Genomic DNA, 51,156 nt, shown 5'->3' with positions numbered 1-51,156 from the left:
AAACTTCACAACAAGGTTAATTACCATGAAACCTCGGACAAGTTCGATAACCGCCATTATCCGACCGTAATTATTGGAGTTATTCCCCTTGGTTTCATTAATGCGATGCATGTGTTCCATGATGTTGAATTGCACTCATTGATCTACCAGTTATGTTGAATGATTTCTCTTTCAATATCAATTACTCACAAATACTTCATATATTTCAATCATACAAACAACTGCTCATTCAATGTGTGACGGGCGTATTATATACCGCTCGCGGTAACCTTGTTTATTATATCCTATTAATTTGTAAAAGCAAACTTTCAAAATATTGCTCAAAATTTGTATACAATCTATCAATTCATATCTCACAGGTTCCTTCTCTCTAAAATACCAGTATCAATTCATTCAAATGAGCAAAATGGATTGATAGATATTCGATACAAAACAACATACACCCAAATATGGCCAGGCCCCACGGGACCTGATGGACTTAATTTAAAACTACAACAAAGTTCAGGTCAATGTGAAGTAAAACCCAGTTTGCTCCTCCATTCTAATATATTATTTACTTTTTTAAATTTTACCTCAAAAGAAATCAAAGGCAATCACTGTACTTTTGTTGTATGTAAATAATATAACATGCATGCAAGCAATTTTTGTGCAGTTTGTGCAAAATTACTGTAGCTTGTGCATAGCAGTAATTAACACAACACCAAAAATATCTCTAACCAGTTTGTAGCAACAAATTGAAACATGCTGACATCATGTTTATTTTTTACAGTTACTACGGTTTGCACATAGAGCTTCATAATGTGACATGTTTATATTTCTCTGATGGACATCAGATGAAGGCTACACTACGTGCAGTTGGGCCACTCTTTGGGCTAAAGTGTTACTTCCTGTCTCGAGCTCTACATAACAACTTTACATAAGCTGGTACCCCATGGCATTTTGTTTTTGTCCTCTTGACAAGTCTGTTTCTGTGCGTCTGTTAAATATTTTGCCAAGTGGTTTTTTTGGGCCCTATTTAATATTGTATATCTGAAAACTTTCTACTATGCAAAAATGTGCCAAATTTCACTTAAAATAAAACGAAAAATCGGCCAATTTTCCAGTTTTTGTACATGCAGGCACATGCTGCTTTATCATTTAGTTTAAATAGCTTCTACACATCTAGTATAACAGTTAAAGCATTTTCTTTATTATTTTTTATTACAAACCATGTCTGAAACTACAGAATGTTCTATTTTGAACTGAAGTTACAAGTGTTGTTGAAAAAAACATGTGCTACATTATAGGTATAACAACAGAGGTATAAAATATGTGATATATATATAGGTCTCTGATAACAATAAGGAATTCCTATCTAAAGATTTAAAAAAACAAACCACAACATTTGGAATAGATGATGTAGTAAAAGATATATTATAGTGGTATAACAGTTGTATAGAGTCGATCAACATACCAGCAGGGCTTTGACCCGATAAAGACGGTTAACAATAACAGACAAGATAGCTTACCTGGCCTTCTGGCTAACTGTACTACCTAAATGCCTTAACACAATGGCTACTTAATCAGTGTGAGCAATATATGATATGATGATTTCTGGAGTACTTTTCATAACTCTCAGGTCAAGCGATCGCAACACTTTATCAATTAAAACACATTTTAGGCTAAATTTAATATAATTGCTATTTAGACAATGTGACTGTCTTCTAGTTTAAAACATTCACATGTCCACTTGAATAAATCCGGTACTATTGTAATTGAGTGGGCATGGTTTTGGTAATAGTTAACATCTGGTGTCTGTTAAGTTGTCAACGCTGTTGACACAATCAGATAAACATGTGGATCTGCAAAGCAAGAGTGAAAAAGTTAACCATGTACATGTATTGGCATGCCTGGAAGTTTATTTAGGCTAGCATGCAGGCCCAGTCGGAGTTCACATTTATTGTTCAACTTCATGATCTTAACCAAGATGTTTTTTGCATTTAAAAGTGTATTACAGTACCACTGTGAAAGTAAGAAAAAAGTAATATGAATTGTTTTCCATATGAAAAACCATTGGCTATTGAAATGATTAATCTACATCTAGTTTCACAAATGATGTCATTATCTGACTAAAGACTTAAGTCATTAACAATTTCAATAAAAATCATGAACAAGGAAGAGTGAAAGCATCTGTGAAGTCTCAATCAATGACTGTATCTGTCATTAAAAGTCAGACCAGGAATAAGGAAAAGCAGGCTTTAAGGGTCCTATATATATGCACATCCAACATTAAAACAGCTTGTAATGTTTGAGAAAATTCAATATAGATTAATAGGGACGGGTCTATTAAAATACAAATGTAGTTGTTGAAAAGTAGAAAATGACCATTAGTTTGGTTTACAATTTCCCATCACTGCCATACACATTAAACTACAAAGTATTCATCTTTCTTTCGATCTCTAAATAATAAAATTAATCAATAAGGTCTCACTTTGAATTTAATTTGATTAAAAGATACATGTACAAAGCCAAACTTCAATTCCTCACTAACAACTTCATGAACAAGATGTTTTTATAGTAAAAGAATCATGAGAGAAAACATTTTTGGGGTAAAACATCTGAGCAGATGTTGCCATTGATGATCATTGATCGGAGATGTAACATGCTGTACATATTTGTTTATTGTAATATGCTCAAACTCCAAAACTCAACACTTGTATTGTATTTAAGTCAATACATCCATTGAATTAACAAAACCTTATTTTTGCTGATCAACAATGAAGATTCATTGTACTGTACTTTGAATTCTTAACCCCCCAGTTGTTTCCTTGCATGTGTACAGGAAAAGATATCATGTATCATTCTCTTTACTCTTTAGCGATTTTCCTGGATTGTCAAGCATAAAAGGTAAATTCATCCCTCGTATGAACTTAAGAACTTTTAGTAATGCTTTGAACATTTTTTATTAAACTATTAGTAATAGGACATTTTTCCATTGGTAGGTAAATGGCCTACATTTGTATAAGAAACAACTGTGTGGCTGAGTATCACTGTTTTACTATCATTTGCTGTTCCTGTTTGAAAGGATGTGCACACTGGGGAAACAGGATTTTGTTTACGCAAACTTAAGGCGATGCCTATTTAAGCAAAGGAAGTGATGACAAACCTATTTACATTCATTTCCAACAATTGGACAGCACAGGTTAATTGAGACCAAACAAGTCATCATTGTATATGAAGTTACAACAATGCTGTTGAGCCGATTCCAGCGAGTTGTACCACGAGTTGTCCCCTGTACCACGAGTTGTCCCCTGTACCACTTGGAATCGTGTGTCCTGTCCTCCTTTGATGTGACTGAGATAGTGTTAACACTGTTTATGCCATTTCAAGGTCTGTATTTCAAGACACGGTGCAAGAATTGATACCCGTATAAGTACTCTAAAATGTTGGTATTTTCACAGTTAAAGTAATCAATGGTGCAGCCTTTAACATGACAAACATCTGACATCATTTGAAAACCGTCTATTTCAAATTGCTAGTGATCAATATCAAAAGTAATTTTTTAAACTCCAGCATCATGATATATTTAATGACTGTCTGATATACACATTTTTATCTTTATAGTTTTAATGACAAGTCAGTGGATACTAATGACGAAGCCACCTTATGATCAAAGGATCTGGATGGAGAGGGAAACACCAGAGCAGTAGGACTACACTCCCTTGTACAACAGCTAGAGGCACACACAGCTGCTCCTGATCAGCTTAGGTTTGCACATGACAGGAGATCAATATATGTAAACGCTCAGTTTTAAGATGACTGCAGGAAGCCACTTGTTCATGGTCAAAAACATGTGAAAAAATCTAGCTTCAATGTTACTTCTTTCAGCTCCAACCAATCACAGGAAAATAATATCACTAACTATGCAGTTGTTCAACTGATTGACATATCTAAAGTATGTACTTTAAGTAGAGGATATGATCAGCACAAGCAACAACAACTATAAATCATAATTTTCTCACTAAGAATTACATGGTCCAATGGTTTTGTTCCTTGGATATAGATCTGTATAAGGGGGCCAGCAAGAAGTGATGCAGATAAAGCAATGTCATAAATATGATGATGTTTCATTACTTATTTATGATAAAAATGAACAGCTTTTTTAAAACATATACTGATCCCTTAAACACATTTTAATCACTATAATGCTAGCTAAACAACCAACCTTTTGGAAGCAAATCAAGTTATCAACTTGAAAACCACACATTCCAATAGCATTAGTCTTTAATAGTAAACAAAACTGTAGATGACCTAGAAAACACAGCATTACAGGGTAACATATTGTGGCATACAAGTGAGTTACACCTGACAGGTAAGGTAATTCAGGTGTGGGAAAACACTCCAGTTTAACTCAATTTCGTGTTACAGTGGCAGCAGCAACAGACCTGACCACACTATTCCGTCTTTGTGTATTGCAGAGTTATCTTCTCTTGGGAGCAGGTATTGATTGTTACGTCATTGGTTTGTGCGAGAAAATTACGTCGTTTTCTCAAAAATTGATGACGTTACTCTCATAAATAAGTGACGTAACAATCAATACCTGCTCTCAAGAGAAGATAACTCTGCAATACGCAAAGACGGAATAGTGACTATTGTGATTTATATTACAAATTTATTGTACTTTACCTCTGGTACATTGTACATTAACCTTCAGATATTTTATACAAATTGTCTTTCATTGTGATTCTATTTCAGAGGAAACTTGGGTGCTTCAAGGGCAAAGTGATACATTATACAGTGAACTAGTGTTATTGAGAATATGTTTGAGAAAAAAAAGTTTGAAATATTAAATGTTGACAATACTTTTTGCAAATGTAGAATTGGTACATTGTAAAGATTAAATTTGCAATGTATATATATAGTACTAGTATGTACCATGAACTCTCCTGAAAAAGAACCCATACAAGACATTATTTAATAAGTTGAGGCTCTGATCTCAATCCTTGATAATGTTAAATTCAAAATATGTACTCCGTGGGAAATTCACTCCAGGGCTGTGATGCATGAGCAGTTAAGGAGAGATGATACAACTTTATAGTGTAAGTTGACCCCCCATTTTCAACACACATTACTGAGCACAAATTACTTTGCTGAGTAAAGCACAGTCAAAGTGTGTCTCAGATGGATCTGTTCTGTATGCTTGGCAAACATTCAACACTTTGCATTGTCATGTGAATGCTAATACTGAGTCACTGTCAGTACCATTATTTTAATCATTAATTCATATAAATCTGTACATATGATCATCTTTAATATCCAACTTACAAGGAAATGAGAGTGGCATGTGTCTTCAAAGATATTCAGTTATCTTAATCATTCACGACGAAATAAAATTGTAATACTCCTTCTTACACGGTTCATAATCTTGAAGAAGAAAAAAGGGAGAAAAATACTGATACTTTATTTGAAAATGCTACTTTTCATTTGTAAGTAGGGAGAAGAGAGGAAAAACAAACAAAATTTTATCACAGCCTGTTTTCCCAGATATTTATCTCCGTACTGTTTAATATATATGCCAGAGTGGACAGGACACTTGGTCAAACTTTGTACAGAGACCTAGGCTAAGTAAGCTGGTGAGTTATTTGGCGTCAATATACTGCCTACAGGTATTATACAGAGAAAGGTGATGTACAAGTAAATGGTACATAAAACTCCCCTTTAGTATCTGATGTGTGGCCACCCTTTCTATAAATACACATCAGTGGGTGTAACTTCTTGCTAACTCCTACAATCAGCCATCCTTTCCATACAGTGCAACTTATGTAACAGTGGTGTAAGATTCCACTTTCCCTATGCAAGTAGATTTTATTTCATGGCTACCAATTTTTCCAATATTACAGTAACTTTTTGAAAATACATTACTAAGATGTGGTATCTTTAATTAATATGACACCCTCTTCTTGACCCCCAACCAAACCTACTCATTAACAAATAAAGATATCCTGAAATAAAATATAATATTTCAAGGTATAGTAACATTATCATACTTTATTCAATGTAATTAATGCAAAACATTTAATAAACTCAGATCCTGTGGTTATGTGTTATATTGGAATGTAAACAATCTTAGAGACCTAGCCTTATAGAATATTGTTAATGAACCATTACAACTTTGAGCTTTTACATATCATCAATTTGTATATTACTTGTTCGGTAGTCGTTTATTCCCCCTCTGGCGACATCGTTTAATGACCGAAATACGAGGCCAACAGTACATGTGTGTCGACCCATTATTTAGGCGATGGGACAAGATGATAACCTGTTGTTGCATTGGAATGCGACTTAAAATAATACCTCTTTCGACATCATTGTATACAAAACCTTTCACAATGTTATTACTCGAAACATGAAAACTAAATTGACTTCAATTTGGTACAAAATGGCATGCTACTGTTGGGTTTATCCATCAACCGTCAGTATAGTTTTATAGTTTCATCGTAAACTCGGCCAGGTAGCCGTGTAAGCTTACCTTGTCCAAACATTTCAGTTCCTCCACTGGAAACACCGTTTTCATGCACTTTGCACACTGTTTGCTCATGGTTGCGTTCTTGTTAATTTCCAATAAACGAATCAAATTATAAACGAAACTGCTCTAATCAATGTGTACGAATCCACTTGTATTTGTATTCTCACCGAAATACACTACGCCCGTTCGAAGGTTGGCTTACGGAAGTGGAGGGTTCGCTATGTGCCGTGTGCAAAAATATTGCTGTATCATTTGTAACGAATGATTTGATTGGGTCATTCATAGACATTCATCTCGAACATATTTACTTTGTAGACTCGAATTTGTTAATTGGATTACATTTCTGAACACATACATATAACAATTAATGTGTAATATACTAACCATAACGTATATCACAATATGTCTATTCTGATATGAATATAACCATCAAATAATTATTTAGATAACATGGCTTTTGAGACATCCCACTTATTAGCAATCAGGGGAGTGTATATTGAGTAAATATTTTCGAAGCATCCTCCTCATATAATTTCATTGCAACCAGTTACAGAATGACTTAATACAAACGTTAAACATACACCATGGTGTGTAATTTATTACACAGAAGCTTCTCTCGCAACGTGAGAAACATAATGAGAAAAACTTGGCGCCTTTTCAATCTGTGTAACGAGAAACCGCCCTTCAGGTGGGCTTGCCTTAAAAGGTAATGTTGTGATTCGCGGATTACACCTGTTGCTTGCGAAGTGTGGTACAATAAACATGAATTGATTCATATTTTGGAGTTATCATTGTTATCAATGAAGGTAAAAATGATGATATTAACAAGTTTCCAAAATACATTTCCACAGAAGTAATACTATATATCGTAATATTTTATTTGAATCAATTAAGTGAACTATTTAAATTAGTAACTTCAGAAGAGTTATATTGGCATTATATACTATAAATAATTTGGAAAATTAATTTTCCCGACGACTTTCGTACAGTAGGTCTATTTCTTTAAAACAAACACGTTATGAAGCTTAATAGCTAACGAAATGAACGAAATGCAAATGATAATAAATTATAATAATTTATAAAAAACCTCAATGTTTACAAACGTGTTCTAATGATATTATTTGTCACACGGGCACCTGCATAGTGCAAATACATATTATCATAAAATAAGAAGAAAAAATCGGAAGAACCTATTTGGCGTATAGATGTTCCTAACGGGTAATGATTGGTCATCATCAATGAGCTGATTATGAATTTCATAGAGTCTATATATATATGCCTAAGACGATATATAATTTTCAACTAGTTAGAAAACCAGGAGGTATATTCACTTGCGCGTGTGCCATCAAGGTCCGTTCGAAACCAATTACGACTGTGTTCAGTACTGCATTCGATACTAATATCACCGTGCGTATATTTATTTTTCGTGCGTGTTTTTTAAAACGTGTAAATAAACAAGGTTATTCTTACATTTTTTCTTATAAATTTATAAAACTCATTATCAATTTCAAAATGAATACAACTTAAGTTAATTTAAGACATCTAAATTGATTACATGTTACTAAAACATTAATGGTCCATCGGGTGCTAATGATGATTTCAGACGAAGAACCTGTTATTTATCAGATTTATAAAGACATAATTTAATGGGCTATGGGTAATTTAACAAGTCCATATGTACTAGATACCCTTATCAAAACATTCTCGGATTCTCACGAAATAATAAGAGAGGACTCATTTATGTGATGCCCTGAAAATCTTCAATACACACGAAATACATTTTGTTTCAATAACAATGATTAAATATAAGTGAATATTTTTTGTGTGCCTTTTCTTGTGACTTCAGAATGTTTTTAGACGAATGTTTTGTTAGAGGATTTTTAAAGATAGAAGTATATAAGGTACATTTGTCTCTGATCAATGTCATTACTTCGAAAATGATGAACCCGGGGGTCCAAATTTTGGATAACCTATGGTTCGAAAAGTAAGGAATGCTAAAGGGCATGACTTTAATGATTGAACATTGAGGAAGCTTCCTATTGCATTTGATTCCCTTAACAAACAGATTAAAAGCAACGTCCATAATCTTACTTACCTAATTTATTAAATTGTCTTACCCTTTGATAGGTACTATTTGCCAATCTTCAAAAACATTGAATTCATAATGGCCTGCATTGTCGTAACCCGTGTTTGATTGTAATAAAGAGAAACTTTCCAATCACCAGCAAGTTTAGACGTTAAATGTACCCCGACCGATCCTAGTTTTTACATTCGACCCTAACAATTTGGATTAGAACGAGCCAAAAATCGTTAGCGTTTAATGACACCTTTCTATTTCATAAGGAGGAATCAAAACTGAATTTAAATTCCATATTATTGAAAAGAATATAATGAAATAAATACAATTGGTCTGAATTACACTATTTGGTGATTTTTGTAATTTCTTTAATTAGCCCCCAACACGAAAAAAATTAATTAATTAACCCCTGCCGACCTATTCTCAATCTGATTAGAATAAAAAATCTCATCATACTATCGTTCTACTATCATACGATAGTAGAAAGGAGCTGTATTTTAATCAGATTGACCTATTCTATTTTTTAAGCAGGTTACCTGAAAAATACATTTTCGGCCTTACATTACCAGTGAAGGTACGGAATGAGACTACCATGGGCTACAGACGATGAATGTCCTTGTTCCAAAGCATACTTTTTCGATACTGAAATAATTTGTTAATTGTTGAGTAAACTAAATTAACAACACTTATCCGATGCAAAGCTTTTTCTCTTACGGTGCTTTTAGTCACTGAAGAGTTATTCCCCCTAGTGAAACGTCTATAACAACCACATCAGTTAAGAGTGGCATTACGATTTCTGACAGAAATACTTATTAAACCAAAATAGTTTCGAGAGATGCATAAGGGTTTAAAGAGATGCAAGTTAGGCGAGGATAAGGGCAAGTTTAATGGTCGTCATCATGATCTAAATCGGGAATATTATTTTGCCTTCTTTGACAATGAATGTAAACTGTATAGTGTGCCCTGTGGTTTCGCAAACACTACCCCGGATCTAACTTTGAGAACACGACATTATTTGGGATTTGCCGTAGAAGTTGTGTAACTTCCCGGAACAGCTTGTTTTATTCTTTTACAAGCCGGGTCCCGCGTAATTTTTTCAACTTGAAGATCAAATCACGTTTTCGTTGACACATACATTAACATTGTTTTTTTAAGCACCAAAAAGTTACCCCCAACCCAAGAATCTGGCGAAGTTATTTGGAATGTTATAGTTCCAACAACCCCACTGTGGTCGAACGGCACTGTATACGTTCCGGAAATAGCGATCACCGAAGCGAGAGTTAAATAAATCACGTTGTTGGATACTTTTAATTACCACCCATGTTGTATAAGCACGGACTTCCGTGGTATAAGTAGTCAAAACGGATACAGCAGTTATTTTTGAACCCGATAAAATGTCATATATAGGCCTATGATCTGAAAGGCCGAAATCGGCACATTCGACATGGTGTTTCAAGGCGATACTTATACTATCTAATCAAGTATACCGGAAGCATTTCTGCTTGCTACGGTACTGGAAAGAGATGAATGAAGACCATGCACACTTATTTAAATATATTTAACCCATACATTTTGAATGCGGTGTTTGTAACAAGGTGATCAGCTCGGCTTACGGCTTACGTGTGCAAATCCACCTATGTGTGACTGCTTATTAGACTGTTTTCTCAACGTCAATGGGTCATCCTTATTCCAATTAACTTGACCCCACTGTCCATTAATGTACACAAATTATAATACCTGTTGCAATCTGAAGCTTGAAAATTGTCTTCACAACTTGGACGTAAGCATTATTTAACTCAGTCGTACAGCGCGCGCTGATCTGTGACGGCCCTGATTATGTTTACGCAATCAGTGTCAGCCACAATACACACGTGAGGATACAGGTTAATGGCTCCTTTTGCTACCGACAGCGCGAGCCCTAATAGTGAAGTGATTCTCAATATTACAATTATTGTAATATTGATAATCACTTATAGCGCTGGCATCCGAGTCGATCTAATTTCTACAATAATAATTTTGATCGAATTCCGAAACGATGATGAATAAAGAGTGTATGTGGAGACAATCGAAGCAAATTCCTGTTAAGTTCATGTCTGAAGTTTGAACAACCGTGGCTCTTAATCGACGACTACTGTATGGTTACTTGCTAACCTTGTTATGATAAAATTGACTGTATGATTACTAGTGATTATACTGTCGATTACTTGCGATTTAGTTGTATGATTATTACATGACAGTAAGTCGCTTTCGATGGTTATCACAGAGGTTTAGCAACGTTAGGGTACATGTGAGTTACGTACAACTTATTCTTGTGATTACATAAATGACTGTCTGCGTGTACGTGTAGCATGAATAGCTGACTTTTCAAACTTTCTATCGTAATACGAACAGGCAAAGCCTAAAAAGAGCGTTGCTTTTGTTGATCTGATATTTACCGATTCAGAATTAGATAATATTGCTTTCAGAATGTGATAAGAACACTAGCTCAAAGAGATTTTAAGACCGACATAACAATTAGGGGAGACCGGGGCAAGTTCGGCCCATTTTTATTTAAGTCCGTTCTGGGAAATATGGCAGCACGTCCGTTTTTTTGAAGAATTATTTTATTCTTGTCGGAAGATCGTTTGGCCGAACGAGCCCCGGCATTGGGTAAGTTCGGACAGGCAAGCATAATTATGTCAACCTAAAGCATGCAAAGTCAGATTTCTCGCTAATTAATGTATATCATTTGAAGCTGTCATTGTGTTACATGTTTGACCGTCAAAAACGTAGCAATTCCGTTTACAGAAAGTTCGCATAATTAGAGACATGATGATTTTCTTTCTGACCTCTCAGTAGTAACTTTTCCTGTCATGTAATTTGTCATTATAGTTTTCCTCGCCATTTTTAAGTGATTAACTTTTTTCACACATGTATATTAGATGTGAAACAAGAGAAAGAGAAATGCAACGTCCAGACCTGGGTTTGAATCCAGAACCCTCCAAACTCTAGACTAACGCTCTAAACAATTGCGCTACCTGGTCGTCAACGATCGACCCAGTCCAGTTCCGCTACATTCCTCCCTCCTTCAACAAAGTCTTCGACCCCGACATTATACCAATGTAATACTGCGAATACCGGAGTTTTTATTAACTACAAAATGGTTTCGTCCTGATCTGATTATAGCTTAAGCCCTTGTATAGTATAAATATTGACAAAGCTTGATCAAATCCGGTCATATGTTAACCACGCAGAAACCGTTGACCAATCACACCAAAATATGCAAATTCTGCTCCAAACTTTCGAACTTCGTATGATATACATATATGTAGGTAAAAGTTCCATCTATCACTGATGAATCTCATTGTGACATATTTCATCGAGTTATTGTGCAGAACCGTCAACCTATCAGAACGCGGTTTGCCAATTAATTATGCCCAGTTTTTGCTCAACTTCGAACTTAGTTTGAGCCGTTGTATATTGTACATGCTTGGCAAGTTGCATAAAAAATCAAAATGATATCTAAGCGAAGTTATGTTGAGGAAATGGAAGTGTGGTTGGAGGGACAAATGCTTCCAGTACAATTATATGCCCTATCAAAACATGACGGCATTGACGCACTCCAGGGTATATAAATGCACCGATTTAATTGAGAGATAAATACATTCATATAACTCTTGCAGTAAAATCACTTAGATTCCTCACTTTTATATTGACCATTCAAATATGTGACCAAAACCCTGAATCAACGCTTGTTGCATAAAGATTTGAATCTCTAAAGTAAATGTTATCTTGTCAATTAATTGTACAATATTTTAACTATTAAATCAAAGTTTGATGTAATATGAAATCAGACCAGATAACATAAATATTGCATGACATTTTTATTCAAAAACATCAATAAAATGATTACTACATCACATGAAATTGAGTTCCGTTCTTGTTTGAACAAAATGCTTGATACAGCTGCCCAAACCTTACTTGATGATTTATACAATGTGCGATTTAGAAAATCAGTCATCTCTCCACACAAACTTTATAATACAACATTTGGATACGGTTATGTAGTTTAAAAGCCTGGACACGACACCATTACCAAGGGGATGGGTTTTTGCTCATCTCATAAAGCAGTAACTAAAAAAAGAAGAAGATATATATACTGGACCAAAATTTAAGATTACAATTTATCTTCTATAAACTCTGGTCAAAAGTTGATGGTGTAAATTGTAAATTTCTATGCATGACCAGGCTCTCAACAAGACCCAGCAAGCTGACCATGCTTTATTACCCTTCCAATGATATACTGACTTTTAAAGCCATGTTGTGTGTCTGGACACTCTTAATAAAAAGCATGGTCAGTTTACTTTTAATAGTTGCTTTATACAACAGATGTACATCATTATCACTGCTTACAAACAATAGCTATTTTGATATTCAAATATTTTTACACAGCATCAGATATATACTGCATGATTCAGGGCCACTACATAAAAAAGGAAGACACCCCCCAATTTCAGAGAACCAATAATTTTCAAAATAATGCCTAAGGTATCTTCACTACAATAAAATGCCATCACTCCAATTTGTGTGTGCAAAATTCAAGATTACCTTACCAGTTAAAATTAAGCTTGAAATTGTCAACTGTTGCTGAAACACCCAATGGGACTATATTAACATAACTGAAGATTACAAGTTTGTGACCCAAACAACATGGTGTTGGTATGAGTACGTCTTGAAAATATGTACAATACAGTCATTGGCTAGGAAATATTGTCAAAGTACTGCATCTTTTATCAAATGATAATGATAACTTTTCGCTAAAACTTGCCATATCAGATGAAGAATTTGCTGATTTGCCTTTTTCTGCTACTCCACCATAACAAAATGTCTCAATCACATTAAAAACTTTGTTAATTTAAGGAACATAACACGACCAAGTCATGCAAGCTAACCTTGTGGAATGCTGAACCATTTTGACACTACCAAGTTGATGTTATACATTACTTTCTCCTACATTAATTATCTAGATTAAAAGTAGAACCTTTAAACATTTTCTATGACATGATACAGATCTAAAAATGAAATAAAAAAGGAAATGAAAAGTTACTTATATACAGGTATACAATTATGGCACAAAACCTTAATACTTTCAATGCCTACAAAGGTCTTTGTCACAAGTTTTCTCCATACTTTCCGATGAAATTACTTCACTTTGTAGCAATAAGAAGTGTAAAGTTTAAAATGACCATATATTCATATCAATTAAGATTAGGATGGGGTTTTTTTTTGAAAAAAAAAAAACAAAACAAAAAACTTGATAAATATTCAAACCATTGCTTTCTTGGTAAATTTTTCAATCTTATCGAAGACATAAAAAGAAGTGAAGATTTTTTGAAGGTTTTATAAGAATTCTAAGAACAATATTTTCAAGGAAAAACAAATTGTACTTACCATCAAAAATGGATTTTTGTTTTTGCATGACAAATGAAATATATTTACAAGCACACTTGATAGCTATAGATAGAACCATAAAACATCAATAAACTGTTTAAACTGAACAATTTGCTCCAATGACACTTTTTTCCCCAAAAAATAATAATGATCCAAACTACGCATTACCTTTGAAAAGAGCAAAAAGTTCAATTGATGTGACACTTCCTGCACTGGATGTTAAGCTGGTCAAAAGATAATACCAATAAATTAGGCAAGGGCGTAAATACACAACCCTACAACCCACCCCGAGCTCAGAATTTACCAAAGACCACAAACATTACTGGAGTGCAAGAAGTGTCAATAAAGCTACAGCATCTAAACACTGCCACGCAGTCAAGAAATATTGATTGAATATGTAAAGACTACACACAATATCCATTACATGTTAGGCTGACATTGATCTATAAATGACACACGTCCCTTGCATGTGAATAACTCGACAATCAATGAATAGACAATTTAATGATAAAAAGGAGGAAAGTGATGTAGCATGAAATGTTACACAACAAATCCTAAAATGATGCAACCATCCCAAGAACTATAACCAAACCTGATGGGCATTCAATGCTCAGGATAGGCTGGCCATCCGGAACTTCTTCAGCACACAACATTATTTCTTTTCAAGCTTATCATTCATGTTTAAAATATCCATGATTCAGAATAAAAAAAAAGATTTAGTTTCAATTTCAGCTGAAGATACGGAGAGTATGACATACTGATGAAATTTCCTGTAGATAGTAGATACACCAACATTTTCACATTCAATTGTTTATTTCACCATATTAACACTTCTGAATTTCCTGTCCATTTTTCAGCTACATGAAATATGCAGCTTTGTCTAAATGCCCACCAGGCAAGGTTATACAAACTCTTCCTGTCCCCTCCCCTCCCACCCTACCCCCTAATCACTCAAAGTTTATGATTTTGCACTTTCTTCTTTACTCTCCTCTTCTTCATTATCATTATGTGTGTGCCAGGTGAGCCTCTCTTCGTAAAATGCAATAACAATCTGTGGACATTTAACATTGGCTTGTCTTGCCGGTACCAAGTCAGCTTCATCGCTGTCTTTCCTGTTAAACAAAAAATGTCATGTTACTTATTAGAAGTTAGTTTTAAATTGTGCAATGCCATGCCAACTAATATTTAAGGATATTTTAACAACAGGTTCACTAATGACCCCAAATTAAGATTTTTGCTTTTTAATAGATCTGACCCAGAAAATGACCCATCATCCCTTTTAATTTTTAGTTTTATCAGCCTACCTTGTATTTGAACTTGATTCCAAGTTTGAAATAGCTTTTCAAAGTAGCAGTAATAACGGATTACTGATAAACCCAAAAATGTATCACTTCCTTAGGAAGCTGTTTTTTGAGAATTGTTCTCATCATATATCTGATTTTTCTTTCCTATCAGGGTCCATGCATTGTGACTTCAGGTAAATAATGAACACAAAAAGCATGATTTTGGAAAAATAAAAAAGAATCAAATATGATTTCTGCATCTTGTAGTAACATGCCATTTTAATCTTGAAAATCCTCGTGTGTATTGGAATTGCAGTTTAAGAGGGCAAGGGATTTTCTTTTGATGAATTCATCACTGGCACAGGAAACTGGACTTGAGCACAGAATCTTTGTTTGAGCAAGAGATGGTTTCATGAATACGCACCCTTAAGTCTACACCAGAATTGTGGCAAAAAATTGAGATTGTGGCCTTTCCAGCCAAAAAGAATAAGGTCAAGTTTATTTCTAAGGTCTTCTTATCCAGGGTAAGTGGTTTGAGGTTCCTTTTATACATGATTCAGTTTTCCCCATCTTCATATCGATTGCTGTTGTTTCATAGACCATGCAAGATTATTCAGGTTGACACAACGAAGCAAGACTTGTGTGACTTAATGTAAAACCCAAATGTTCCCACCAGTGTCCCATGGCTATTGGCCTAGAAAACACAGACCTTGCTTATACGAAGTCTGTTTACATTTCAGTGACCTATTTAATTGACAATCAGCTTTAGCCAATAAAATGCGAAACATCTGGTTGATACTAATGATTTTTGATGTTAAATACATACCATTTCATTAAAAACATTAATTCTCCTGAACTGTCTGTAGCACCAATAATCCTTTCTGGTTGTAGTCCCCGGTCAAACCCTCTCGGTTTGTTGTCTTCTTCCTACAACAAAGTGTCCAGACAGCTTTAGTAAAGTCTTTGGGGGGGGGGGACCTAGTCTCATTTAAGTGACGAAGCACAAATGACATTGCTTCAAAACACATGTTGAAATACTTCCGGTTACAGTAAGCTCTGAAACTGGCAACTGTCAATGCAATTTGTCCAGGTTATAAGCATAAACTGACCTAATATTTTGTTAAGAGCACTTTGCAAGGAACTTCAAGTCTAGTTTACATTATTTAGTTTTTACTTTTCAAGAAGCCAACTGGTCCTTTATTTAAACTTTTTAGTTAAAAAGAAGATAAATTAAGAGCTGCAAGTCAATAATCATATCAGCTATAAGTCATTAATCAGTAACTTGACTGTAATTAATCTAATAAATGATCATCAGTACATAAGGCGGAGGGAGATGCCTTCAAGCCTTGTCTATTTGATCTGGCCCCTCAGCAACCAGGAAGGTCAGTCTCTTTTCTTGTATTTCATTTTTACCTCAATGGCCTAAGGATTGTAGCCTTAACCTAAGGTAGATGGATGACAAACAGAACAACACCACATTAGCCCAAAATCTGCTCCTGGAACATTCTCGAAATTTTTATATCAAACAACTGATAATAAAACAAACTGCATCCAAAAGCATATATACATATATGCAATTCAAAATCATTGATTATATTTTTAACTAATTTATCACTCTTACAAGAGAAGTTTTGGAGGCCTGAAGATTGTTCTTCAAACTTGTTGTCAATATATACATTAATTTATTTAGATATTTGTCATTTCCCCCCCATATGATTTTGAGTTATTGCTTGCGACAAAACTCAACAATCTTACTATTGTTTTTACTTCTGTAACTTTTTTCTTTTTCTTTGTTGTCCCATCTTCCATTCCATTAGATGTTTTTCGCTTCTTTTCTTGTTCCCTCTTTTTCCTTTTATCTTCATAAACTGCTATTAAGTCTGGACAATCAAGATTTTCTTCTGGTTCCCATGTGTTCTCAGAACTGTTTAAAGAAACAAAGATGTTAATTTTGACCACATCTACTCTACAAGTCAAAGTTTTATTACATGGAATTCCTCTTACCAATACCATAAAAATGTATGTTTAGTCCACCTTTTTAGAATATACAAGTCAAGAAAGTTAACAGGAACAGTACATTCTTGGGCAATAAGTCTCAGGTCCACCAAGTTAGATTGTCTCCCTTAGAGGGAAACCGAGCCTATTCTTTCAGAAATATCATGCCCGAAGTCTGTGTGTTGCATATATTCTGGTTATAAACAATTATAAAACTAAATANGGGGGGGTACAGGTATGTATTGTGGGGGGTACCAATTGTTGTTGTATTTAATATTTCTGAAATCTTTATATAGACTAGTTTCTCGCCTTTTGTAAGTAACATTTTNAGTTCCGCTACATTCCTCCCTCCTTCAACAAAGTCTTCGACCCCGACATTATACCAATGTAATACTGCGAATACCGGAGTTTTTATTAACTACAAAATGGTTTCGTCCTGATCTGATTATAGCTTAAGCCCTTGTATAGTATAAATATTGACAAAGCTTGATCAAATCCGGTCATATGTTAACCACGCAGAAACCGTTGACCAATCACACCAAAATATGCAAATTCTGCTCCAAACTTTCGAACTTCGTATGATATACATATATGTAGGTAAAAGTTCCATCTATCACTGATGAATCTCATTGTGACATATTTCATCGAGTTATTGTGCAGAACCGTCAACCTATCAGAACGCGGTTTGCCAATTAATTATGCCCAGTTTTTGCTCAACTTCGAACTTAGTTTGAGCCGTTGTATATTGTACATGCTTGGCAAGTTGCATAAAAAATCAAAATGATATCTAAGCGAAGTTATGTTGAGGAAATGGAAGTGTGGTTGGAGGGACAAATGCTTCCAGTACAATTATATGCCCTATCAAAACATGACGGCATTGACGCACTCCAGGGTATATAAATGCACCGATTTAATTGAGAGATAAATACATTCATATAACTCTTGCAGTAAAATCACTTAGATTCCTCACTTTTATATTGACCATTCAAATATGTGACCAAAACCCTGAATCAACGCTTGTTGCATAAAGATTTGAATCTCTAAAGTAAATGTTATCTTGTCAATTAATTGTACAATATTTTAACTATTAAATCAAAGTTTGATGTAATATGAAATCAGACCAGATAACATAAATATTGCATGACATTTTTATTCAAAAACATCAATAAAATGATTACTACATCACATGAAATTGAGTTCCGTTCTTGTTTGAACAAAATGCTTGATACAGCTGCCCAAACCTTACTTGATGATTTATACAATGTGCGATTTAGAAAATCAGTCATCTCTCCACACAAACTTTATAATACAACATTTGGATACGGTTATGTAGTTTAAAAGCCTGGACACGACACCATTACCAAGGGGATGGGTTTTTGCTCATCTCATAAAGCAGTAACTAAAAAAAGAAGAAGATATATATACTGGACCAAAATTTAAGATTACAATTTATCTTCTATAAACTCTGGTCAAAAGTTGATGGTGTAAATTGTAAATTTCTATGCATGACCAGGCTCTCAACAAGACCCAGCAAGCTGACCATGCTTTATTACCCTTCCAATGATATACTGACTTTTAAAGCCATGTTGTGTGTCTGGACACTCTTAATAAAAAGCATGGTCAGTTTACTTTTAATAGTTGCTTTATACAACAGATGTACATCATTATCACTGCTTACAAACAATAGCTATTTTGATATTCAAATATTTTTACACAGCATCAGATATATACTGCATGATTCAGGGCCACTACATAAAAAAGGAAGACACCCCCCAATTTCAGAGAACCAATAATTTTCAAAATAATGCCTAAGGTATCTTCACTACAATAAAATGCCATCACTCCAATTTGTGTGTGCAAAATTCAAGATTACCTTACCAGTTAAAATTAAGCTTGAAATTGTCAACTGTTGCTGAAACACCCAATGGGACTATATTAACATAACTGAAGATTACAAGTTTGTGACCCAAACAACATGGTGTTGGTATGAGTACGTCTTGAAAATATGTACAATACAGTCATTGGCTAGGAAATATTGTCAAAGTACTGCATCTTTTATCAAATGATAATGATAACTTTTCGCTAAAACTTGCCATATCAGATGAAGAATTTGCTGATTTGCCTTTTTCTGCTACTCCACCATAACAAAATGTCTCAATCACATTAAAAACTTTGTTAATTTAAGGAACATAACACGACCAAGTCATGCAAGCTAACCTTGTGGAATGCTGAACCATTTTGACACTACCAAGTTGATGTTATACATTACTTTCTCCTACATTAATTATCTAGATTAAAAGTAGAACCTTTAAACATTTTCTATGACATGATACAGATCTAAAAATGAAATAAAAAAGGAAATGAAAAGTTACTTATATACAGGTATACAATTATGGCACAAAACCTTAATACTTTCAATGCCTACAAAGGTCTTTGTCACAAGTTTTCTCCATACTTTCCGATGAAATTACTTCACTTTGTAGCAATAAGAAGTGTAAAGTTTAAAATGACCATATATTCATATCAATTAAGATTAGGATGGGGTTTTTTTTTGAAAAAAAAAAAACAAAACAAAAAACTTGATAAATATTCAAACCATTGCTTTCTTGGTAAATTTTTCAATCTTATCGAAGACATAAAAAGAAGTGAAGATTTTTTGAAGGTTTTATAAGAATTCTAAGAACAATATTTTCAAGGAAAAACAAATTGTACTTACCATCAAAAATGGATTTTTGTTTTTGCATGACAAATGAAATATATTTACAAGCACACTTGATAGCTATAGATAGAACCATAAAACATCAATAAACTGTTTAAACTGAACAATTTGCTCCAATGACACTTTTTTCCCCAAAAAATAATAATGATCCAAACTACGCATTACCTTTGAAAAGAGCAAAAAGTTCAATTGATGTGACACTTCCTGCACTGGATGTTAAGCTGGTCAAAAGATAATACCAATAAATTAGGCAAGGGCGTAAATACACAACCCTACAACCCACCCCGAGCTCAGAATTTACCAAAGACCACAAACATTACTGGAGTGCAAGAAGTGTCAATAAAGCTACAGCATCTAAACACTGCCACGCAGTCAAGAAATATTGATTGAATATGTAAAGACTACACACAATATCCATTACATGTTAGGCTGACATTGATCTATAAATGACACACGTCCCTTGCATGTGAATAACTCGACAATCAATGAATAGACAATTTAATGATAAAAAGGAGGAAAGTGATGTAGCATGAAATGTTACACAACAAATCCTAAAATGATGCAACCATCCCAAGAACTATAACCAAACCTGATGGGCATTCAATGCTCAGGATAGGCTGGCCATCCGGAACTTCTTCAGCACACAACATTATTTCTTTTCAAGCTTATCATTCATGTTTAAAATATCCATGATTCAGAATAAAAAAAAAGATTTAGTTTCAATTTCAGCTGAAGATACGGAGAGTATGACATACTGATGAAATTTCCTGTAGATAGTAGATACACCAACATTTTCACATTCAATTGTTTATTTCACCATATTAACACTTCTGAATTTCCTGTCCATTTTTCAGCTACATGAAATATGCAGCTTTGTCTAAATGCCCACCAGGCAAGGTTATACAAACTCTTCCTGTCCCCTCCCCTCCCACCCTACCCCCTAATCACTCAAAGTTTATGATTTTGCACTTTCTTCTTTACTCTCCTCTTCTTCATTATCATTATGTGTGTGCCAGGTGAGCCTCTCTTCGTAAAATGCAATAACAATCTGTGGACATTTAACATTGGCTTGTCTTGCCGGTACCAAGTCAGCTTCATCGCTGTCTTTCCTGTTAAACAAAAAATGTCATGTTACTTATTAGAAGTTAGTTTTAAATTGTGCAATGCCATGCCAACTAATATTTAAGGATATTTTAACAACAGGTTCACTAATGACCCCAAATTAAGATTTTTGCTTTTTAATAGATCTGACCCAGAAAATGACCCATCATCCCTTTTAATTTTTAGTTTTATCAGCCTACCTTGTATTTGAACTTGATTCCAAGTTTGAAATAGCTTTTCAAAGTAGCAGTAATAACGGATTACTGATAAACCCAAAAATGTATCACTTCCTTAGGAAGCTGTTTTTTGAGAATTGTTCTCATCATATATCTGATTTTTCTTTCCTATCAGGGTCCATGCATTGTGACTTCAGGTAAATAATGAACACAAAAAGCATGATTTTGGAAAAATAAAAAAGAATCAAATATGATTTCTGCATCTTGTAGTAACATGCCATTTTAATCTTGAAAATCCTCGTGTGTATTGGAATTGCAGTTTAAGAGGGCAAGGGATTTTCTTTTGATGAATTCATCACTGGCACAGGAAACTGGACTTGAGCACAGAATCTTTGTTTGAGCAAGAGATGGTTTCATGAATACGCACCCTTAAGTCTACACCAGAATTGTGGCAAAAAATTGAGATTGTGGCCTTTCCAGCCAAAAAGAATAAGGTCAAGTTTATTTCTAAGGTCTTCTTATCCAGGGTAAGTGGTTTGAGGTTCCTTTTATACATGATTCAGTTTTCCCCATCTTCATATCGATTGCTGTTGTTTCATAGACCATGCAAGATTATTCAGGTTGACACAACGAAGCAAGACTTGTGTGACTTAATGTAAAACCCAAATGTTCCCACCAGTGTCCCATGGCTATTGGCCTAGAAAACACAGACCTTGCTTATACGAAGTCTGTTTACATTTCAGTGACCTATTTAATTGACAATCAGCTTTAGCCAATAAAATGCGAAACATCTGGTTGATACTAATGATTTTTGATGTTAAATACATACCATTTCATTAAAAACATTAATTCTCCTGAACTGTCTGTAGCACCAATAATCCTTTCTGGTTGTAGTCCCCGGTCAAACCCTCTCGGTTTGTTGTCTTCTTCCTACAACAAAGTGTCCAGACAGCTTTAGTAAAGTCTTTGGGGGGGGGGGACCTAGTCTCATTTAAGTGACGAAGCACAAATGACATTGCTTCAAAACACATGTTGAAATACTTCCGGTTACAGTAAGCTCTGAAACTGGCAACTGTCAATGCAATTTGTCCAGGTTATAAGCATAAACTGACCTAATATTTTGTTAAGAGCACTTTGCAAGGAACTTCAAGTCTAGTTTACATTATTTAGTTTTTACTTTTCAAGAAGCCAACTGGTCCTTTATTTAAACTTTTTAGTTAAAAAGAAGATAAATTAAGAGCTGCAAGTCAATAATCATATCAGCTATAAGTCATTAATCAGTAACTTGACTGTAATTAATCTAATAAATGATCATCAGTACATAAGGCGGAGGGAGATGCCTTCAAGCCTTGTCTATTTGATCTGGCCCCTCAGCAACCAGGAAGGTCAGTCTCTTTTCTTGTATTTCATTTTTACCTCAATGGCCTAAGGATTGTAGCCTTAACCTAAGGTAGATGGATGACAAACAGAACAACACCACATTAGCCCAAAATCTGCTCCTGGAACATTCTCGAAATTTTTATATCAAACAACTGATAATAAAACAAACTGCATCCAAAAGCATATATACATATATGCAATTCAAAATCATTGATTATATTTTTAACTAATTTATCACTCTTACAAGAGAAGTTTTGGAGGCCTGAAGATTGTTCTTCAAACTTGTTGTCAATATATACATTAATTTATTTAGATATTTGTCATTTCCCCCCCATATGATTTTGAGTTATTGCTTGCGACAAAACTCAACAATCTTACTATTGTTTTTACTTCTGTAACTTTTTTCTTTTTCTTTGTTGTCCCATCTTCCATTCCATTAGATGTTTTTCGCTTCTTTTCTTGTTCCCTCTTTTTCCTTTTATCTTCATAAACTGCTATTAAGTCTGGACAATCAAGATTTTCTTCTGGTTCCCATGTGTTCTCAGAACTGTTTAAAGAAACAAAGATGTTAATTTTGACCACATCTACTCTACAAGTCAAAGTTTTATTACATGGAATTCCTCTTACCAATACCATAAAAATGTATGTTTAGTCCACCTTTTTAGAATATACAAGTCAAGAAAGTTAACAGGAACAGTACATTCTTGGGCAATAAGTCTCAGGTCCACCAAGTTAGATTGTCTCCCTTAGAGGGAAACCGAGCCTATTCTTTCAGAAATATCATGCCCGAAGTCTGTGTGTTGCATATATTCTGGTTATAAACAATTATAAAACTAAATATACATCAAACAGTAGAAAACCTGGTATCATCACAGGAATCTATATCAGTTTATTACATTAAATGCCAAAACTATATTGTGTTAGAAAGTGAGCATCAATGACAAGTCCAGGACCATTCCTCTTGATAATTGTATGAACAAACAATATTTATACTGACAGTGTTCCCACTCATTTTTNGTACAGGTATGTATTGTGGGGGGTACCAATTGTTGTTGTATTTAATATTTCTGAAATCTTTATATAGACTAGTTTCTCGCCTTTTGTAAGTAACATTTTAAATAACAAAACTTTGTCAGGACCATGAGTCGATCATTCCTACCAAGTTTCAGTTCAATCTGCACAGCAGAATTTGACTTTAGTTTGAAATTGCTTTTTCAAAATGGCGGCTGTGGCGGCCATATTTGATTTCTGATCGACCCAAAAAATAACAACGCTTTGTCAGGACCATGAATCGATCATTCCTATTAAGTTTCAGTTCAATCTGCACAGCAGAATTTGACTATAGTTTGAAATCGCTTTTTCAAAATGGCTGCCATATTTGATTTCTTACAAAGTTACAGGAAAATTGTTCGTTGTCTCTAGTTTATATTAACGTTTTCGATTCTAAAGTTGCTTCAGCATTTACCTGTACAGGTGGTAATAAAGGTAAGAAAAGGTGAAACTTTTAATTAATCGGATTTAAGCACCAGAAAGATCATTTTAAAATTATTTTTGACAGCAAATGTGATTGGAAAATGATGACAGAGATTATAAACTTCTTTATGACATAAGATGCTGTACATTTAAACGGAGATTCTCAGGTATTTCAACAAGAATTGCATGCGATTTGCTACAGGTTTCAGGTCGTCATTCAATATATTTACTGTCACAGTCAGCATATAGATATATCTTGGACACGGTCTAGTTTATGATTAAATCATCGATAAATAGTTTGAAGAAATCAATCGGCTCAAAACGTATCTATGTCAATGTTCAATTCGGCCTCACCTACAGACGACATGTGTGTCTCGGTCCGCCGATATTTTCATGTTTGCGCAGGGCACAAAGCCGTTAGTTGGAAAGTTACATATTATGTTACACCGAAGTATTTCCACATCAACCATGTCAAACCTTTATTATCATCGTAGGTGCACTGGAGAATAAATGTTTACCATCATATTCATCACTTCAATCTACACGTCCGCCATGTTTATGACGTTTTTTCACACTTTGGTTATTACTAGGGTACATTGCCGGGAATATCGAAAGTAATGACAAAACAACCAATCAGAAGCCTTCTACTATACGCTTTCGGGTTTGCTATAGCAACAGTCCGCTTTCACACTTCCTGTTTACTGATCAAAAACCTATAGCCACTATAGTCGTGTGCAGCACTGACGGCCTGACTTTTCGAAACCACTATTGTGGCGCGTAGCAGCCTAAGGGTTAACATGTCAGGTACATATTTAACCATAGGCTATCGCATGGTATGCCGTTATTATGTACACGCACATGCACTTGCATTTTATAGAGATCTTGATATTTTACAAACCGCTATTTTCACATAGTTATTGTAATTGCAGTGATACGTACAGGTGAGGTTGGTAAACAAAACACATCAGTCTACATGCTATGCGCCTCAAATACGACCTTCTTGATGTCGTCTGACCGTATGTCATTGTTTTCCTGTGAGTTAATTAATGCCTTTGTATCATTAGCTTTATTTCTGAAGTACGTGTGATTACACATTTCCAAGTTAAGTCTCAATATCGGGTGTTGACATATCATCATTACGCATGTGTACTATTGTTTACCCGGTGTTACTATAATTTACACTATGGTAATGGAATGCCGATACGTAATACGGAAATGACGACACAAAAAACATGAGTATTCCGAAGGGTGGGAAGTCCTTAAAGCTTTTATTAATAACATATTTATACATGTATGACAATGTGTAGATTCCAAATTGCCATAGTTTGTTGCTTGTTATACATGTATACTGTATTCAATGCCAGGATATTTACCCAGGCACAATTTTTTTTCGAAAATATAAAACTGGAAATAACATTAAGAAAATCAAACTTTGCAGTTTTTATATATATGTACAGGGGTTGACACTAACTTTTAATAGGTGGTGGACCACAGGTCCACCTGCTCTCTTAATCTGGTGGACCTGGTTAATTTCTGGTGGACCTGAATAATATTCTCAGATCTGGGGCGCTTTGCGCCCCGGTCGACGAGCGTAGCGAGGAGTGGGGGGTGGGTTCGGGAGGGGGTACCCCCCCTCCTGAATAAGAGGGGGGTATGGGGGTCCTCCCCCAATTTTTTTTAAAAGCTAGATGCAAAATCCTGGCATCTGAGGGTTTTAAACAAATAATGAAGGTTTTTTAATTTTCTGTAAAATACTTGTTTTTTCTCCTTATTTTTTTATTTTTTCCATTTATGACCAAGTTTTAGTAAATGACACAGAAACATGAAACAATTTTCTCCTTGTTTATTTTTTTTTACATAGCTCCCATCCAAAGGTGTTTGAAATTCTGACTGTAAATTGAGATAAAGATCATATGAAAAAATAAGGATAAAATAATATACTTTTTTATAGTATTATACCTTTTTTATATGATCTTTATCTCAATATACAGTCAGAATGTCAAACAAATTTGCCCCAACAGTAGTCTTTACGTATTTTGTTGCACCTCTATTCAATCCTTCCTGGACATTTCGGAATCATCTTCTGAGTGCAGCATACCCTACATTTCATTAAGTTTGTGTCAGTATCATTATTGAGCCATGTAAACGATTTTTCCATGACTCCTGAAAGGATATCATCCTTTTTGTTGCCCATACAAACTTCGTGTTGTTTTTGTTCTGGTGAAGTTTTTAACTCTTTTTTTGCCAGTGGTTGTAAACCAAGCCATTTAAAAATCGCGACACAGGCGATACGGTACTAGTCTAGTACAGATACTAAGTTAATCGACAGACACGATCACCTAAACGATGTACGCTAGAATACGATAGAAATTAAAACGTAAACGTAACACGAAATTGTGAGGCTAAGTTTACCTTCATTTACCGGTTGACCACCGTGATCGTGACGTCATCGTCATTTTAGTGCTTATAATAGCGGCAAACTATACCACAAGCGACTCAAACGCTGAAAAGATTCCGACTTACCGCAAGCGGATTCACGCACTTCACTCGTCCAAGAATGATAACGACAACTTTTAGCGGGTTAACAACACGAAAATACGATACATTTTTTAACCAGATGGGATTTTCGGCTGGCGAAGTAAATAAAGTCTTTATTAGTATATTTCTGAACAACATTCTCAAATATATATACACTAATCAAGTAATATGTGGTGGACTGGCGGTCTACCAGCTTTGGAGATTAAGTGGACCGTCCAAGATTTTGGTGGACCCGGTCCTCCGGTCTACCGTTAGTGTCGACCCCTGTATGTATTTATAATAATACATTTAAAGTGTCCGACTAGAACAAAACAATCGAACACACAAATACTAAAATCAAAAGGGCCCATAGATTAATTGACTAAAGTCTTCTTTGGATTTCTTTTAGGGATTTCTTATTTACTCTTAAATCAAAATGGGGCTCAAAAGTCACAGATAGCCTTCTCCTATAACATAAGAGGCTGCTGGTCGGTCTTCTTTCTATCGGATATGATTTTGCCGACTGCGACCTCTTATTTCCTTGGCAGTAATTCTTTGATGCAGAATCCACCCGAAATTTGGGCGGAGCAAAATCGGCTTGAAAAATTCACTTTAGTGGTTCATATAATATTTATCCCATATGTATGCCACAGCCACAAATATATAATATATTAAGGAATGGAACACTCAAAATGCATGTCTGTCGTTATATCACTTCTCTGACTTACTTTTACAACATGACTTCTTGGGTCGATACAAAATAGCAGAGGGGATTTCAAACGGAACGAATTGAAACAGAGTATTCCGTTTGTAGAACATTGCATGTAATCCGTTTTTGTACTAACCGGAAAATCATGGCCAATGTTGTCTGCTTCGCTTCGAAAGAGGAACTTCTTCTCATTTAATCATAGATTTATGGAAAGAAAAATGTATTGAACCCTGTTGAACATTTAAATGTATGTCAACACGATATACTTTTATACCGTGTAAAACCTCTAACATTGTTGGAGTAAAAGTTAGCCATCTTATCAGACGCAGAAACTGTCACTTCATCTAATTTATCTACGTTGTGACCATCATCTGAAGTTAAATCGTTCAACACGTTCCATGTGCACTTTTTTGAAAAGCTGTATAACCGATTTACCACGATGGGTAACACTTTTGACACGTCCTTGTACTTAATTCAGACAGATGATGACAATGCGATCTTGTCGCACATCGCATTTTGGGGGCAATAATCTTTTGACTGGGGTGGGGGGGGGTCTCATTTTTGACCCGGTTGGGGCGAGGGAAACAAACATTTTTTTTTTATGTTGGCCTCATTTTCCAAAATTCAAAGGCCTCTTAGTGAAATTTAAGGCTGGTTAAGGCCTTTACACCATTTTCAAAGCTAAGCCTTGTTTTAAGGGCCATTTCAAGGTCTGTTCAAACCCTGAATGAGAAAAAGTTAGATATGGAAATTATCTACAAATAAAATAATCGCATCATCTCTGTACAATCAACGGTTTTCCAGTTATAGCGGTTTTTAAAGTTTATAACCTATGACATCATGACGGCCATATTGGATTTTTGACCTACTTGGAAATGTTCCTGGAACATCTTCAGACCTTGGCATGGCCTACAACATTCCTAAAAGACTATTAACCTATCTTTTACCCATAAAAAGATACAGACTCCACAAAATACGGCAGAAGAATAACAAGAATAAAAACAAGAAACAACAAAAACAATAGGTCTTTTCACCAGTTGGTGAAAAGCCCCAATAAGAATCTATGGGGAAAGGAACCCAAAAACCCACTGGAAAGTATTCTAATTTTTCATCCTAACATTGTTTCATATCTATTTGTTCTTACTCTGGATATCCTTTCCATTTGAGGAGATACTCTCGCTTGCCAGACTTCATTCGAACATCTACAACTTTCTCAACAGTATACTCTTCCTCCTCCTCGCCATCATCATCCTCACCAGCATCCCCTGGCCCTGGGCGCTTCTTTTCCTTTATTTCCGCCAGCGTGCTGGATGGTATAGTCTCAAGTACAACCTGTTTGTAAAGGAGGAAAACAATGTAGAACAAAATAGTAAACCAATAGGCATTTAATGCTTTACCATGATCAATTTTTAATAAACAAGCCTATTTAATATTTCAAACATTTCACTTTTCCATATCATATTCAACGACTGCAAAAGCTTCAGCCTAAACAAACATTTTATACCTTTTAAATGGTTATTTTAATCATAACCCATGGCCATCAACCATATGCAGCAAGTTTTTGTTAGAGTAATATTCTATATTTATTATCTATATTTATAGAATTATCTATTTTTGTACAGGATGAACCTCTTTTTGTATGTATTGAAAGAATTACACAAAGAAGGTTCAGTTAAGTAAGTCAATCTATTATGTTAGCTTACTTTTAAATAAAAAGACTTTAGTAGCAAACAAAGAGCATTTTGTTAGAATGTGTCAATTGGACTTTGATCATAGTCCAATTGACTAAATACCATGTTGTAATTCATATTAAACAATTTTGTTTAACCAAATGACAATAACTAAGTAACACCTGCTTGTTCTTGAGAAAAACAGAAATAATACTGGCCCATGAAACATACACCAGGTATGGGGCAATTGACTTAAACGCAAAAATTTAATGTTGATGGAGATGCTGACAGTCAATGGACCATGAAAAGTAGGCCACGTTCAGCATTTGATTTATAAGTTAAGATTTACTACCCAAGATGCATCTATGGTCCAAGTTTGGTTTTATTTTCAGTGTAACTTACTTAAAAGCAAAAACGTTTACGCTGCCGCCAAAAAAGGCAACACAAATATTGAAAGCATGTTTTTCAGCCGAAATGGAATGCATATCAAATGGTCAAAAGGTTTATTACTTGGTCGATTGTCTGCATGTGGGTTAAAATTTTCAGCAACAAAATATAAAATAATTGTTCTGTGAATTGTGCAATCCTATTAGTAGCAAAACTTGACTTTAGAAACTTACTTTTTCACATTTCATTGACAATTGTGTTGTCTGAAGAATTTCATGAAATGTATACAATGCTAACATCTAGTCTACCATGTACAAATCCGAGTCCAATGACAAATAACTCTAGGCTTTGGGAAACTCTAAAAGAGACCATATTAGCCATAAATAACGACAAACGGTCTAAAAAGTTTCAACTGAAATAAATTATTCGGTTGAAACGACCAAAGGTGAAAGTGATTCAGGGCAAAACTACTAAAAGCATCTAGTATGTCGATGTTTCCATACTTCGAGAGGGGTGGGGTGGGTGTTGATAACAGTTCCAACAGTAGAAAGTGCAGAAAACGATTTCTGATCATGATGATGCTATTAAAAGGTTCCTTGTCGTTAAAATCTGTCTTAATGTTGTACTCGTGCACCATATACCGGTCTGGTGAATAACGTTCATTTCACAACTCCAGTTTGAAACAACAAACGCATTTCAAATCATGCAACTTTTAAGAAATACTTAACAAAGCCATCGAGTAAAAAGTGTTCCTGAAATACGACAATCGCCAATGCATAATGAAATTGATCATTGAACTCATCATCATCAGGTCTTCAAAATTGAAGAAAAAATGTCTTAAGAAATTCCAGTAGAAAATGCAAATAGCTAATGGAATTATTTTACGATTAAAATTAAGCATAAAAACAATTCTGCTAATCCTCATTCATTAACTAGCTGTAGAAACAGATTTTAGATAAATATACTAAAAGAGGTGCCGCAAGACCCTCATTGTTATTGAAGGCGCCATTTTGACATCGGGCATGATTACGATTACATCTTTCCATTATTATATCACCATTAAAGTGCAAACATAATATGTACTGTTAAATGAAAGTAATGATATCGTTCTTTGCCAGTGACGATAACATGCTAAACCATAACATTTACAACCTTATGGGAACCACACATTTACCTCTGAGTCTGCACAACAAAGTGCCGGGAAATATGGATGCTCTGGTACTACGCATGTGCGGAGATGTGATCCCGGAACGAGGTCTACGCGGGAAACGTTCCGGCATTTATCGTGAGTGCTAATTGATTTTTGCTCGTTCTTTTAAATCGACTTAACTATATGATTTATATCCTTTTGTATATATTAATTCACTTTGACAGATTATCAGTAATCATTTCCCAATTAAACGTGTCAATGCTAATAATTCGAATCACGTGACATTTCTCTTCAAGCCGCCGTCTACAACAGGAAGAAGAAAGGGTATTGTGATTATAGTGTACAAAAACGCATTTTTGATTACAGAGACATACAATAATATTCAAGAATTCAGATAGTAGTTTCATGTCATGTTATAGTTTACTAATATAATGATTTCAACAGCAGGTGGTATATAATTGCTGCAAATTTCGCTTTAATGACCCAGCCCGTTTTGTTTTTTCATTGGACGCCATCTTTGATTTCTTGGCCCTCTTGTCTCATTTGTATCGATAATCGTGCAATGTTTTGGTAGCTTCTTTCCCGTGAAATATAATTTCTAGTTGTGCACTATATATAATGTCCTTTTATTCTGTTTAGGTGATATATGATGCATTTTTTTTCTATCGATGACCATGCATGGTGAAATCATAGGGTTGGAACACGGGTACCTGAGAATTTGGACCTGAACTAAGGTTCAGAGTAATTTCACGCGTTAAAGGGGGTTAGATCAACTTTCGGTCCAAATGCCACCGCAATGGCAGGCATTTGTTTCTGTCTATAAAAATTGCCCTCACAAAAACAAAATCGCACCCTACTCATAATTTGTTTTTTTCGAGATAGGTGTGATTTATATTTTGCCATGACAGAAACAGGTGGCAGGACCCAAATCGGATCACTTTTGCAAAAACTGCTGAACCAATTTCAATGAAATTTTTCAGAAATCTTTCATGGCCAAAGGTCAACAAAAACAGTTGCCGGTGGTCCCCGGCCTGCAGGGGCGGGACCAAAAAGGGTTGAATTCACTAAAATTTCAAAAATCTTCTTCTCAAGACCCAGATATGGTAGAATTCAATACTCTTCATAGATGGAAGGGTCTTAGGTGCTTTACCAAAATTGTGAATTTCTTGACCCTGGGGTCTCACGTTTCCCCCTGGGGAGGGGGTAAATTGAGTAGTTTATATAGGGAAATCACATTTTGGACCAACATTTGTTTAATTTCCATTGGAAATAATTCAATTTAGATTAGCATTATCAGTATTGGGTTGCAGTTTGTTGGCAAAATGTATTATGGTTTATAATGGCAAATGATACTTTGAATATTACATGTTAATAACTTGATTGGAATTATAACCCTGAGTTGTCAGTTTGATACTAAAAAATTTTTGAGCCAGCCCTACCCCCCAAGGGCTGTAGGGTGGGGCCCAAAGGAGTCAGTTGGCTAAAATTTCTTCCTTTTCCTTGTTTATAATCAGGTGCTAGTTTCAAATACTATTTAGTCTTAAATCTGTATGCTAGATATTGGAATAAGGTGGTTTTATTGGTTTTTGTCACTTTGNAATTTCACGCGTTAAAGGGGGTTAGATCAACTTTCGGTCCAAATGCCACCGCAATGGCAGGCATTTGTTTCTGTCTATAAAAATTGCCCTCACAAAAACAAAATCGCACCCTACTCATAATTTGTTTTTTTCGAGATAGGTGTGATTTATATTTTGCCATGACAGAAACAGGTGGCAGGACCCAAATCGGATCACTTTTGCAAAAACTGCTGAACCAATTTCAATGAAATTTTTCAGAAATCTTTCATGGCCAAAGGTCAACAAAAACAGTTGCCGGTGGTCCCCGGCCTGCAGGGGCGGGACCAAAAAGGGTTGAATTCACTAAAATTTCAAAAATCTTCTTCTCAAGACCCAGATATGGTAGAATTCAATACTCTTCATAGATGGAAGGGTCTTAGGTGCTTTACCAAAATTGTGAATTTCTTGACCCTGGGGTCTCACGTTTCCCCCTGGGGAGGGGGTAAATTGACTAGTTTATATAGGGAAATCACATTTTGGACCAACATTTGTTTAATTTCCATTGGAAATAATTCAATTTAGATTAGCATTATCAGTATTGGGTTGCAGTTTGTTGGCAAAATGTATTATGGTTTATAATGGCAAATGATACTTTGAATATTACATGTTAATAACTTGATTGGAATTATAACCCTGAGTTGTCAGTTTGATACTAAAAAATTTTTGAGCCAGCCCTACCCCCCAAGGGCTGTAGGGTGGGGCCCAAAGGAGTCAGTTGGCTAAAATTTCTTCCTTTTCCTTGTTTATAATCAGGTGCTAGTTTCAAATACTATTTAGTCTTAAATCTGTATGCTAGATATTGGAATAAGGTGGTTTTATTGGTTTTTGTCACTTTGAATATTTCTGTTCGTGTTAAAAACAAAATCAACTCTTTGTATAAATATATCAGGTGACCGTTAATGCCCATGGGCCTTTTGTTTGTCTACAGATGATTATTTAAAAGTTCAAATAGCACAAGAAAATGTTATTTAAACTCAAGTGTCGGTGTTTTTTTATTACGTTTAAAAAAAAATGGCATGCGCGACGACTATGCATTCAGTTTTGGACTAGAGGAATAAATGCACACTATAGAAATACTTTTTGTTGTATAAATTCTAAAGGTCATTAGAAAATGTTAGTATGTGGACAAAAAAATATTCATTTGAAATGCATGATACTGCAAAATTCAAGCCGTGATCCAATTTGGGTCCCAACATTCGCAAAAAACGGAGACGCTGATGGGTGACTTCAGAGCATTCTATAAATATCTCAAGTGAGGTTCACATGCTAATTTAGTTTGTAAGAACACCCATTGATATTCTTCCTTTGATACAACCATAAATGGATATAATTCCTCCTCAGATTTTTCAATGAATCAATAAAATGGTTTTGTGATCTGATTTGGGTACTGTCGCCTTATGCCCAATGATCATATATGTCGACCCCGCCTTACCATCTTGCATCAAAAAACACATTTCTAGTTGATTAAAGAAAAAAGCTAAGTACCTTTGGAAAGATGAGTTTCATTTTTTGTGTGCAGTCATAGTCACTTTTTGCATTTTCATGAGGTTAACATCATTAGGTTGATGACGTTAATGGCTCCGAGACGAGACAATATGTGAAACGTGTATGCTTATCAAACATTTCTGTAACACAGCATGTTTTTTCTGGTGTATTTATTTATAAAATGTAACAATTTAAGAACATGACACAACTGTCGCTGCTGTTTGACAAGAATTTGCACCGTGTCAAAATTGTATCCAATCCAGTGTAAGGGAAATAACTCTTACGTTGGTAAAGTTGCATTGAGAAATATAATTCAAATATATTCCAAGAACATTTGAGATTTTGTATATTCAGTGACAGTATATAAAGTCACTACATATATTAATAATTATTATTGTTATGAATAAAAAATAAATGAAAATAAAAGGAGTACGTCTCTTTTCTCCATGCAATTTTTCCCACTACTGTTAATTGTCCTTCATTTCACAAGCACAAAATGCACCTATTCTTTATTATCCATTCACGGGTTGCCATTATGCACGTAAATGCTCATGTCACAAGAGGTGATAGATTTTGGAAATTCCAAAGGCAACATCATCACATGACCTGATTTTCAATTAGCAGTATACAGAACACATATCTGAGGTATTATAGTAGATATTGAGGTTCAATGTGTTACTGAAGCAATTAAATTTATTTTTTAATTATGCTGATTAATGCATAATGTTTAAATGTGTAAAATGAAAAGATAAAAGACGTGTTTCATTCTGAGAAGCAGCCTAAGGTAATTGAATACCATCGTAAAGTTGGTGACAGTGTTCACTGTTGTAATTTTTCATGTACCAACAATTTCTATTAGTTCTTGCAAAAAGATCAATGGCAGTACTTCATTCTGGTATGAATAAAATATGGGTGGTGGTGGGTTAAAGCCTCCCTGCTCCTTTGATGGTTAAGTTGATCACCAAGACTGAAATTCAGATTTCATATTGGGGTTGTTATGAAATCATTTTTTTTTCATTTCAGATTTCATATTGTAAGAAGAAAATAAAACAGAAACAAAATGGTGAGTAGCTAGCAGTGTATTTTTATATTCATACTAATATTTTGATTATAGGTATTGAGGTAAATGTATGGGAAGTGCCAGTCAATGTCTTTCCACACTTCGGCTTCTGCATGACCAGTTTAGGAAAATATTGATATAGTTGTGCCCTTTTCTTAATAACTTGAACATGACCAGATTATGAGGAAAAATCGTCCTCATTTATGCATATAAAACTGATATCTAATATTAAAGTACATTGTATTAGAGGCAAATACTTTGAATGCAACAGGAATTAATTTCCAAAGTTAGAGGAATTATCAAAAGAAACAGCTTATAGTACAAATGGTTGTGATTATATATATAGTACCAAGGTATTGACTACTGTCTCGCAACTAGTTTTGATAATGGACCAGACAAGCAGGCAACACAACTGAACATGTAAACTTCCTTTGGGTGCTGAGGGCAGGGATACACAACTGAACATGTAAACTTCCTTGGGTGCTGAGGCCAGGGATACACAACTGAACATGTAAACTTCCTTTGGGTGCTGAGGGCAGGGATACACAACTGAACATGTAAACTTCCTTTGGGTGCTGAGGCCAGGGATACACAACTGAACATGTAAACTTCCTTTGGGTGCTGAAGGCAGGGATACACAGCTGAACATGTAAACTTCCTGTGGGTGCTGAGGGCAGGGATACACAACTGAACATGTAAACTTCCTTTGGGTGCTGAGGGCAGGGATACACAATTGAATACTTGTAATATTTGGCCACAGGTTGATGTTGAAAAGGTTTACAAGTCTAACCCATGCTTTCATATGGTAAATAATTTGAAAAGGTTCACAGGCCCCAACACTTTTTAACTTGTATCCAGAATAGCTAGGTGAGCCGTTCAAGACTTATAAGCCTCATTTTACATGTAAGATATATTGTTGTCATGTTTTTTTTCTAAAAGTACATTTGCAGTATATGATATTTTCAGTTTTTACTTGCATTTAGACAGCATTGATAATCAGATTAATAACAGTAAACTGAACAAGCTGTATGCACATCCGGGTTTACTCCCGAAAGTAAAAAATATTATAGCTTGTCATTTTAGCGGTACAGGCATTAATATTATATTTCATATCTTAAAATAATGTTCTTCCTTTTTTTTCCAACAATAGTACCAAAACCACAGCAGAGGAGGACAACGACGTCAGTATCCACGTGCAGAACAGGACCCAGAAGCTGAACAGTTCAGAAAAATCTTCATTGGAGGTTTAAGTTATGAGACAACAGAAGAAGGCTTGAAAGAGCATTTTGGGAAATGGGGCGAGATCACTGACTGTGTTGTAATGAAAGATCCTAACACTAAAAGGTATCACATCACAGAAAATATTTTGATCAAACTTTGTACAATAAACAATTATGAGAATACTACATATGGGATAGTGTTTCTGGTACTGCTACTTACTTTTGATGCTAAATTTATGTTTATAAAAAATTGGTACACATGTGCTGTGTCCTGAAATAGTAATGTGTTTGCAGTTTATATTTATTTTGACTTTTCAAAAACAGTTTTATATTTAACCCCTTTTTATACGCCCGTCAAATTTGAAGGGAGCATTATGGTATGGGGTTGGTCAGCTGGCTGGCGTAAACTTTTGTTTGTCTGGAAATCTCCTACATTTTTTGACCAATCTCTTTTAAACTTGGTATACATCGTAATCATGTTATGAAGTTGTGTCTCCCTGAAAAGAATTTTGATTCGATAATTTTTCCAAAAGTTATTGCCCTTTGTTCATTTCAGTATCTGATTTTTTGTCCTGAGATTTTCTCCTACATTTTTTGTAGCATATCAGCTAACCACTCTTAGAATGATGCAGATCTTATTTGAATGTAAGAAAGTATATAACACTTTATGACATTCGACGGGCGTATATTGTTCCGCCCCGCGGTACTCTTGTTTGGTTACATTTATATATTTTGTCTGAAGTACTGCTGGTTGTCTTGGACTGATATTTATGAAAGTTGATCACTTCTGGTAGTGGGAGGTATTAGTTAGCCTGTGGCTTAAAGTTCAGTTTTGAATGGTGTGTTGTACAGACAAAAACATATAACCCATACATGCGCTATTTTCCTTGCATAGGTCAAGAGGCTTCGGGTTCATCACTTACAAGTACGCATCGGAAGTGGATTTGTCCCAAGAAAACCGACCTCACAAGATTAACACCAGAGATGTAGAGACAAAAAGGGCAATGCCAAGGGAGGTAAAGTTGATTGGGAATAATCCATCTGGTCACAATCAGAGCGCATGCAGCAAAGATGCATGTGCATCCCCCCTCTTAGTTTCTGCTCATATCTTAAGTTCCTTTTGGACGAATCTAATCAAACTAATATAGAGCTTCATCACTGAAAGGAATTACTTTGGAGTGCATTTTAGTTTGCCTTTCAAAAATCATTGTCACTGGTATTATAAGCAGATAATCTGTCGGCACAATAGATCAGATGAGCTGATAACATTCAACTATACATAATAATAAAATCTTTTAGTTAGACGGTAACATACTTAGACTTTCGACTAGTTTACAATATGGCCCTGTAAAAGACATATATACAATGTACAACAACACACTTTAAAATTTTACATAAAATCACTTGCATGGAGAATAAATAAACAAAGAAAGTACATATAATATTACCGGTATAAGATAATAGTTCAGTGAGGCACAATGGAGCTTTCCAAGAGTTGGGGAGGTCCCATCCTGCGAGGTCTGCCCACTGCGCCATCACTTCAACTATGAATGGAATTTTAATAAAACATACACCGTAGGGATAATTCAAATGATAAAGTTGAAATAAAACTGGCTTTAGGACAGACCAATATCACAGTTAAGCTTTTGCAAATTCATATTGCTCTATGTTGTTGATTTAAAATAGTTGATAAAGTGCAACTTTTTAAGACACAGAAGGCTTGTAGCGTTTCCTGTCTCCTCAGTAAGATCATTTCACAGAGCAGTACAAGTATATCTAAAAGAACTTGTATAGAATGTTTTAAAATGATATACATTGCTTTCTTTCCAAAAACAGTTGTTTGGGTATTGAGAAAAATGATAAATTGGTGGCAGTCGCATAAAAAGTGGTTTCCTGATCCCCATTACATAGTTTTTGGAATAGCTCAGATATAAGTTGGCACATTATGCACTGTTACCTTCTTTTGTGGCAGTTTAACGAACCACAGGAGTCGACAAAGAAGATGTTCATTGGTGGTCTGAAGGATGACACTTCGGAAGACCAAGTGAAGGAAGCCTTCTGTACTTATGGAGATATTGAACGAGTTGATCTCATTCGGGATAAGGAAAGTAACAAAGTCAAAGGATTCGGCTTCGTAGAATTCCAGGATACTGACTCAGTTGACAAATGTGTTCGTAAGTATAGGACTAGGTATTGGAAAATTATTTCAGTGATTATGTTTATAGCAATTTGATAAATCAAATGTGTTTTAAAGGTTTATACCTGTAACTCCATATAACTACTCTTCAACATGTGGCATAAAAATTAATAAATCTTAATTCGGATTTGGGCAGAATACCATCAAAACTAATCTATAGACATTAATTTTCATTTAAAAAGTTAAAACATCAACTTTAAAACCAGGTAGCCCTGTAAGGGTTAAGATTATCATAATAACATGACTATTGCAATGAAACCAATATAGTGTTTAGCAGTTAAAAGAAAAGTTAAGTTTCCATTTCATGATATTTACAAGAAAGTATAATCATAATATTTTAAACCCATGACCAATGGTCTCGAGTCTTTGTAGTGACTACTAAAATTAAAAACATTTTTTTGTGTCTCTATTACAGTAAAGAAATTCTTCACACTGAATGGAAAAGAAGTGGAGGTAAAAAAAGCTGTTGCTAAGGAAAATCAACGGGGTGGAGACTCTGGCCGCGGGGGACGTGGTGGGGGACGAGGAGGTAGAGGTGGTGGAGGTAGAAAATTTCTTGTCCAGACTTGATTAAGTTTTATATGAAAGTTGAGTATGTAAAAATGCAAGATGTGTTTGTACTCCAGGGTTACAAGGTCAAAGCCACTTGCTATTTTTAGATAATCATCAGTTAGTTCTGTGTCGTCAGTTTAAAGACATCATTTCTTAACACACTTTTATAGAAAGGTTGATTATGATGATTGGATATCTCTGATGAATTTGTTTCATGAATGTAAAGTCAAGGTCACTATCATTGTTTGCCAGTTGTTGACCAATTACTAGCAATTTCATTTTGAAATTGATTTTGATCGTCAAAAGGTAAACTATGAGAATACTTGGGACAGGTTTATGTTTTAAGTGTGCCAATGTTAAGGCCAAGGTCATACATTGTTAACCTTATTTTTTTTTTCCAGCTCTAGCAACTTAATATCTTAACAGATTTAACAAACTTTGAATGATAATACCTTGGTTAATATACCAGGGTGCCAATTTCAGTCACGGTTATTATTTATAAAGAAATAATAGTTAATTGAAAAATTGAAAGTAGACAAATTACTGCAAAGGAGGGAGAAATCTTTAAAAAAAAAAAGGTCTTTCTTCATTTGTAAATGGAAGTGATCACTGAAGCTTGCTTGCTTCCTAGAAGTTAGATTTAAATCTAACATGAACTAACTTAAGATTCTGTACCGAAAAGGTCGTGGATTCAATGACTGGAACCAAGGTGGCTACAACCAGGGTGGTTACAATCAGGGTGGTTACAATCAGGGTAGGTATCAATTTTAACCAAGGTGTTAACATATGAGACGTAACAAAAACCTGTTCCGAGTCCTGTCTCATGTATAGATTTGATAAAAATGTTAATGTGCTCAACTTTCTTAACTTGATATTTATATAGAGGTATATTTTCTTGATGCTTCTTAATGTGAACTGTGTTGTGTCAAATTGTTCTGGAAACAACTTTTTGAAACGATGTATAAGCATTAGCCTTTTGTTGCCACCATCAAACTTTGCTGTCATTGATTGCAATTAAGTTGTGTACCAAACAATCTTTCGTATCAATATATTTCTTTTGAATCAATTGACTCTAATATTTCATTATGTCTGTTAAAAAGGCTGAATTATGATTTGCAAATGTATGTATGTGCTTCATAGGAAATTACGGAAACAGTTATGGAAACCAAGGAGGTGGTGGTGGTGGATATGGAAACGGGTACGGTAACCAAGGCGGAGGAGGAGGAGGATGGAACCAGAACAGTGGTGCTGGCGGTGGAGGTTACGACAACTACAGTGGGGGATATGGTAACCAAGGTGAAATACTGTTGGCTTTGTATATATCCATATTTGTAGATCAGGCTGATTTCTCTGCCAGTATGTGCATTTTCCATCAAAGTGTTTGTATCATTGTTGGACACTTTCTGTAAACAGTGCCTGTAAAACACATTTCATCACCGTTTACAACTTACTTAGTACTCCCATCACCCTAGATCATCAACCGTTTTATAAAACAACTGCTTCATAGATAAATCTATTTTCTTGTATCCTGGGTTTGTGGCTTTCAATTTGTGATCCTTTCCTAAAACTGCTTTTCACTTCGTCTGCCAAGTATTACTAAGTTGTTGGTCGGTTTTGCCTAGATAACCTCTCCTATCTAATAACTGGAACTGCTGTGAAATACTAATAAAAGCCTGTCTTTGTCTCGTTGAACGCCACCAGTTAATGATTTTAAGACCTTCACTTGTTAAAAGTTGTTTAAATATTGGTACATCATACAGTTCGTACTTGTATAATGTCTCTGTGTCTGTGGCATCTCCAGCCTGTCATTGTTTGGCATGTATGTATCTTATATATGCAGCCCATGTTTTAGGAATGCTGATATTTCTTACATTTTGAAATTTTTGTGTTCAATATTTTAAGGTTCTGCTTGATTGTTTGAAAACTTGCAGTCATGCCAGAATACCTAGTCCCATGATATATCTTGTTGGATTGTTTGGAAACTTGCTGATTCATATTAGTACAATGCTATCTGTTTTAATATTGGTCAACTATAAATATTTCTGAAGATTTGAAAGACAGTTCCATCTTTGTTGATTTTTTAATAAGTGTTATTGTTCTTGTTAATATTGAGTCACATGCTTAGAATTGATTATTTCTGATTGTTAGGCGGAAACAACTATGGTGGTAATTTTGGCCAGAATTATGGAGATAATTATGGAGGTGGCGCCATGAAGAACAGTTACTCGAACCGTGGACAGGGACCCTATGGATGTAAGGACCTAACTTAAATAAATTCTGATAATCTTTTCCCCTTACCCTGATAAGTCTTAGAAACCAATCATGTTCATAGGTACACCCCAAAATTTCCTGTAGGGTAATAGGTTAATTCAGTGATAAGGGATTTTCATATTTCATAATTAAGTTGATATCGGCGAAAGCTTCCTTTTTTTTTTAATTGAAAATATTATCTTGATTAATGTATTAATATATCCATCTTTTTTTTTCCATTAGTGGATCCAATTCAAACTGGATTTTGAAGTGATCTTTGTAAAAGATGTAATCAAAGAAACGGAAGGATCAGTTACTAATCCGTATAAATGGATGCAAAACCTTGATGGAAGATCTAGGCACTTGGTCACAATAAATGAAATGATAATCATTCTAAATGTTAATTTTGAAAAATATGGATTTTATACAAAGCTATAGTATTTCACAGTAGAATAGACATGTGCTATTCCAGTGTTCACACTGGGCCAAATTGAAACAAAAATTCAAATGATATTTTTGTTGATGTGCAGATTGTGCACATTTACACATGACAATATATTCAATATAATCAGTGATTGAATATTTTTGTGTGAACAGCAGAGCACAATGATTATTTTCTTTTTCCAGAGACAGTTTTCTGTTCCATCTTGTTATTTTCATATTAGATCTCTCAGTATGCATAATGATTTATTGGCACAAACCAACAAACAATAAATCACAAATGCTTAAGGCCAAAAACAATTGATAACTTGGTTCTCAGGCCTGCGCGCATTTCATTTTAGGGCACCGCATTGCCGATTTTATCGTGAAAGTAATTAAAAAAAAATGTGAATGCACTAAATAAATCCGTAAAATTGGTCCGCATGTTTTTACTCGTTAGTCGCCGAAGTCCCGAACATGTTTGAATAAAAATAAGGATTGAATTACATGCAAGCGTTTAAATGATTATGACTTATTAGTCTGTGTTCAAATGGCGCTCATTTCGGTACAAATAAGGAATGGGGGGTTCTTGATTCCAGTCTGGAACATCGTGAGGGAGGGGGTTTCGGAGGCTTGCTCAATGATGGGTCTCTACACAACTTTAAAAAGACGAGGTAATGCCCACAATGAACGTTTTACAAACTACACACAAAAGAAAAATTGAAAAAAATTGGCCTGAGAACCAAGTTATCAATTTTATTTGGCCTAAAAAAAATATTTTTAAGACAACATTGGCAAAACTTGATTTTGACCATTATATCCCTTCCGCATTTAATATTCTTTTCATGGTGACAGATTGTCAAGAGACTATGGCAAAAACTTGAATCATGGAAAATTGAAAGGCATAAAATGATTTTTATTTTTGAAGACCATTTGTGAAATTTTAATTAATTTTTGATTTGTTGCTTTCTTCAAAGCTGGTGGATACAACAACAGTGGTGGATACAACAGACGATGAAGTCATCCAAGATCATCAATAGGTGTACTTCTCAGGTAAGTGCTGGAGGCGTAGGCAGGGGCAGATTTCACTAAAACAGTCGCAATCTACCGATAGAGAAACGGGGGTCAGTATCGCATCCATTGTATATCTGGGATTCTTTAATTATATTCTTTAATGATTAATAATTGGATGGTCTCAAAAATAGAACAATAAAAATAAAGCAGGTATTTCTTATTTCACTGGAATAAATATAAAAAGGGATAATTTAATTGCTTACAATATTGCTATGAAGGGGTGCTATTCTGTATTTAATATAGTAACTGGGAAAGTTTTCAAGAAGCTAGAGGGTTGTTAAAAGAATCTCTGAATGGTTTTGTGTATATATTGGATCATGATTCACTATATCACTTTATTTTTCTTGTTGATTACATTTAGGCAGGTATAGAGAAAGCAATAGTACCAGCAGAAGTTATACAGGCAGGCAGATTCTCAGGAAATCATACATAGCTTGGTAGCTAGCCTAAAGTAGTAGGTTATGGTCGGCTCACTACAGCATTGTGACAACTACTGGATGTACATAAGTTACCAGCTCCTTCGGGTCTTAACACATAGTGGACTAGTTTACACATTATTGCCCTTCGTTATTATCCGTGAGGCATAGACTTATAAAGGATTTGTATGGCCCAGTGTGCAGCATCCCTTAGCGTAGGACCATGTCTGCCATACAGTCCTATGATGTGTATAAAACGTAATGTAACAAACCCTGAACAGCACTGTGCTGTAGTGACCTATTCAAATTGCTATGAAGCTATGAACAGCAGTGTCCCATGATTGTAGAGTTACCTTAAGTTAAGGTAGAGCTCCATATCACACTGAGACTACTTATGGATTGAATCGAGGATTACTTGCGTTTCTACTCTGGAGATCTTGCTGTAAGCTGAATAATTGTGTTATCCAGCAGAAATTGAAATTGCTTTTAAATAGACCAGGCTGAGGATTACACCTACTCTTCATTCAATCATTTCTTCGTCAGTGCATTTCATTCACGTAGAGGAACGAAATCTCTACTTTATATTTTTTCCCATTGTCTGTTGTACCATTATTTTATCATGCGTGTTGTCGTTTTAATGTATTAGCTCCTCTAGCAGGAAAGATCGAGGAATAAAATATATAGGATATTCAGTAGTTCTTGTTCTTAATATCTATACTTTATACATTTATTTGTAACTGTATATCAGGGCTAGAGCTCCAAGTGCCAAAATTGCTTATAAACCAAAATTGGGTGTGGAATATTTTGTTCTGTAATATTATTGTGGCCTGTCATTCTCGGGAGATTTATATTTCAAAAGTACCATAACTTCTGCAAATTTGGCAAATTTGCTTTATGCCCAGGCATAGATTAGCTATAGATGTCCTCCCCCCAACCTGGACTTTCAAAAGTACAAAAATGGCAGATCGAACATTGTTAAAGACAATTTATCTCAATGTATATTCATGATCAGTTAAACTCTTAGTACCAAAAGTTTCATGGTAACAAGATCTTAAATTTGTTTTACTTTTTACTTTGTGGAAGTTAAATTTGGTCTTTTGATTATATTGAGTATGTAAGCAATTCTTTGCCCTAAAAATTGGTCCCAGTTGAACTTATTAAAATTTCTTCTGAAAGTTCATGTGGTACCCTCCCTCAAAGTGATGTTATATATGTATGTGAGAATTTAATGTAAAAAATGTATGGGAGCAGAAAAGTGGGAAATACACTGCAAAGGTTTTGATCAGCTTTCATATGCAGATATGTTGGCAAATGTACAAACATAGTTTTGTGACCAGATTTCACACAAAAAACAATACATTTAGGACAGCAACAAAGTATTTTAGTTCAAAGTTCTTTGTTATGTCTTCCAATTATGTGTAGATAGACCAGCTTTCAATCTCTTTGGGACTTTTTTTGACTGTCTATCTCCATATGGTTACATCTCATATTGAGAATTCAAAAATATCGGGTAGATTCATTTGCAGGATTTCTTGGGCGGATAAAATATGTCTTTACTCTTTAGGTCACCTGGTCCTAAAGACCATGGTGAGCTTATGCCATACTGCAGCGTCCGTCATTCGTCCGTCAACTTTTCCTTTAAAACAAAACTTATCCTGAACGCCAAGTAGATTTTGACTAAATTTGGTCTGGAGCATGCTTACGCCAAGGGGACTCAATTTTGTATAAACGATGGGTGTGGCCTCCCTGGGGGCGGGGCTCAATAGGTGAAATATAGCAAATTCTTTAAAATCCTTCTTATTCTGTAGGAATGAAAGGATTTGGTCTGAAGCATTCTTTGGTAAAGGGGAACCAATTTTGTAAACGGTGGGTGTGGGACCTGAGGGGCGAGGCCCAATAGGGGAAATAGAGGTAAAACCTTTATAATCCTTCTATCATATGGATTAAGGGATTTTAGTTTGGAGCATCCTTGGGCCAAGGGGACTCAATTTTGTATAAGCAGTGGGTGTGGTCTCCAAGAGGGCAGACGGGCGGGGCCCTATAGGGGAAATAGAGGTAAACCTTTTAAATCCTTCTTCTACCATAGGGATGAAGGGATTTCTTCCCAGTTTGGTCTGGAGTATCTTGGTCAATTTTTTTAAAGGGAATTTTGTATAAACAGTGAGTGGGGGCAGAAGGGCGGGGCCCAATAGGGGAAACATAGCAAATTCTTAAAATAACTTCTTCTTCTGCACGAATAACAGGATTTTGTCCAAATTTGGTATGAAGCATCCTTGGGTGAAGGGGAACCATTTTTGTATGAGCGGTGTGTCTAACCCCCCTGGAGGCGGGGCCCAATAGGGGAAATAGAGGTAAAACCTTTAAATTCCTTCTTCTACCATGGGGATTAAGGGATTTTATTCTCATTTAGTCTGGAGCATTCTTGGGCCAAGGGGACTCAATTTTGTATAAGCAGTTGGTGTGGTCTCCCAGGGGCAAAAGGACAGGGCCCAATAGGGGAAATAGAGGTAAAACCTTTAAAACCCTTCTTCGACCATTGGGATTAAGGGAATTTATCCTTATTTAGTCTGGAGCATCCTTGGGCCAAGGGGACTCAATTTTGTATAAACAGTGGGTATGACCCCCCTAGGGGCAAAGTGGTTGGGCTCTGTTTGAAGTTTGTTCTCGCTATATCTCGAGTACTGGATGGATCTTTCTGAAATTTCATATGTACTTGCAGCACCTACCATAGAGTGCTATATCTTTACTTCATACCAACTATTTTAAACATATTCAGGTGAGCGATACAGGCCCTCTGGGCCTCTTGTTTAGAATATCAAGTACCGATGTTCTACAGCAGTCCACGTGACATCCCTAGTCGATAAAAAATGATCAATTCATCAATGCACATTGTTAACTTCAAATAAGCGACGTTCACATGTCCACGGAATAAGTCCGATATATGAGAACCTTGAAAGAATATCAATATAAAATTAACCTTAATACTATGTACAAATGGCTTTTCTATTCAAAAAGGAACTTAAATTCTTAATATGAAGCTGCAACTAAGAGTTCTAACTTCTAACATATAAGTGTGGGATCCTGTAGAACAAGGCCTTGATATTGTGAAGGTGATTTTCCTGTTCAATTGATGGACGTATATATAGCTTGCATGTGTAGACTGTGATACCAGTGTTTGTTTTGGGGATATTGACTTGTATTATATGATGTAATGTATGTCAATGTATGAGGATACATAGGCTTGTGGTACTGTGAGGGTAACATCGTTACTGGGAATAACGCTACAGATCTTCTGTATAGCAGTATTGAATATGACGGTACATAGAGGATACTGGCAGGTTTCTACGGAAGATCTATATTGGCTACATCTTGGTAGGTAGCTTAGAACTCCATGCTCCATATGTAAGGTAAGGTAGGTCTTGTTTAAGTTACTTGTTTGTGTTTTGGGAAGGAAATGGGGGTCTTCACTCCAACAACAAAAAGCAGAAATGGGACTTTCATGTATGTCAAAACATTCAACAAAAGAATCTTGCTTTTGAATTATATTAGTTTGGCAAGCTAGTACAAAATTTGACCGAAAAGAATTGACCATATACCGAAATGCACATGTGACGGATACCACCGATTCACTGGAAATAAGTGGAATGCTGAAACAGCAAATTTAAGCTGTTTGGCAAATATATTGCTTTTGATAATGAAATGATATTTTAAATGGAAATTTGCTACATTGTTTGAAAATAATTGAGAGAGAAAAATGTGCTCCAGTGAAAATAATTGAGAGAAAAAAAGTGCTCCAGGAAAGAGCTATGGCGGAAAACTGCCAATATTTCCTCAAGTCTGCAATTATGAAAACAGAAAAAATATTAATCGGTAAATAATTTCTAGCAGCAAAAATGCATAGAATCGATATAAAACCAATTGAATATGAATTTTGAACTGCTGAGATATTAATTATTGTTAATAATATACTGCAAATATAGCCATATCCACTATATCTATGAAAATGATGGGGTTTCCCAGACTTAAAAAAAATACTTTCAACATCTTCCCATCTGAGGACCAACTTTTGAATAAGGTTTTTCATTCTGTGATGTCATATGCAAAAACAAATCATATTGCGGAAAAGTGGTCCTCCTCTGGGAAAGTGCTCAAAATAATGAAAAACTAAGATGAGCGAGTTTCTTAAACTACGACAGGTGTTTCTTTAGTTAAAACAGTTTGGGTGTAACGCAATAAAAGGTCAAACAAACAATATGAAGTGAATAAGGGAAGTTTCATCGTTGAGGACAGTTTCATATGTTTGAAATGCAGGATGACTGCAGCACAAAGTAAGGATCGTAAGACATGTTATTCAAAAATTATATTTATCATTTTGCCATTCATAGGTGCAGGAAAAACAAAATCAAGATGTGTGTTTTGTAAGAGAGTAGGTAACGGCATGATGCAGGCAGTAGTAATGAAAATTAAATCCTTTCAAAAGTTGTTGGTAATGATTGTACGAGCGTTACATATAGCATATTATTTGTTTTAAATTCATAAAAATTACGAGAAATAAGCATTTTATTGTTTCTTTATCGTGAAATGCATGCATCAATAGCCATGGCCTTGAATTCGGCTGTTTACATTAATCTATTCTTAGACACAGGATTCCGATCGAGCTACCTGTATAAAAATACCTGAACACAGTGGTACGTGCACACTAGCGGTCTCACCTTTAGTGAAATAGGCATAGCAACCCGCCATAGCTCTTTCAGTTTAAATCATATTTATACAGTTAATGACAAAGTTTGTAATGTAGCTGTGTTTCTCAAACTGATAATTGAAATGAAAAGGAAAAATATAATTGATTATTGAACAAATGAAATCTCATTCCATTCTATTTTAACTGATTAGGTAACCATGCTTTTTTATAGAATGGAAATTCAAACCACAAGTGTTTGGTGGAAGGTGTAAGCCTGGATATTGACGTTAAACCGGTGTGACCTTTTACTGGGTAACAGCTGGATCAACAAGGGTCAGCTAACTAGGATGTGGAAACAACCAGGAGACTGGACAGTACAAAGGTGTGTAGCTGTGTTGATATCAAAAAAAGTTACTGACATTTACCTCCTTCATAACATCATTAATGAAAACTTGTGTTGTCTGCAGACCAGAATTTATGTTGCAACAAAACATTGGCCTTTCGAATGTAGTCTGCATCAATCAAATGAAATTTCTGACCATTTTTGCCTCAATTTATATGCCCACCATTTTGTGCAGAATCGGGGTGTCAAGTGTTTAAAACCCATATCTGTCCTCTCTAACATATTACAATAAGTATACTATCCATAGAAATGTGGACCAGTTAAGTGACGGCACTCTTTCTACATCATTTCTTGATGGAATCTCAGACTTTGATCCATAGTTCAAGTATGTGGCTAATACCTTGGAAATTTCAAAATCGTCATTACTAATTAAAGAAACTTTGAAAGAAACTAATGTCGCTGCTAGTTTTTGATGAAAAGGCCTTCATGTATCCACTAGAAAAGAAGGAAACCCCCCTTGAAAATAATGGTGCTACAAGATTATAAGAAACATGAAGTTCAATGTTTATTTTCCACCTGAATATTCATTTCTGTGTTGTTTTTTTTTTACAGTAGCCTTGCTGCACCCGATATCCATCTCTCAATGGGCTGTGATCGAGTAAAAGAGGTTGAATCAAGTAGGTTATTTACTATCTGTAATCATTATTTTAGCATTTTTGTCCTATAGTTAAAGCAGGCAAATGAAACAACTTAGATAAAGTTGCTTTTGTGAAGACATGGTTGGTTTCTCCTAGCACAATTGTGTGCATATATAACACTTCATTCTTACTCTTGAATTTCAGGATGATTAATTTCATTAATCACGATAGTAACAATAGTTATGTATTTTTTCTGCTTCAGGATCAAGCTTGAACTAAGGTGATGCTGTTTTCTATGACAGTGGGACAGAAATTCACTCTGGTAATCTGACATGGGACTGATGTGTTGGTACAGACAATGGTGTAAAGCATTCCAATAGTGATCAATGATTTGTGAATTACGGTGCAAAAAAACTGAAGTGAAGTGACACAGTTGTAAAAAACTGAAGTGACACAGTTGTGCTTACTTGACTTCGTAGATATCGTTTGTGGACAATGGAGTCAAAGGCATTGAAACCCATCTTGTGAATTTTATTGTAGTGTATACCCAACAAATAAAATTGTGTTGAAATTCGTATCAGTCTTGATTTTACTTGAAAAAGATCTTGTTTGAAGATACAAGAAGGTGTGGTTGCTTACTTATTGTGTATCAACTGAAGTTCAGTGATAACGCTTAAACAAGACACTGGATCAGCATTAAAGATTTCAGGAAAAGGTACAAGAATGAATTTGGACAAATGCAGGAAAGACCTGGAGTCGAAACACATCAAATAGGTTCTTCCAAATAGACCAAATTTTATGTTTAGGTAGCAGTGTACAGTAGCCTACGGTGACCATGGGTGATATTTTTATACAATGAATAACCCCTGTAAAATTACATGTATAAAAATAAATAAATAAAAACCACTAAAAAATTGGCATTTAAATGATGAAGTGGACTTTGTGGGTTTCATAATTTATCAAAAAAACAGAATTTGGTTTGAGACTACAGTTCTGGGCATTTAAAAATCTGTGTCTACACAACAAAAGCTAGCTTATCATGTAGTCTATTTTTGTACTCGGCACAAGTGAAAATATTGTAAAAAATCCACCGGAATGACCTATGTTAAAACGAGTATTTCCGTTACCGAGTAAGCGATATTTAACTTCAGACAGGTTTTCAGAAAAAAGTTACCAGTTGTGGGGTTCAAATTTTGGGTTAAAAATCATGTTATCTTTCATGTTTTTTTCATGTGGTAACCATGGTTTTCACAAGTCCCAAATCTGGGGAAACAGTTTTTGAAAAAAAAATCGGTCTTCTATACAAAATAGTTTATAAATAATATATATATATTGTAGGTGTGCTGTGCAGGTTGAATCCATGTTTATCTGAGACATGCCCTTTATTTTTAGGATCAGGCCATTTCCGCTGTACTAGGCTTCCTTGCTACATTGTTAGCTCACCTGGTCCAAAGGACCAAGGTGAGCTTATGCCATACCGTGGCGTCCGTCATCCGTCCGTCTGTCCGTCCGTACGTCAACAATTTCTTTAAACGACTTCTTTTTCTTAACCACCGGTTGGAATTAATTTAAATTTGACTGGAAGCATCCCTAGGTGGTGGGGATTCAAAATTGTACAAATGGTGGGGCTGACTCCCCAGGGGGCTGAGGGGCGGGGCCAAAAGGGGTCAATTTGGCTATATTGCTTTAAGTGACTTCTCTGGAACTAAGAAGTGGATATCAACCATATCTGACTGGGAGCATCTCTAGGTGGTGGGGATTCAAAATTGTACAAATGATGGGGCTGACCCCCCAGGGGGCTGAGGGGCGGGGCAAAAAGGGGGCAATTTGGCTATATTGCTACAAACGACCTCTTCTGTAGAACTATGCCATGGATATCAGCCATATTTGACTGGAAGCATCCCTTGGTGTTGGGTATTCAAAAGTGTACAAATGGTTGGGCTGACCCCCCAGGGGGTTGATCAAAGGGGCAGGGCCAAAAGGGGTCAATTTGCCCATATTGCTTTAAGCGATTTCTTCTCAGGAACGAAGAAGTGGATATCAACCATATTTCACTGGAAGCATCCCTAGGTGGTGGTGATTAAAAATTGTACTAATATTGGGGCTGAATTTTCAGGGGGCTAAGGGGCGGGGCCAACAGGGGGCAATTTGGCTAGATTGCTTTAAGCGACTTCTCTGGAACTGTGCACTGGATATCAATCATATTTGATAAAAAGTATTCCTTGGAGGCAGGGATTTAAAATTGTACAAATGGGGTGGCTGACCCCCCAGGGGGCTGAGGGGCAGGGCCAAAAAGGGTATTTGGCTATACAGCTTTAAGCGACTTCTTCTCTGGAACTTAGAAGTGGATATCAACCATATTTGACTGGAAGCATCCCTAGGTGGTGGTGATTAAAAATTGTACAAATGGTGGGACTGACTCCCCAGGGGGCTAAGGGGCGGGGCCAAAAGGGGGCAATTTGGCTATATTGCTACAAACGACTTCTTCTGTAGAACTGCACTGGATATCAATCATATTTGATCAAAAGCATTCCTGGGAGGCAGGGATTTAAAATTGTACAAATGGTGTGGCTGACCCCCCAGGGGGCTGAGGGGCAGGGCCAAAAAGGGTATTTGGCTATACTGCTTTAAG

General features: G+C 35.4%; 4 protein-coding genes across 23 annotated transcripts in view; 1 reads left to right on the top strand and 3 right to left on the bottom strand.

The window, feature by feature from the left end:
* Nucleotides 1-6,750, bottom strand: part of LOC110443044 (LIM and SH3 domain protein 1-like) — a 68,497-nt gene extending 61,747 nt beyond the window's left edge. For 6 of the 10 annotated variants that reach the window (XM_021487006.1, XM_021487009.1, XM_021487002.1 and 3 more), the window contains exon 1: nucleotides 6,509-6,748. In XM_021487006.1, coding sequence (XP_021342681.1) covers nucleotides 6,509-6,577 — 69 coding nt within the window. In that variant the 5' untranslated portion in view covers nucleotides 6,578-6,748. Of the gene's footprint in view, nucleotides 1-6,508 lie in introns of all 10 variants that reach the window. The other 4 variants (XM_021487010.1, XM_021487001.1, XM_021487011.1 and 1 more) reach the window with 4 other exon arrangements.
* Nucleotides 6,751-12,428: 5,678 nt separating this feature from the next.
* Nucleotides 12,429-17,323, bottom strand: LOC110443055 (chromobox protein homolog 1-like). Of its 2 annotated transcripts, none has more exons than XM_021487023.1 (3): nucleotides 17,051-17,323; nucleotides 16,122-16,222; nucleotides 12,429-15,124 (listed from the first exon to the last, which is right to left on the bottom strand). In XM_021487023.1, exons 1-3 carry the CDS (start codon nucleotides 17,306-17,308, stop codon nucleotides 14,971-14,973), a joined length of 513 nt encoding a protein of 170 aa, XP_021342698.1. In that variant the 5' UTR covers nucleotides 17,309-17,323; the 3' UTR covers nucleotides 12,429-14,970. The 2 variants fall into 2 exon arrangements, with proteins under 2 accessions (XP_021342698.1, XP_021342699.1); XM_021487024.1 differs by having other exon boundaries at nucleotides 17,063-17,323.
* Nucleotides 17,324-18,423: 1,100 nt separating this feature from the next.
* Nucleotides 18,424-31,087, bottom strand: LOC110443077 (chromobox protein homolog 1-like). Its single transcript, XM_021487059.1, has 6 exons — nucleotides 31,056-31,087; nucleotides 30,597-30,714; nucleotides 28,510-28,697; nucleotides 23,045-23,213; nucleotides 22,116-22,216; nucleotides 18,424-21,118 (listed from the first exon to the last, which is right to left on the bottom strand). Exons 1-6 carry the CDS (start codon nucleotides 31,085-31,087, stop codon nucleotides 20,965-20,967), a joined length of 762 nt encoding a protein of 253 aa, XP_021342734.1. The 3' UTR covers nucleotides 18,424-20,964.
* On the top strand, nucleotides 30,686-49,099 carry LOC110443041 (heterogeneous nuclear ribonucleoprotein 87F-like). Of its 10 annotated transcripts, XR_002462071.1 has the most exons (13): nucleotides 30,835-30,896; nucleotides 34,697-34,736; nucleotides 35,884-36,077; nucleotides 36,849-36,969; nucleotides 37,926-38,127; nucleotides 38,566-38,694; nucleotides 39,385-39,456; nucleotides 39,843-39,998; nucleotides 40,851-40,955; nucleotides 42,350-42,425; nucleotides 47,776-47,925; nucleotides 48,499-48,563; nucleotides 48,787-49,099. XR_002462071.1 is itself a non-coding variant. In XM_021486992.1 (11 exons), the coding sequence occupies exons 2-10, from the start codon at nucleotides 34,734-34,736 to the stop codon at nucleotides 42,388-42,390; spliced, it is 1,023 nt and encodes a 340-aa protein (XP_021342667.1). In that variant the 5' UTR covers nucleotides 30,686-30,707; nucleotides 34,697-34,733; the 3' UTR covers nucleotides 42,391-42,425; nucleotides 42,808-43,553. The 10 variants fall into 10 exon arrangements, 8 of the variants coding, with proteins under 8 accessions (XP_021342667.1, XP_021342669.1, XP_021342668.1 ...); XR_002462072.1 differs by lacking the exon at nucleotides 40,851-40,955 and having other exon boundaries at nucleotides 39,843-39,989; XM_021486992.1 differs by lacking the exons at nucleotides 30,835-30,896; nucleotides 47,776-47,925; nucleotides 48,499-48,563; nucleotides 48,787-49,099 and adding exons at nucleotides 30,686-30,707; nucleotides 42,808-43,553.
* Nucleotides 49,100-51,156: the final 2,057 nt, after the last annotated feature.

The sequence above is a fragment of the Mizuhopecten yessoensis genome, unplaced genomic scaffold (genome assembly GCF_002113885.1).
Source record: "Mizuhopecten yessoensis strain PY_sf001 unplaced genomic scaffold, ASM211388v2 scaffold716323, whole genome shotgun sequence".
In the NCBI taxonomy this organism is placed as follows: Eukaryota; Metazoa; Mollusca; class Bivalvia; order Pectinida; family Pectinidae; genus Mizuhopecten; species Mizuhopecten yessoensis.
The sequence above is the reverse complement of the archived record's forward strand: the minus strand, read 5'-3'. Positions and strand labels throughout refer to the sequence as shown.

Excerpts from the sequence above, each read along its gene's own strand:
- LOC110443055 (XM_021487023.1), bottom strand. The coding sequence starts at position 17,308 with ATGGTATTGGTAAGAGGAATTCCATGTAATAAAACTTTGACTTGTAGA. Across the intron at positions 16,223-17,050 it reads TTACAGAAGTAAAAACAATA|GAAGAAGACAACAAACCGAG; the intron begins GTAAGATTGTTG and ends ACTTTGTTGTAG. Across the intron at positions 15,125-16,121 it reads TTAATGTTTTTAATGAAATG|GAAAGACAGCGATGAAGCTG; the intron begins GTATGTATTTAA and ends TTTGTTTAACAG.
- LOC110443077 (XM_021487059.1), bottom strand. The coding sequence starts at position 31,087 with ATGGCGTCCAATGAAAAAACAAAACGGGCTGG. Across the intron at positions 23,214-28,509 it reads AAATGGAAAGGATATCCAGA|TTCTGAGAACACATGGGAAC; the intron begins GTAAGAACAAAT and ends TTCTTTAAACAG. Across the intron at positions 21,119-22,115 it reads TTAATGTTTTTAATGAAATG|GAAAGACAGCGATGAAGCTG; the intron begins GTATGTATTTAA and ends TTTGTTTAACAG.
- LOC110443041 (XM_021486992.1), top strand. Across the intron at positions 38,128-38,565 it reads CTCAGTTGACAAATGTGTTC|TAAAGAAATTCTTCACACTG; the intron begins GTAAGTATAGGA and ends TCTCTATTACAG. Across the intron at positions 38,695-39,384 it reads AGGAGGTAGAGGTGGTGGAG|GTCGTGGATTCAATGACTGG; the intron begins GTAGAAAATTTC and ends TGTACCGAAAAG.